The sequence below is a fragment of the Puma concolor genome, chromosome B2 (assembly GCF_028749965.1).
Source record: "Puma concolor isolate L17-30 chromosome B2, mPumCon1.1.hap2, whole genome shotgun sequence".
Taxonomy (NCBI): domain Eukaryota; kingdom Metazoa; phylum Chordata; class Mammalia; order Carnivora; family Felidae; genus Puma; species Puma concolor.
The window spans coordinates 49,133,697-49,205,785 of NC_141671.1; the positions used below are offsets into that span (position 1 = coordinate 49,133,697).

Consider the following 72,089-nt stretch of genomic DNA (forward strand, 5'->3'; position numbering starts at 1 on the left):
AATTGTAAAAGCCTGTATAGGCAATGCACAAATCAAGTAACACAAATGGCTGATAAGTGTTCAACTCACCACTGAGATTTAAAATATTAAATTAAAATGAGATACAGTAGCAAAACTTACCAGATTGGCAGAGACAAAAAATAAAGAAAAAAGAACACACCAAGGCTTCTCCAACTTTCACATGCAACTCGCAATTCAAGGTGAAAACACCTACAACCTTTCTGAAAGCCAATCAGTAAGCTACAGTGGAAGTTTCAACAATGTGCACATCCTTGTTCCCTACAATAGCACTTCCAAGGTTTATTCCCAATGAAGTATGAAGGATGTATACCAGCTTCCATCCTTAGCTTCAGGGAATAAACATTATATCCAAAAATAAGAATCGGTTAAGTAATTTGTGTTAAACTCACATAATAAAACACCATGCAACCCTGAAAAATAATGCATCTATGTTTTAGGTAAAAGTAAATTTAATGATATGGAAAAAAGGTATTTATCACATAACATACTGAATACAAAGCCATTTTACAAATTAATGCATAAAAATAATCTCTGCTGTGTTTTTTGAAAAGGTATATATCACCAAAATGTTACCAGGGGATGCTTTGGTTGTAGAATTTTACATATTTTTAGTTTTTGACAACTAAAAGGCACATAATATAATTTCTTAATTTACATTGAACAGTTCACAAGGAAGTAAAGATGCACAGGTCATCTACAGCAGCGAGCAGAGAACTAAAATTATGAGCCCCATATCACTAAGTAAACCAAGATTATTTGGTTAAAAGCTATATGAACATAACCCCAAATAACTTAAGAAAAATACAAAATGAAGGCATTCTCTGTTAGCTGCCTATTTTGGTCTTCAAGATACAATTTACAAAATTTTACACTTCTTATTGGAATGCTTTAGTCAAAATATGACTGACAGGGAGTTCAGCTTAACTGTTCAGGAATAAGAGCTCAAGTCTCCTCACATGAGTATTGGATTTCAATGCCATCCTACACTGGATAGTTCTTTAGTAATCATTTCTAAACATTAATGGAATTCCATTTACTTTCCTAAGTAAAAGATGTCATATAAATTCATAAAGATGATAATGACATGCTGTTATAAAAGAAAAACATGTTTTTATTTATAATTCTCTTTCCCAGTGGTATTTTCTGTACTCTAAACAGAAGTGGAGGTTTTGCCTGAATTATCAGGATATTGCCACACTTCCGATCTTTGTTTTGCTAGGAAATATCTGACATATGGGGCTTGCCCAAGGTTGTTTAAAAATGAAAAAAATGCCATGAGGGGAATACAGACATTCTGACTAATTCAAATGTACCTCTCATTATTTATTCATTCATTCATTCCTTCATCCACCCATGCCAACCCAGTTGAGTTTGTACAATCCATTTCTCCCCTACTGGGATCTTCTCTTCTTCTTCTGACCGCATTTCACAGACCTGCTTCAATACAGATAGCTGTCTTCCACTCTCTTCCTTCCTCAAAGTTGACATGTCTTTAATTTCATAAGATCAGATCTTCAGTCTTTTAATAAACAGATTTTAAATCATACACTAACTCCCTATAGTTGACAATGCCCACCTGAAATGATTGTTAAGGATTCTGAAGAAAAGAGCAAAAGGATTCTGACTGTATCCCAATTCACTTGGAAACACCCTCATGACTGATTAGTAATGTCTGCCATTCATAAAATTGAGGGGAGGGACAGAGAGAAATAGTTTTCATTTTCAAGGAGTACATTTCTAGTTTGATCCTTCACTCCCCTCTGTCTCTTCCTTACTGTTCGGGACACAGCTACCCTGCAATAGACTTGCCCCATCAGCATCCTGGACCTGAAACATTCACCTATGTGGAAGCTTGGTGAGAGCTGTCACGGAGCCCCATATTCTTCTTCCTAATTAGGAGAAACTTTTCCTCTGTTCTGGGTACTCAACCCAGTACAACTCAGTACAATCCATTACAACCCAATACAACTCAATACACATGAATGTCCTTGTACTACATAAGCTTGTGGGTCATAAAGAACCTGGCCAGTCCAACCAGTCCATCTGCCTCCAGAGGAAGAGAACCAGGTCTTTGCCAGCAACATCAGAGTGTTATGTACAGTCCACTACCTTGAGCGGCCATCAGAGAGACCTGTTAGCCATATTACAGACACTGATCTTGCTGCATTTCTTCTTTCTCTGAGTAGCCTACTCTTCTGACCAGTGCCTTGTGTGTTGAGTTCTCTGCAGGGATCTGAAGCCTACATGAGGCAGTGGGTAGAGAGGTCTGTGGGCTCCTACTGCTAACGGTTGGCTGTGTTCTGATCTTTGCTGTCTTCCAGTGGTGGGGGAGTCCTCACTTGGGGTTGGTACTTGGGTCTTCTGGCTCAGCACCTACCATAACTAATTATCAATATTTCTTTTTTTTTTTTTTTATCTACAGTAAAGCCTGTCCTGGCATCTTTCAATATGACAAAACCACCCCTTCCTAATATTCTACCATATTTCAGTTGTCTCCTTAAGTCTTAATCCCTCCATTCCATTATATATGGAGCATTAACTAAGTGCCCAACTCAGTGGCTAGAACTCCAAGAAAAATCACTGCAACCTGAACTGGACAGTGAAGAGCCTATAGCCAACCACACATCACTCCAACACTCATAGCAAGCCTTTACTTGGATTTATATAGAAAGTGATGCCTTTTAAGACTGCCTGGGTGGTTCAGTCAGTTAAGCATCCAACTTTGGTTCAGATCAAGATCTCACAGTTCATGAGTTTGAGCCCCACATCTGGCTCTTTGCCCACAGCTTGGAGCCTGGAGCCTGCTTCAGATTCTGTGTCTCCCTCTCTCTCTGCCCCTCTCCTGCTTGTGCTCTCTCTCTCTCTCTTTCTCTCTCTCTGCCTCTCTCTCTCTCTCTCTCAAAAATAAATAAACATTAAAAAATAAAAATAAAAAAGTGATACCCTTCAGGCTAATTGTATCTCTAGTTCATACTGAGGAAAACAATACTTCCTAAACATTTAATGGGTAATGAATGACAATGTGTCCCATGTTTTTCCCTTCCTTTTTCTTTTTACCTTCCCCTCCCTGCCTCCCTCACTATATCTGAAATGTAGCTTAAATAATAATATCAGGCAGAAAGTCCAGCCCAGGAAGCTAACTAAACTCCTGTCCTAAAGTACTTGAATACAACTAAACATAAAACAGGAGTTAAATGCCACTGAAGACCATCAACCATATGAACGGAGTAAGATTTTAAGCAATTGCATAATATTGCCTCAAGCAACAAACCTTACCTAATCATATGAGTCCACACTACTTCAGCACAAATATAAACATTGCGAGACAAAGCCACATTCAGCCTTGAACCGAAAGCAGCAAGATGTGTGCTGAAAAATATTCATCTAATGTAAAAGCAAAAGGCTAATAGCACTAAGTTACATGAGGAAACTATCTACCCAAAGCTTTCTTTGCAAATAAAACAAAACAGAGCTAATGTGCTGCAAACAATTAATTCTATTCCCCATGAAGGAAAAAAGTCTAAATTTTGCACTTACCATTAGGGAAAAAATTTAAATATTGATTAATATGTTAGGTATAAGTGCTAATAGGCATTAGGCTCTTAGAACAATGCCTGTACATGGTGAGCACCATATGCTTTGGCTATTATTATTATTATTATTATTATAGTACCCCTATTATTAATTCAGAAGTCCCTGTGACTCCTCCATCAACTGGACCCAAATCTATGTACGTCAGAAATAATTTTTTTGCTGTGACACTGAACATCTCACTTTGCCTCTCCAGATCTCATTTGTACTCCTCTTTAGAATGGGAAGCCTGTGCTCCGTGACTAAGCCACCCTACATAGACTACCTGCTCCTCCTGTGGGGAGGGACAATTGAGTAAAGGCACATGAAAAGGCTACAGATGCCCATGCTTCACAAGTACACAGGATTGTAAAGTGAAGGGGAGAAGACTTCTGCCTTCATGGTAAAACAAACAAACAAAACCCCTCTCCCTAAAACAAAAATAGTCACTTTCCAATTATTTTAGTGCCAGATTTCCCATGTTGTTTATGACCATGAGTTGTGTTCTAAAAGGCCACCGCACTAAGTCCACCAGAAATAAACACCTTATTATGAAGGAGTCTCTAAGATAAATTTTCAGTACACTGAAATGAGTCAAGAGAATGGGGGGGGGGGGGTACCAACTACATACATTCTTCTAGAAAAGCCAGTTAAAGTCTGAATCGTGGGGAGATGTCTGCAATGGAGTACCCTAAACAGCCTGGAAAAGATGGGCACTGGACAGAGAGAGATGGTAGCAGTAAGGGGAATTACTGCCCATCTGCAGTTTTATTTACTTAGCCATTCTATGAAACTTAACCTATCTAGTAATTTTAATTCCTGACAGGAGTCCTCAAGGATAGCATGCCCTGGTTTGGCTCAGTTAGTCTGTTTACTTGTTTTGTCTCAGTAAAATTACTAATAATACCCTCTTTCTCTCAAGTAACCCAGTTTGGATCATCAGTCATATGTTGATCCTGAATATGAGCAGTGTTAAAAAAAAAAATGTGATGTCACTTTGTTCTTTCTCTTCAACTAGGAAGTATCCAATGCTCCCATTTGTAGCCTCCATCCTCCCTACCATTTCTGATGACATATTCCCTTACAAATATAGAAGGAAAGCAAAAATAGCTTTATAACAAGGTAACTTCCTATAAAAGTTAGAAAAAAGAAATTCAAGATTGTTCTACATTTACTTGGACTATGATGTCATATGCCTGTAAAAATATAAAGTGAGGGGTGCCTGGGTGGCTCAGTTGGTTAAGCAATCAACTTTGGCTTAGATCATGATCTCACTGTTTGTGGGTTCGAGCCCTGCATCTGGCTCTGTGCTCACAGTTCAGAGCCTGGACCCTGCTTCGGATTCTGGGTTTCCCTGTCCCTGCCCCTCCCCCACCTCTACCCCCACTCACTCTCTGGCTCTCTCACTCTCTCTCTCTCTCAAAAATAAATAAACATTAAAAAAAAAAAAAAAAACTAAAGTAAACACAAGTGAATCTGTAAGCCACTGAACCCGAAGCCAGGGCTTCCATGCACACTGTCAGTCCACATTCAACAACTGAAAGAGTGGCAATTTCCTCTATGTAGGACCATGTTCCTTCAGTTCCTGATAATCTCTTTCAATATATGAAAGACTTTGTCACCTACTTTGTCACATATATGCTTGAGTTCCAATTGTAATGAACTGTTTAAATTACAAAAAGGGCATTTGTACATAGAACCAAGATCCAGAGGCTTCCTATTTGTGACTGCCAAATTGATTCTGCAAATATTGTGGTTAAATGCATCATATTCATGTAAAACTTACCAATCATTGATATTTGCTTTTATGATTTTAGGACTGTAAGGATAGTGTGCATATGTCCAACATGTCAGGTTGTTAAAATTATTTAAAATTCCAGGGGCACCTCAGTGGCTCAGGTGGTTGAGTATCCAACCTCAGCTCAGGTCATGATCTCATGGTTTGTGGGTTTGAGCCCCAAGTGGGGCTTTGCACTGACAGCACCAGAGCCTCCTTCGGCTCCTCTATTTCCTTCTCTCTGTGCCCCTCTCTGGCTCATATGCTCTCTCTCACTCTCAAAAATAAATAAACATATAAAAATAAAAATAAATAAAATTATGTGCCTCTTTTTTACCAAATCTTTGTTAGTATTACTAGATACTGAAATTCCTCCCAATGGACTTTGTAACAAGGAAGGAATTAGTAAACCCTTGAAGGTGCCTAGATAAAAAGGAATATGAAAGAAAATCCACATTTATTGCACTGTACTATCTACCAAGTACACTGAGTTAAATGTTTTCCTTTTGTTTATCTTGTTAATTCTTGTGAGAGTCTGGCAAGATAATCCTCCATTTTACAAATGAGGAAACTGAGCTCCAGAGAGCAAATTGTCTAGGATTCCACAAATACTGGACAGTAAATCTGAAGCTCCAACTAAAACCTGTTAGTTCAAAAGCCTGTGCCTTTCTGCTGCTCTCTGATGCTGCTCAAATTTGGGGATTTCATAAGGCATTTCCACAGAATGACTGTCCCAAGGAACAAAACTAGGAATCCAGGGCGGGACTATCTCCTGCTAGTATTTTTAAAAAAAAATTTTTTTTTCAACGTTTTTTATTTATTTTTGGGACAGAGAGAGACAGAGCATGAATGGGGGAGGGGCAGAGAGAGAGGGAGACACAGAATCGGAAACAGGCTCCAGGCTCCGAGCCATCAGCCCAGAGCCTGACGCGGGGCTCGAACTCCCGGACCGCGAGATCGTGACCTGGCTGAAGTCAGACGCTTAACCGACTGCACCACCCAGGCGCCCCCTTTTTTTTTTTTTAATTTTTTTTTTCTCCTGCTAGTATTTTTAAATCTTTACTTGTGTACTGTTTTCTCTTATAAACAGGAGATAACAAATGTGATAAATTTTTGAGAATTTTTCAAAAATTATATAAATGCAGGGAATTATTTCTTTTGTTAAAGTGAAGAGGAAGTAGGTAGGCATGTCTACACTCCATTTAACCCACAGTCTGCTTCTTGCTTTATATATAAAGTCTCTGGGGGCCCAAGTAGTGGGAAAGGCTCCTGTTACCAAATTCAATAGTGAATCTGTCTGCTTTTTTTGGCTATCCTTTCAGCTACCAATTCATCAAACTTCACAGGTTTGCATATAATCTCAATACCAAATGGACCCAAAGAATCTGGATATTTCATCATGAAAACAAATGTAGAGTGGGAGAAGAGGAGCAAGAGGAGAAACCTTTATGTAGACTGAATGAATTTGAATAGGATCTTAATAACAAGGCTAAAATAACAAAAACAATAGCAAAATGCCAATTTGAAAGGCAAGTACTTGTACAGTTAATACTTCTCTTCCCAAAACAAATGGACAGTCTTCTGGAGCACCTGGGTGGCTCAGTCGATTGAGCATCCGACACTTGATTTCAGCTCGTCATGATCCCAGGGTTGTAGGATTGAGCCCCACATCAGGCTCCATGCTGAATGTGGAGCCTGCTTAAGATTCTCTCTCTGTCCCTCTGAACCTCTGCCCTGCTAGCACTCTCTCTAAAATAAAATTTTAACAAACAAAAGAAACCAAATGGACAGTGTTCCTCAAATACTTGCATTGTGTCTTTCCCATGTTGAGAAGGACTCAACATCACTTCTTGGTATTCCTGACAAAAATACATGATCTGAATCTAATCGTTAGGAAATACTAAACAAACCCAAAATGAAAGGTAATCTCTACTCTTCCAAATTATTGAGGAATGGCCTGTAGTCTTCTAAAATATTAATGTCATAAAACACAAGAGAGATTTGTCTTTTCTGATGAAAGACAAACTGCCTCCCCACCCCTACCTCAGCCAACAAACAAGAATATAAAGAAGCAATATGGACACTTTTGGATTCTGGGACTGAAATTTTTCTTTTGCTATAAAGACACTGTGGCATGAAATTTGAACGATCTTTATAGATCAGATCTGTATAGATGTACATTAATGTTAATTTCTTGATCTATTATACTGTGGTATGTCAGATGATTCTTGCTTTTAGAAAATACACTAAACCATTTGGAAGTAAAAGGACACTAATTCTTCAACTTACTTGCAAATTTTTCAGGCACGTGCACACACACATACACACACATAGAAAAAGATACACCCAGAAAAGAAGAAAGGCATAGAGATCAAGAACAAGCCAAAGATGGGGTACAGGTGGCTCAGTTGGTGAAGTGTCTGACTCTTGATTTTGATTCAAGTCATGATACCAGGATCATGGGATTGATCCTTGCATTGGGCTCCAAGCATGGAGCCTGGTTAAGAGTCTCTGCCCCTCCCCCACTCGTTCTTTTCTCTCTCTCTCTCTCTCTCTCTCTCTCTCAAAAAAAAAAAAGAACAAGACAATGAGAAAGTAAATATGATAAAATATTAGCCATATTTAGAGACTGTAGGTGAATTATACATGGAAAGTCTTTGTACTACTTTTCAAATTTTCTGTGTATCTGAAATTATTTCAAAATCAAAAGTTAGAGGAAAAAGTCAAAAAAATCCCTCATTCATGAGACTCATATCTCCTGACCAAGATGAAGCTTTTCCCCTCTCCCTACAGCATCCAGCCCTCAACCAGGCACATTAAGCATTCTGTATAACATACTGGCTGGCACAGAGAAGGATCTAAGTGCACATAACTTAACCCCAAATTGAAGCCTACAGATTAGATTCCACTCATAAACACGCTTTATTTGTCTCCCTCCATGTTCTGACATCTGCAATTTTCAGCATATAACAAATCTGGAGATTTCACTTGAAAAAAAAAATCACACTTGAGGGCTTCTTCTCTTTAAAGATCAGAAAATCGAGCAACATTGGGCTCACGTGAACTGAGAGCAGCTTCCCTCTTTAGCTCATATGGATGCCATTTCTCCACAGGCCTCACCGCTTGTTAATTTCTCCCAAACTAAGATCTGGTGTGAATGGCTGTTGATCCTGCTCTTGCACAATTATCTGCCTGTCTTTGTCTAAAGTGAGCAATAGAAGAGAGGCTGATAGCACTTTGCTCTCAGGCCCCTGTGGGCATTTGAGTTTGAGACTCTTGACTTACCCCATTGTGAGGGTCCGGACTTAGTTTTAAGGCCAGCAAGATACTTTGGCTCCAACTAAGCCCCCTCTCATCACTGAGAATTAGAGTTAATTCCCTGTTTGAACAAGCTTGAGGGAACCTTCAATACGTCAATATCTACTAGTGATTGAGCAGATGCTGACAAGGAAGACACTACAGGAAAGAATCATTAGATAGATTTCTTTCTTATTTTCTCTGACAGAGCTAGGAGTCAAATAATAAGGTAATGGGAAACAAGGCTTGGCAAGAAGTGGAAAGGTGGAAGAGGTTTATCACCTGGAATCCATGCAAAATGAGAGTCCTAACAGTTTCCGTAATTAGCTTCTTCCTTCTGTGGGTAAAAAAGATAAGAGAAAACAAGTTTCAGAACAATCTCTCTTCCCCAATAATAGCAAACAGTGTAGCAGTTAACTGTATGCCAGATTCTATTTCTTTATATGGTACATGCAGTCTTTACAACAATGTTGTGAGGTGGGTTACTATCATCATCCCATTTTATGGACAAGAAAACTGAGAAAAACATGAATTCACCCGTAGTCACACAGGTACATTATGAAGTCAGGATTCTATTCCCAGAGATGACTCTCTTAATCACTACACTTCTTTTGTAAAAATGGCTCTGATTAACTATTTGCAGTGAATTCTGAAGCAATTCTGTTAAGGTTCAGATCCTCATGCCCACCACTACTAATGCTTTTAATGAACTTGCATACTACCAGCTGAGGAGAAACAAAACAGTCACTTTCTATTAAGAATTGAAACCATGACCTAAATGTGTGACAGTTGGTTTTAAGTAACTCTGGGCTGAGGAGACATTTGACCGTTGAGGCTCCTAGGAGTACATCTAGGATGGTGTGTCCTAACTTTGGCCTGGGGCCCTCTGTGTGGTTCTCTGAGGCCCAAACTTCCAGAGTAGCCCTCTGGCCATATTTCTGCAGGTTATAGCTAGGTCTTTCCATCTGAATCTGCTTTCAGAAATGATAAACAGTTGACTACGGATGCTTTGCAGAATTAGAAGCAATGACCTAGCTAGCAGCTTAGACATACAGGTGGCCTTGTAGACATTTAACAATCTTCACTCCAACAGGTACCCAGAACAGGCTCACCATGTACCATTTGCTTTGCAGGAAGCAGCTGTTCAGCAGAAAATAAATGTGTTCTTGCCTCCTTAGGAATCTCTCTCCTTTCACAGAGCAGTGCTCACAGAGCAAAAGGTCAGGAAATTAAAAGACTGCCCAGGGCCTCAGAAGCTCAACCCATTTTGCTCATCCCTCCTTCCTCTGAAACTCTACCCTCTGGATTCCCAAGGTCTGTTTTATTTCATGCCTTTTTGCCACTTTGCTGATTTCCTTCAGTGTATTGGGCCAACTTCACGGTCACCAGGTGTCCTCTGTCCTCCCATCAACGGACACTTAAATGAGCAGATGGTGCAAATGGGCTGGCAGTAATGTGATGCCTGAGCAGGTGGACTGAGAAAGGGAAAGAAAGCAGCTTCAAGGAAAAGGACAGATTGGTTTGGTGTTTGTACCGCTTAGAATCAGCTAAGTGCAGAGAGAGGTGAGAGGCAACTCTTTTTTTAATGTGGAAGTAAGATCATTTTGTTTAAAAGGAAGAAATGGATATAAGAATACAGGGTTCTCATGCTTCTATGTGGGGGAACAATTGGCGCAACTTACAAAAGGAGCTTTCTGAGATTTTCAAGTCCTTGTTGGTCAAAATGACTTGTCTTTGAAGTTGGTTGCGTAAGAACACCTTTCTCCTCATTTGTTTATTCATCCCATAATGCACTCTATGCCAAGGGCTCTATTAGGGCTTGTAGGACAGTCCCCACCATCCCTGTGCTCAAAATAATAGTGTTTCAACTAGAAGAAGCCATAAGAGCCTTAAGCCCAGGGGTTCTTGAACTGCAACATTTATAGAAATCACCTGGGAACTATTTCGAATGTGCATTCTGATTCCCAAGGTCTACAGTGAGGCCTGAGAGTCTAAGTTCTAACCAGCTTCCAGTGATGCTAATGTTGCCGGTCCATGGACCACACTTTGAGTAGGGAGGTCTAATCTACTCTGTTGTAGTACAGCTCAGCACAGGAAGCTCCAACTATTAGAGATGTGTCAAGGATCACAAAGCCAGTTAGTGACAAAGCTAGGCTTGCGAACCCAGGCTGGACCTTATTCCACAATGATACATGGCTTCAGCAGCAAGGGGGGATCCAGTGCTTTGGCTCTTCAGTGGCCTCCCTCTCATAAAAATGAGTTGATAATAACTATACTCACCATCTGTTGTCAGGGTTAGTGAGGTAAAATCATTTAGGCGATTCAAACAAAAGATTATCTTTACCAATTATCCTTTGTAGTCTGAATCCAAACCACAGAAATCCTGACAATCTTTCTATTGCCAGATGCTCAATCTATCTGCAAATTTTCATTGAAGCACAACTTGTTTGCAAAATGTAAAATTAGAAGTGACAGACAGATCTATTTTTATAAATCTTAGTCTGTCTATTTTGAGGCTCTGCATTTTAAAAGAAGAATTGAGGCCAGCTGTTGAACTTGGCTGAAATATCTAATGATGCTACTCTATTTCCTTGTAATTTATAAGATATAGCCATTTTCCCCCAGTATTAAAAATATGCACTCTGATGTAGGGCACCTAGGTAATCATTTCAGTCCTACAGGGGACATGTTTTAGCCTGGTGTTTGTTAGATTAAGGCTGAGAAAGTGGCTGTGGTTGGGTAATTCGTGATTTCCTAGAAACAGAGTACCGGCTTAAATTTACTTTCCATGTGACTTTAAATAAAACACTGTACTGTCTAGACTTAAGTTTTTTCATGTGTTAAATAGAGATAAAATGGCTTATTTCCTTGTTCACCCAACTATTAAATTTGAATGTCTTGTAGTTAAAAATAATGCCTTGCACTTAAAAACAAGCTTCACAACAGGAAATTCAGACTTCAAAGAGAGCCTTAACCATATATGGAACTTTACTTCAATTTGTGTAGAATCAATGTCTCAATCAACTGATATTCACTAAGCTGTTCCTACATGCGAAGTAATGCAATCAAAATAGGGGTCTTAATGTTTCATGGGCCTTGGTCTCCAACTAAAACAAGTTCCAGCACATTCTTATTTAAGATATAATTAGAATCATAACTAAATGATGAAACACTAAGACATCCAAGTCATTTATAATGCCAGTAGACATAAAATTTCCAGTGGAATTCAACAAGAAAAAGGTGGACACTGAGAGTGAAGTTCTGATAGCCACCATACATGGTCTATTAACAGAACTGGAGGGCACTCAAACAAAAATGTGCCCCATCTTCCTGGCTTTTTGTCACGGTCAGTAATCAGACCTTCTTCTGAAGCTAAATGGTCTTAATTTGTATAATGGCTTCTCTTTTGTTTATTTGTTTAAACCCTGCTAATTGATTGCTTCAAACTACGTCTTCTCTTTCGATCATTGATTCCATTCTTTAGCCAATGTAGGTCTTTTTATATTTATTGGGGGTTTTTTAGGTTTATTTATTTATTTTCAGAGAGAGAACATGCAAGCAGGGGAGGGGCAGAGAGAGAGAGAAACCCAAGGAGGTTCCTCACTGTCAGCGCAGAGCCTGATTCAAGGCTTGAACTCAGAAACCATGAGATCATGACCTGAGCCAAAATCAAGAGTTAGATGCTTAACCGGATGAGCCACCCAGGCACCCCCAACGTAGGCCCTTTTTAATAGGAACCCACTTCATCTCCTCCTCACCTTTCCCAAAGCTCCTCAACCTGACTTCCAAAGAGGTACGTAAAACTTATAGGTAAACTGCAGTTTTCCAGTCAGAAAGCCTAGTTTCCTTCCAGCCTTCCGTGATAATAATAGGTAGCAAAATTGGGAGGAGACTAACAAAAAGCACATTACATGTGCATGTCAATTTAAAATGTTCAAATGTGTCTCAAGAGGAAATATGGCACATCTAATTCTTACAGTAACCCATGTGGAAGGCAATAATTCTTCCTCCCATTCTAGAGATGATGTTACATCTAATGCACAACTGGCCTAAGGTCTCATAGTCTGAACCTCAACTTTGTCTAAATTTTCTGATCGTCCTGCTATATCACATTCTAAGTCCCTCATTTTCCTCTCCTTCCTGCATTCTTCCTTATTCTCCTTCTCTTCCTTCTTATCTTCTTCATTATCTTCCTAAGATTAAGAGGAGACTTTTTGATTCACCTTACCATCTTTCCTGGCAGGTCTCAGCCCCAAGGTTTAGAGGAGGCTAAGGTTCTTTCTAGATTTAGCATCATCAATCCCTGAGCCTGTCGAGAGCAAGAGATTTATTTAAAGATATTTTAGGCTTTGGGATGACCCTCAAAAATAGGTGGTCAGAGTTGATCCTGAAGAGAGAGAGGGATAGCTAACTGCGTTATTTTCTTTCCTGCATTTTTCCTATCAAATCCTACTCAAAATTCTTTGCTGTATTTGATATATTTTTAAAAACCCTTGGTCTTTTCTTGTCCACGTAAAGAACTTTAATCCAACTTTTCTCTCTTTCTTAGCTTCTTTATAGATGCAGAATTACAAAGCATATCATCTAGTGAAGACCTGAGTGGTCTTACTGATTACCATAGCAACTCCTCCCCCATCCAAAGTAGCAAAGTACCTGAGTATAGTAAGTGATCTCTTAATGTTGTTTAAAGAATGGATAATTATTATATAATACAAGAAGATTAGAGTTCATATAAAATAGAGTTCAGTATCCATATACAGTAATTCTGTACCAAATTTATCATTTGGGTGTAAGTAGTGGTTCCTATAACTAGGGGTGTTTTTGTACACATGCACACACACACACATCAAAGACATTTGGCAATGTCAGGAGACAATTTAGTTTTCACAATTAAGGGAAAGTTGTTATGGACATCTAATGAGTAGAGGCCAGAGATTCTTCTAAACAGCTCCGCTAGACACACACAGAGCAAAAGACTATTCAATGCAAAAAAAAAAAAAAAAAAATCCACAACACAATATTGAGGAACCCTAATACAAAGATATTTAAGTAAAGGGACCCTAGAAAGACTTCAGTCATCTTGACTTCAATCCTGAAAGTGTGTGTTCTGTGCTTAGTACTCAAGCACACTGCACTGAGCCCAGAGTTACTGACTGATGCTCTCCAGACAGCACAGGTTCCCTCTTATGCCCCCAAGAATCTCACAATCACAATGTGACAGATGCAACAGATTGTGTTATGAGCCCATGAGATAAGGTACCTGCCAGACCTGCCACATCTTCTGAGGCAGTGTGGTGCATTCAGAAGAGGGCATTCTATGACAGAGCTGGGTTGGAATCCCCATGCTGCAACTTTATTAGCTGAACAGATTTGAGTAAATCACTGAAAGTGTCTGAGCCACAGTTTTGATAAAACAGGGATAACTCCAAGATTCCAAGGTTGCTATGAGTGTACAAAAGAAAATGATAAAGTGCCTGGACACTTTATCCATATTTGAAAACAAAAATGGTGCATATTTGAAAACAAAAATAAGGCAGCTAGTAGCATTTTCTCTGACTCTGATTTTACAAACTTAACTGTTTTAGGCCCATCGGTACTTGTATTCACGCCACAGTAAGGACTACCTTTCTAAAAATGTATACAGATTTAGTCCAACTCACTGTAGTTGATTTTATTATTACCCAAAGTATTTACTATCCCTCCTGAAGAGAGGATTATATATCTCACCTCACTGACATCATTGGAAATCAAGTGGTACGTAAGTGGGATGAAAACCACTCCCAAGGTTCTGCCATGTTGTATCCTCTCTGTCACAAAGATAGGCCACGTCCCAGAGAAAGTCAGTTCCTTCCACTTAATATTTTAATGAAGTCAATAGGGAGCCATACTTAATCCACAAGACATGCACTGACAGTAAGAAATAAGCCTTTGCTAACTAAGGTTTAGGGGTTGTTTTTCCCATGTTAATTTCACTAGGTTGAATGAAATTGCCACCAATTGCTCAACCAGAAATATAAAACTCCCTTCTAGCCTAGGAAATCTGGCACCATGTAGATGACAGTTTACTGGGAGGCTAAATGCTAAAAAGGACAGGGTGTAAAGTCTTCTCAGCCTAGAGTCCATGAAAAGCTCCATGACTTGGAATAGCACCAATTCCTTGGTACTGAAAGCATTGACTATTAAAGCCAGAATCAGAACACGGCATGTGGACTTGTCCTTCGTTTTTTTGCTCGAAAATTTGGTTTTTAGCCTTCTTCAAATTTACCTGGCCCTTGGGAAGTCCTTGCTTATCTTAAATGGGCTTCACTTTATGGAGTAATTCAGAAAGTTGCCAATGACCAAAATCAATTTATTATACATAACCACGTGTGCATAATGTGTCTTCTTTCAATTACCTGTTAGTACATAATTCTCTCAACAACCTGATTATTAGCTTCTCCTCCAAACTTCACTTATTTCTAGAAGAGTTGTAATTGCTTAACAGCTTCTTCTAAGGACTCATGATTGCCTCTCAGGAAATGTCACTACATGGTGAGAAAGTCCACAACATGGTGAGAAAAAAATAAGTTTGTAGATGCCCTTTTTCCCTTCTCTATTGAAAAAAAAAAGAAAGAAAGAGAGAAAGAAAAAATCATTTTCCTCTCTGCCAACTGATTATGCAGACACGTTGTTTGAAAGCTTGCATAATTTACATTAGCATGCTTAAGATCTCAGGTGACTATGCCTTTGAGGCCAGCATGCTAACCCCAGTGGGCCGATTTGATATTCTTCCCAATATCTGACCCTTTTTTCCTTGTTAATTACAGGCAGACTTCCCTGGTCTGGCCCTGGATCTGCACCTGTTTCCCATCTTTGAGCAGCTGCTAATTAGGTTGAAAATGGTGGGGCTGGGCAGTGCAGGCCACACATGCCTCATCAGGCTATTGATCAGGCTGGCATACCACACGGGCAGTAATGGAGGCTGTACAACCCAATTCCAAAATAAAAGCCATTCTTGGAGTTGCATGTTTGAATCTGAGCATACTCCAGGCTCTACACCAAATATAAAACATGTGAAAAGAAGAGACCTTTTAGTTTCAAAATAAAGTTTTTCTTTGAAATGCCAAGTAGGCCCCTAACTACTATTTGCTTCTCATTCGATTCTTTTAATTTGGAGTAAGAAAAACTAAAAAAACTTCTTTTAGGAACAAGATATGTATATTTATATGGAAATAATTTAAAAGATATATGAATACGAATTATATGTTTGACAAAATCCTTATTCTACATCCCCATTCGGCCTTGTGCATAACACAGTTACGTGGAGCTTCGCACTTCATCGTGATTTAGGGCTTGGGTAACTATGAACATGTAAAACACTGATTACCAAAGGGACATTACAGCTCTCTACGGGTAGTTTTAGAAATGGGTAGGGGTGTTTTGGGGTTGTCATAATGATTAAAGGGTGCTACTGGCAGTTAGTGAATGGATACCATGTATTCACACAACGATAATTTGTCCAACATCTGTTACAAACCACAAATAATGGACCAGGTTAAAATCACTTTACAAATATCTGTATCTAGAACCTAAGTCCATTTCATATATAAATATAAAACTTTTGCAACTTTAATATACTGAATTTTAGTATCTTAAATTTTCCAACAATGCAAATCCAGGGAAGATTAAGCTTTATTTGGTTTGAAATTTTCCTAGAGTTATTCAGTGTTTTGAAGAGCACATCACTATTCTGATATTTCAGTTACCAATAAGTCACATCATAACATTTCTTTATTTGTAGCTTCTGTATTCACAATTCTATGTACAGCTGTAGCACCTGACAACCTCACCGTATCATCTAGTGTAGTCGAGCCTAAGCATTTACATACTGAAAAAATATACATTATTTTTATATACTATTCCTTGGATATTACAGTTAGATGATTATATTGATTTTTTAATTACATTGATTTTTTAAAATTTATATTATCTATAATTTTCACTCAAGGACAGTAAAGAGAAGATTACAAACGATTTATCATGAAAAGGGAAGGTTGGGTCTGTTAGAACAAGAGTCACTGTCCTCAGGTAATAGGCCTGGGTACAGTTTCCAGATGAAACATGCTTTTGCTATTGACTTTGTATCTTTGGTGGCTGGTATATGATAGATAGCCAATGATTTGTTTCTTAAAATTCTGTTTTTTACTTTCCCTCCTGCCATTATCACACATTCTACTATTGTCTATGACCCACGCACATTGCCCAGCAAAGTGGCCCCAACACAGCCACCCAAAGGTCTAAATGCAGAGAAGCCTCCAATATCCCAGAAATGAGTCACAGTGTCCTTCTAACTTAGGATAAACCTCATGCTCACTCTATGTAAACATTTTAGAGGCCAATAAGATGCAATACTCATCTAAAGTGCTATAAAGGTCTATTAATCTTGACCTTTCCTGAGTTCTCGTATCATATGACTCTAAATGACTAGTTCTTCACTTTGTTCTTTCAAGAAATAAAGAGACTTTATAGAAAGCCATGACATTCACCCTTGTTTGCTCCATTTCCTATATCTTAACAGTTGGGAAAATTGTAAAATTAGACACAGGAAACTTTCTAAAGCACAGTCCATCAGCTTTCAAAGGGCTTTGGTTATATACTTAAAGACACATGTTGACTGTTTCTCCCTCTTATAAACTGAATTATACCTTAATTCAATTACATTTCCTATAAAAGCACTCCCATTAATAACCTCTATTAAAGTATTAAAATGGTATCTCTAATAATTCTCCTTTCATATTCATTATCTTGAATGATCTGATAATTATGGACATGATATGTTTGAATCAGTACATAAACTACCTAGAGTTATTAAAGATGAAAGTTACTAAAGGCCCATGACACTCTCATGAAGACCAGTAGAAGACTGGTTCTTAACTAAATTAGCTAGCATATTAGGACATACAGGAAAATGCAGCTCAACCTTGTCACAAAGATCCAGCTTATCTGCTCTGCCTTCTGAGTGGGAGCCTCCTCTTTGGTTCTATGTAGTGATTCCCCTAGAGTCACCTCACATAGTGCCCACAGGAGAAGAAAACGTCCTTTCCAAGGGCCCTCAACTTCTTGAATTGTGTGCCCATGTATGAACTGACTGATCATTTTGTAGTCAGGGAGATGGGCTCTGCTGATTGCCTTATTCCAATCAGAATGCATCCTTAGAGCAAGGTGTGGTTTATTACCACTTAATCTCACTGTCAAGAGTAAAAGAAATGCAGTTTCCCAGAGGAAATTTTTACCAAATAAAGGTTCTATGGATGCTGACTGGCAAAACCAACAGATGTTCATTGTGAAGACTTTCCCCTAATTAGATTGATGATTGTTGTTTCATGTTTTAATAAAACCTTGAAAACATCAAAAAAGTATGTAACAGATTCTACAAAAACAAATTTCTACATTTCTACATTTCAAAAAAAAAAACAAGCTCTAATTTTTTTTTTGCAGTTTAAATGCGTATCAAATTCAAAGCATTTCTCCATGTTTGACTTCTTAGCAGAAGATAAATAATGGTGATTCGTGATATTTTTTCTTTACATATACTAGAAAGAATTATCTTTGTGTACCATACTCCACATTTTTTTGCCTATTTTTTAAATATCCCTATGAAATCAAATCATATTGAGTATTTCAGAGTATCTCTTCTTTAGAATTTGAATGAAAATTCTTGTTGCAAAGCCACATTTGGAAAAAGTTGTTCTTTATAAAATGGATTAGCTAAAAATTTGCATACCCTAAATATTAACAAATAATTTGAAAAATTCACGCTTATAAAACATATAAAGACCTACTGCTTATCTTTCTCTATAGGGAAGAGTGAGTTTTGCAAATCTGTGGTTGAATCTCTTCTCACTATTCCTTTTCTAGTTCTACTTGAATTTATAGTAGGTAGGCACAGACAACATAGTCATAAATACTTGTAATTTCTTCCAGTGGTCTTAGCTTCATGCTGTCTTCTTCACTGTCCTTAATTTCTTACTGTTTGGAAGACACAGCTCCAGGTCTTGTCTCTCCAATCAGGGAAATAGCCCTCTGCCTAGCAACTCACACCAAACATGTTTACGGGGAAGAGGTATCATGTAACTTCATAGCTTTGGAGTCCCTGATGCAGCCTGGTTAAATCACCTGTTAGGTTACCTAATGGTGCCACTATCTACTTAGTCAGGTATTACAAGAACTGTGTGAGTTTCCTATGTGCTCTCTACTTCCTCATCCTAGATATATGTTCAGTCTTGAAGTCTGACTACTCAACTTTATGTCTCTTACATCTCCATTTCTGCTACCACACCGTGGGACAAGAACCTCCTAACTGTCCTCTTGTAGACAGGCTTCACTTCTAGAATTACCACTACAAAATGCCTTCCACACTTTGTCTAGAGTTAAAGCTGTAAAATACAAATTTGAGTATAATAATCCACCATATTAATCCCTTCCAGAGCATGACAAAGCTGGAGGATAAAGCTCGACAGCTCCTGACCATTTTCATGACCCACCAGTGCTGATTCCTTTCCCTTTCCAAGGAGAAAAACATTGTAAATTGTAGCATTTTAGAAATACACACAGTTCCTCCCAGAAAGCCACTATCTGTCATACCTTTTGGTCTTTGTTGTTTCTTCTGTCTGCAGTGCCCTCAACCTTACCATCTTACCGCTCCTTCATTACGCGATTCAAGGTGACCAAATGGGAACAGCTTTCCTTGACTCCTCCAGGCAGATTCCAGAATTTTTTCTTTGTATGTTTTCATGCTGCACCAGTTATGAGATTGTGCTGTGTTTCTTACTTTGTTTATCCATTTTTAAATTAAACTATACAATTGGAGGTAAATCCTGTCTTTTTTTCTTTCTCTCTTCTTGTCAAATGTATTTTCAGAAAACAGCAGTGCACATGCAATGTAAACACTTAATAAAAGCTGCTGGGATGGAGCAATGTGGGGAAAGATGGATATTGCACTAACACATATCCTTCTACGTAGCTTACTCTATAAGTCATCCCTATAAGCTGACCTCCTGTCAACTACCTCATCTTGTTTTTACCTTTCCCTATTGCATACAACCTCTATATAGTCAGGAAGGCTGAAGTTCACCTTATTACTAACTTATGTTATGCTACTTCATGTTACTTAGCTTTATGTTATAGCTTATGGTGATCTTCCAGCCTATGACAGTGCCCACTGTCCCTAACTGTGTCCCCACATTTAAATAATAACAGTATTCAAGCCCCAGACTAAGTGCTACCTGTTGTATAAAGTCATCCACCAGCCATCAAATCCTCTGCAGTGGTTGTCTTTTAGAAGTGATCAACCCCAGGGGTGCCTGGGTGGCGCAGTCGGTTAAGCGTCCGACTTCAGCCAGGTCACGATCTCACGGTCCGTGAGTTCGAGCCCCGCGTCAGGCTCTGGGCTGATGGCTCGGAGCCTGGAGCCTGTTTCCGATTCTGTGTCTCCCTCTCTCTCTGCCCCTCCCCCGTTCATGCTCTGTCTCTGTCTGTCCCATAAATAAATTAAAAAAAAAAAATTGAAGAAAAAAAAAGAAAAAAAAAATTAAAAAAAAGAAGTGATCAACCCCAAAAGAACAAGTCAATGATATCAATAATTAAATCACACAAGTAAGAAAATTCTTAGGTCAAGATTTCTTTTTATATCTCCCTGATGCAGGTTAGTTTACTGCAAAAATATTCTTTCTTCTCAAATACCACATAACTTTCTGCATGATGCTACTGCATGTATCTATTGTAGCATAATGACCATTTTATATATGTATTCTTTTTCCCTCTTGTATGAACCCTAAATCGGCAGCCCCCAGAAATCAGAAACAATGCTTCTTTATATTGTCAGGGTGTTACACAGTACCTAATGCACAGTAAACTGTTAATGAATGCATGTACTCACCACTCTTTATATGGTGATATGGTCTGTTAAACAGGGATTGTTTTCCTAATTTGTCCTAGTAGCACTAATACCTAGCATAGAGCCTTCCATACAGTGAGTTGAATGGATTAATTGTTGAATGAATGGGAAAATTACTTATATATCAATAAGTAGTTAGTCATAACTGTTTCCCATGTTTTTGTGATCTGCGAACCTATCGCATTCAATCAGAATGTTAAAACTACACTAATACTAGTATAAATACCAACAGCTTCTACACATATATGCACATAGAGAGAGAGATGGTACATGAAATGGCGAGCACAGACAGGATGATTCTAGGAGAGTAACAAAACCTGATCAGGCACACTACTGCAAATTCACTACTGCAAATTCAACTTTGCATGCTTTACAAAACAGAAAGAGATCACAATCTACTAAGTACAGCAATTCCACCTGCCATCCAAAAGAAATATACCGTCCTTTAGTCTCAGTCCCCATATTCCTATCCTATGATAGATGTCTTGCTTTGTTAAAAAGGATGCTCATCTTTAAGGTTATGTACGTTTCATACAGCATGGCCCTTAAGGGCAAACCACTACTTTGTCTGAGCCTCAGTAGGAACTGGAGTTTCAATGTTGGAGGAAAAGATAATATATGCTATGTTGTTTTCCAGTGTGGCACCTTCTTAGGAGATTTTCACGGGTAACTAAGAAGCAATTTTTGTCTGAATGCTGCAGAATATGTTATTCCATTGATTAGAGTAAGAAGCACAGGGCTACAAGCACAGAACTATGAAATGCGTTGAGAAAGAGAAGCCATTGGAGACAGGAAAAATAGCCAGAGGATTAAGAGGAGAATCAACAAGTGTCAGTGTTACAAAAGCTAAAAAGTGAAGTATTTCTAAGGAAATAAGTGATTAACAACTTTCCAATTCAGCAGAGATCTAGTGAGGATATTAAGATCACCAAATCTTATTCAAAGCAAAGTTCTGATTATCCTTGTTAATGGTAGTGTAAGTAAAACCACAGAGTATTTTTTTCTTCAGTGATGGGCATATGAGACATATATAATATATAACATAATAATACATATATGAGGGGCGCCTGGGTGGCTCAGTCGGTTAAGCGTCTGACTTCAGCTCAGGTCATGATCTCACGGTTCGTGAGTTCAAGCCCCGCGTCGTTCTCTGTGCTGACAGCTCAGAGCCTGGAGCCTGTTTCAGATTCTGTGCCTCCCTCTCTCTCTCTCTGACCCTCCCCCATTCATGCTCTGTCTCTCTCTGTCTCAAAAATAAATAAACGTTATGGGGCGCCTGGGTGGCGCAGTCGGTTAAGCGTCCGACTTCAGCCAGGTCACGATCTCGCGGTTCGTGAGTTCGAGCCCCATGTCAGGCTCTGGGCTGATGGCTCGGAGCCTGGAGCCTGTTTCCGATTCTGTGTCTCCCTCTCTCTCTGCCCCTCCCCCGTTCATGCTCTGTCTCTCTCTGTCCCAAAATAAATAAAGAAATAACGTTGAAAAAAAAAATTTAAAAAAATAAATAAATAAATAAATAAATAAACGTTAAAAAAAATACATACATGAAAGAGTATTTCTGTAAATATCCTACTTTGTCAATTAATAAAAATAGAATAATTTCTGTCTGGAAAAAAAGATTCTGTTTTGAATTCCTCAAGGTAGGAGTGAGATCAGCCCAAACAGACATAAGGCAGTTTCAGGGATATATAGAAGACAATAGACATGAGATGAGTCAAGAACTGGGAAGTAAAACGATAGCAAGAAATAGCAGCTTCCCCAACACATAACTAGGTACTGAGAAAATTTATGTAGAGTTCATGGTGAAAGGGAACCTAGAACTTAGAGGGTTGGAAGTAAAAATGTCTTTTAAAAACATTCTGCACAATCATGCCTGGAGCCTATAAAATGAGTTTGGATTGCTAAAAAGTAAGTCCATGATCAGACCAGGAGGCAACATCCTTATAAAGAATTTGCCCAACTATTAAAAGTCACTCTTGGATATACTCGACTCACAGGAACAAAGGAAACAAGAAAAAAAAAAAAAACAGTGAAGGAGAAAGTTGAACTCAAACAGTGTTGCTTTCTCATCCTCCGTCTTGAGGAAATTGGTGCCGGAAGTTGAAAGTGCCCTGAAGGCGGCTTTAACTTACCTGACCAGTCCTCACCCCAGGGATCGCCTCAGGTCCTGCTGACCTAGGCAACTGTTTGAGGGTCAACCTTCCATGCAACTCAACTGTTCTTGAAGAAGCCCTCCTGTGTATTCAAGTGGACAGCAATTGTTTTCCTCTCTCTCAGCTTGCTTTTCTCTCACAGTTGTTTGTTCTTTAATGGTCATGACTCGGTTTGTGCTGCTGGCAAAGATAGGTCCTCCAGAGGGTGAATTAAGGTAAGACTATGGTATTTGGTCCTTCCCTCCTGGGGCAGTAACAAGTGCCTCTCTGTTTGTCATTTTCATGGTGATACTCTGCCAGGCTCTAGCATTATAGGCTGTTGAACTGACCCTGTATATTCATGGAAATCAGAATTCCAATTAATAGGACAGTTGTTATTTTTCTAAGAGTCAATAGTACTGCAGATATTGGGCTCAGTTTGGTTGGTTGGTTAGCAGGGAAGTAGAATGGAAGAGAAATGGGGGAAATAGATGATTTGGAAAAGAGGATTTGCATGGGAGAATCTGTTTCAGAAACCCCAATCCCTGAAATGCAGACTGACTTCCGTGCATGTTTCCACAACACTAAGCACTGTGACCTGAATTATTTTTTTAATATATATTGGAGGAGAAGGCAACATTTATATGCCTAATATAGTAATAGGCACTCCTGGAGGAGTTTATTTTTGTATAATAATAAAAAAATGATATAGGGTCCACAAAAATCTTTAAAATGTCAACATTATATAAAATGTAAAATCCATAATGCAATCTGCTTCAGATTAGCTGGAAAAACAATACAGCCTATTTTTACAGCTAGGCTTCATTTCCTGTATGCATCAGTTATGCTGGCTCTGTTCCGAGGGAACAACAGGTAAGTGCCCTCAACCTCTATGGTGCGACCCTCTGCCAGAGCTCAGGGGCCACCTGGGTCTGGCATTCCCCCCAGGGAGGGAGCAAGGTGGTAGGCTGGGGTGGGGGGAGCTGTCCTTTGCACTAGGGGCCATGAGCCAGCCCATGGCACCTGTGTGCTCTAAGACAGCAAATTCTGTGTTTATTAGAACATCACCACTGCTGCACCAAGAGCACACGCATCTTCGGGGGGACTTGGAATTCCCAAGAATGGCCTTTGAGAAATGCTGGCAATAATTTCTTTAAATTCCATCTCTTAGTTTTCCATGGAAACATCAAGAAACCATGAACAACTCTAGTAATGCAGTTTACCTGCCATTTCCTCCATGAAGGCCTTACTGCCAAGGACATGTTGGACCAAAAAATCAATGAAGTTTTGTCTTCTAATGATAAGGATGCCTTCTATGTCGCAGACCGGGGAGACTTTCCAAAGAAACATCAGAGATGCTTAAAAGCTCGTCCTTGGATCACCCCCTTTTATGCAGTCAAATGCAATGATAATAGAACCATAGTGAAGACGCTCCTTGCCAGAGGGACAGGATTTGATTGAGCCAGCAAGACTGAAGTACAATTGGTACAGAGTCTCCAGGTGCCTCTAGAGAGGATTATCTACGCAAATCCAAACAAGTGTCTCAGATTAAGTATTCTGTCAATAATGGGAATCCAGATGATGATAGTGAAGTCAAATTGAGGGAAGGTGCCAGGGCACATCCAAAGGCAACGTTAGTGTTGCAGATTGCCACTGATGATTCCAAAGCAGTCTGTTGCCTCGGTGTTAAATCTGATGCCACACTCAAAACCAGCAGGCTCCTTTTGGGGCAAAAGAGCTCCACATTGATGTCATCGGTGTCAGCTTCCATATGGAAGTGGCTGTACTGATCCTGAGACCTTCATGCAGACCATCTCTGATACCCGCTATGTCTTTGACATGGGAGCTGAGGTTGGTTTCAACATGTTTCTGCTTGATATTGGTGGTGGTTTTCCTGGATCTGAAGATGTAAAGCTTAAATTTGAAGATATCACCAGTGTTATCAACCCAGCACTGAACAAGTATTTGCCGTCAGACTCAGGAGTGAGAATCATAGCTGAGCCCAGCAGACGTTATGTTGCATCAGCTTTCATGATCACGGTTAATACCATTGTCAAAAAACTCATATTAAAGGAATAGACATGCTCTGATGATGAGATGAGTCGAGTGAACAAATCTCTATGTATTACATGAATGATGGGGTATATGGATCATTTAATTGCATTCTTATGATCATGCACACATGAAGCCCCTTATGCAGAGAGACCCAAACCAGATGAGATGAGAAGTATTATTGAACCAGTGTATGGGGACCGAAATGTAACAGCCTTGATGGCATTGTTGAGCACTGTCACTTGCCCAAGATGCATGCAGGCAAGTGGATGCTTTTTGAAAACATAGGTGCTTACACTGTTGCTGCTGCTTCTACTTTCAGTGGGTTCCAGAGGCCAACTATCTATGTGATGTTGACACCAACATGGCAACTGATACAACCATGACTTTCCACTAGAAGTACAAGAGCAGGATATCAGCACTCTACCTGTATCCTGTGCTTGGGAGAGAGGGATGGAGCATTCTCCTGTTGCCTGTGCTTTATTTAGCATTAACAAGTACGTGCCACTCCTGTAACTGTTAGATGCAAGTTTAGCTTGAATTATGAGATTTGGGGGAACTGTTGAACTTAATCACTGCTATTTTTGCGATGCTTTGTAAGTAGGGTTGGCATGGATGCAGCAATAGAGAACTCTAGGAGATGGAGTCACTTATGTGTGTTCCTATGGAAACCATTTGGATATTTGTTTCATCTGGATTTTTATTCACTTGTCGAACATGCTACTAAAGAGTGCCTCCCAGCAGCTGAGCAAGCGTTTGTAGCTTGTACATTGGCAGAATGGGCCAAAAGCTTAGTGTTTTGACCTGTTTTAAAAATAAAGTACCTTGGGGAGCCTGAGTGGCTCAGTTGGTTAAGTGTCTGACTTGATTTTGATTCAGGTCATGATCTCACAGGTTGTCAGAGCACAACCTGCTTAGGATTCTCTCTCTCTCTCTCTCTCTCTCTCTCTCTCTGCCCCTTCCCCACTCACTTTTGCTTGCTCTCTCTCTCTCAAAAATAAATAAACATTTTTTAAATAAAACAATAAACTATCTTGAAATTTAAAAAAACTTAAAACAACAAATATATTCATGTACTCTTGCCTCCAAGTGTGAGATAAATACAAACTATCACTTCTGCTAAAAAAGAAAATGAAGGGGCGCCTGGGTGGCGCAGTCGGTTAAGCGTCCGACTTCAGCCAGGTCACGATCTCGCGGTCCGTGAGTTCGAGCCCTGCATCGGGCTCTGGGCTGATGGCTCAGAGCCTGGAGCCTGTTTCAGATTCTGTGTCTCCCTCTCTCTCTGCCCCTCCCCCGTTCATGCTCTGTCTCTCTCTGTCCCAAAAATAAATAAACGTTGAAAAAAAAAAATGTTAAAAAAGAAAATAAAATATATTTCCAAATGAGTGAAGGCATAGTGAGGTCTTTAATGACACATCAGGTGACCACATGCCCCAGTGTGTCTGGGACAGCCTCAACTTACCCTTGTTCCCCAGCATAATTATACATAGAACTCCTTCCATTCTCTAATGTATTGTAGTTTGGACAATAAATTACATGCATGTCCTATAAAATAAGCCTTCTTTAAATGACTGTAGACATCAAAACTTCCCACAAAAGTACAATTTTGGCCCATTATCTTTACTCTTATGTAGTTTCCATGAATACATAAAATTCAATAAGATCTAACTTTATCCTCTCTCCGTTTAAGTCCTTATGAAGTTTTTATAGATTTAAATTATAACCATTTCACTTTTAAAAAACAGAAAAGACACAGTCGATGTGGAGAAATCAGGACACTTGTACATGATGGTGGGGATGAAAAAAAAAATGGTGGCACTGCTTTGGAAAATAGTCTGGCAATTCTTCAAGTAATTAAACAAACTTACCGCATGACCTAGTAATCCCATACCTAGGCATCTAGCCAAAAGAAATAAAAACATATTTCCACAAAAAAATAGCATCATATTCATAATTGCCAAAAGGAAACAATTCATCTACTGGTAAGTAGATAAACAGAATGTGGTATATCCATACAATGGCATATTTTTCAGCCATAAGAAGGAACAAAGTACTGATTGATATGTGCTGAAACATGGATAACCTTAAAAACATTATGCTAAATGAAAGAAACTAGTCTCAGAAGATCTGTTCTAGCATTCCACTCACATGAGATATCTAGAAAAGGCAAACCTAGAAAAGAAAGGAGATTAATGGCTACTTAGTGGTGGGGGTGTGATGGGAGATAGGGGAGTGGTAGATAAAGGGTTTGGGGGGTTTTTTTGAGGTAATGAAATGTTCTGAAGTTGTACAGTTTGCACACAACTGTGAATATAATAAAAGGCATTGAACGCTACACTTCAATGGGGAGTTGTATAGTACTTAAATGATATATCAATAAAGCTGTTAAAAAGAAAAAGAATAAAAAATAGTACTATACGGAATGGCAACCACTCATCACTGATAATAACAACCAATATTTATGGAGAATTCACTCCCTGGCAGACACTGTGTCTACTGTTTTATATTATCCACGAACCTTCACAAAAGATCTATGACATTCTGGAATTATACCCATTTTAAATATAAAACATTCTTTTTTAATTTTTTTAATGTTTATTTATTTTTGAGAGAGAGACAGACAGAGACTGAGTGAATGAGGGGCAGAGAGAGAGGCAGACATAGAATCTGTGCTGTCAGCACAGAGCCTAACATAGGGCTCGAATCCATGAACCATGAGATCATGACCTGAGCCGAAGTCAGATGTTTCACCAACTGAGCCACTCAGGCACTCCAGAATACAAAATGTTAAGTAAATTGCCCATGGTCACAAGAGTCCTGGAAGATGACAACGAGTTTCCAAACCTTCAAAGCCTAAGCTTTTAGCCACACCCTGAACTGCCAACCATTCAAGCAAACTAAATGATACCACAGTGTGAGTAGCTTATCAGATCCAGTTCCCTCTGGACAGAGAAACATTCCAACTTCAGAGAAGTAGAGGACAGTTGGAGATGTGTAACTCCAAAGGTACACCTTAGTTCCGTCCTGCTTACCTACAGCCAGCCTTGTGATTACACCCTATGACATTACTGAACTTTGCCTCAGCTTGGAGCCTGCTTTTGAGCAGCAAGTACATGGAAATCACACCTTGTTTCCACATGTCAGAAAGAACTTAGAGCAGCAATGAGTTCAAAACCCAAATTGAGCTCTTAGACTTACTTCTCTGTTGCCATGGTCCTTCCATTACCAACTTAATCATCTTGCTTTTCTTGTTTGAGCTCCCTCTCATTTTCTCTTCCACTGGCCACCTGTTTCGGTTACATAGAAAACATTACAGTTTAGGTCTTCACTCTTGGCCTGGTCTTTGTATGCAGGATATATACATATATTTGGAAATATTTAGAGTATTTATTTGAAACAAATTTTAAAAAATGAATTAATACCTTCAGCCATCTTAAATGAAAATTAACAATGAAGCAAAAGATAAAGTATATAAATGACAAAATGGGTGGGTCTTTTCCTTAAATGACTTGAAAGAACTTAATCAAGACATTTATATTTACATAGTGTTAAAAGCTGGCTCTTTGTTCTTTGAGGAATAATACTGTATGCACATGATAAAAATTAGATCATGCAGGACAGATGATTTTTCAACAGTTAAAGCATCACTGATAGGTCAAAGGGTGTAAATAGGAATCTGAGAGAAGCAATGACACCTAACTCTGCGTGTCAGACTATTCCAGCACAGACCTCAATCCCTTTTGGAATTATTTCTCATATAAGATTCAATAAATGACAGGTTCAGGAACAAATGGAGAATCTAATGACTCTTTGTCTACCAGGAATCATTAACCAGCCAGAACATACTGGTACTCACTCTCCAAGAAGAATGTTTGTGTGTGTGAGTATGTATGAGTTGAAAAGAAAGTAAAGAGAAATAGAATCTTCTGATTCATTACCTGAATACTTTCACTGAACAGCCATATAAGGGCCTTTAAGATCCAAAGGATATAATAGTGCTTTGGATCTATCAGTGCTGTTCAACTATGCATATGGTGCTTCCTCCACCATGGAAAACTGATTAGCAGTTTCCTAAAATGTTCAACATAAATTTACCATACAACCCAATAATTCCACTCCTAGGTATCTAATGAAGAGAAATTAATACATTTGTGTGCATAAATACCTGTATTTATTGTCACGGCTGCATCATTTATAATAGCCAAAAAATGTAAACAACCTAAATGCTCATCCACTGGTGAGTGGATAAACAGAATTGGTATATCCATACAGTGGAATATTATTCACACATGAAAGGGAATGAAGAACTTATGTGCCTTGCAACATGGATGAACCTTGAAGACACGATGCTAAATGAAATAAACTAGTCACAAAAATACAACATATTGTATAATTCACTTATATAAAATGTCCAGAAAAGACAAAATCTGCAAAGACAGAAAACAGATTAGTGGCTGCCTAGGATGAGAGGCAAGAATAGCAAATAACAGCAAATAGCCATTAGTTGTTTTTGTTTGTTTGTTGGTTGGTTTGTATGTTTTTAGGGGAATGGGATTGCTCTAATATTAGATTGTAGTTATGAGTATAACAACTCTATGAATTTATTTTTGTATGTTTTTAGAGGAATGGAATTGCTCTAATATTAGATTGTGGTTATGAGTATTTACAACTCTATAAATATATTTTAAAAAATCACTGAATTGTACACATAAGAGAATTGAATTATATGGTATGTAAATAATACCCCAATAAAGCTGTTAAAAATCAGTCAATATACCCTATCACATTAAGAAAATAAAAGAAGAAATCAATACATTCAGAGAAAGTAGATGACAAAATTCAGTATCGGATGAATAATTTTAAAATTAACTTTCAAAATTTGTCTCCCTAAGAGCCAGATTCCATGCAACCAAAAGGATGGTAAATCAATTAAGATAGAATAAGTTATTCTCTGCTAACAGAAAACCCCAAAATTTCAGTGGCTTAAGACAGCAAAAGTTTATTTCTCTCTCAGACTAAAAGGGCAACAGATGTCATCAGTAGGGATTGGGGGATAGAAGAGGACTATATTAACCTTGGTGCTCAAAAGCCAACTCTAATGGAAGAGTCATCTTAATACATATTTCCAACATTTCCAGAGAAGTATAAGAAAACATGGGATATCATGCCCTGCTTCATGGCTTCTTCTGGAAGTGAAACACATCACTTCTCACATCTCATTGGCCAGAGTAAGGCACATGACCATAGTCAAAATAGTCTAGAGAAATGCAAAGCTACCATACATTCAGCAAGAGGAAAAATAATATATTTATAAACAGCCCTCATAATTACTACAATGAGATAAACCTGAATCTTTCCATTAAGTTACCTACATCTGAGTGGAGTGCAAGCTAGCTCAGAACCCACTAACAAAGAACATGGTAGGTTAAGAAAAGCAGATATGTTGGGCTGGGGGACACATGATCAGTATTTATATTTAACAAGTTGATACTTTAACAGGAAATCTGGAAAGCATGGTGAAGCCCTAGATATTAAAGATTTAAAGCAATATTTTAAGATAGACTTACATCTTAGGACTTAAGAGTTATGCTTCAGTAGCTGTGAAGACTTTAATGGAAAAAAATTCTACAATATTAATAGGCAGGATATTGCTAGAGTAATAGTGTGCCTTTGCCCAGGCTGAGGCCTGGTCAGATAAAAAATAGGACTATAAAAATAGCAGTGGAGTCCAGAACTTGGTTTAAACATTAAAATCATTCAGTAAATGTTGAATTTTATTACAGCTGTCTCTATATCACTTGAAAAGGTCATATGAATTCATATCTTTATTTTCTTAACTATTTGATAATGGTGATCTACCCACCCCAAGTACTACCTATAAAAAAACTGGAAAGTATGGGAGGAGGAGCCAAGATGGCGGAACATCATGAAAGTTTTTTTTTTTTTTGTATCTTGCATCCATGAAATACAGCCAGATCAGAACTAAACCATCCTGGACATCTAGAAAACTGATTTGAGGATTAACACAACACTCTGCACAACCTGAACCACAGAACTCAGCAGGTACACAGTGCAGAGAGGTGAACTGGGGGACAGAGAAGCCGTGGAGGGCATGCAGCTGTTTTTGCTTGAGGAGAGAGGATGGAGATGGGGGGAGAGTACCAGAAAAGCACCCCCAAACAAAAGAAGCTGGAGAGAAAGTGGAAAGGTAGAAACAGTGGCAAGTGAACTAAAAAGGAAGAAAGGAGAAAGGAGAGGGTTTAAATTCCATTAAGACTCTAAATAGGGGGAGTGCAAAGTCTGAAACTCCGCAGTTGGATACCGAGCGCTGCTCTGGTGGGAAGGGTGAATCACCAGCAGCAGAGTGAGGTCTGGGGGTCCTCAGGCCACAGGGGAGAGGCGGCTCCCCTGCTGGAAGGACATTTGGTAGAGGCTGTGCAGCCCCACCACAAACAAAGGTGCTAGCAGACCCAAGAGAACAACCACATTCGCTGGTGTGGGAACAACATTGTTAAGGGTGAAACCTGGTGCCAGATATGTGTTGAGATTTTCCATAATCCCTGAAACACTGCTGCTACACGATTGCGTGAACATTTTCTGGGGCAGGTTGGCACCCAGACACAGTCTCTGGGCATTGGCAACAGCACAGTCCTACGAATGTTCCTGGCTGTGGCTGGCACCCAGCCATTGCTCAGTGAGACCCTCCCCCAGAAGGTCTGGGCAGGTCAAACGTATAGTCCCTCAGAAGGGAGGGGTCAGGAAACACAGGTGCATCTGAGATAAAACACAGCAGGAAGGCACCACCTGGCAACTTGAAGGCTTGGTCATGGACAGTGTAAAAGCAGGGAGTGGACAGAAGCCAGACATAAAGGACAGGTGCATGATTGCTGATCAGGGAGAATACAGTTCTAACACTAGAGACTGGGTAGCTGGGTGACACCATTTTCACCCCTCCTACGCATGGGTATACACACCTACAAGCGCGACAACAATCCACCCAGTAAGCTAAGCAGTGCCATGTACTGGAGAACAGAACCATTACACTAAGCCCCTCCCAACTAGGCCAAACTGGCTCTTCAAGAACACCACAAGTCTCTCTGCCTGCTTAGTTTAGAGACTATAAAGTGCTTTGTAGTTTGACTTGTAGGGGAAAATGGTGTAATTTCAATTATATTTCAGTCTGTTCACTCACTGGTCCATCTATTCAATTTTCTTTTTTCTCTTTTTCGTGTCTTTTCTTTTTCTTGAATACAGAAAGAAAAAAATTTATTTTTATTTGAAATTTCTATTAAAATATTTTTATTTAATTTTTTCTACTGTATTTTTTACTTTTTTGTAAATTTTTCAAATTCTATTTTATTCCCTTAATTTCATTTTATTCTATTTTATTCATTTTTTTTGAATTTTCAGTTTCCTTTTATTTTTTTCCTTTTTTCTCTAATCTGTCAAGCTCCATTCAACAACCAGACCAAAACACATGTAGGATCTAACATCATTTATTTGATTCTTTTGTGTGTGTGTGTGTGTGTGTGTGTGTGTGTGTGTGTGTGCGCGTGTGTGTGTTGTTTAGTTTTTCAATTTTACTTTTTTTTACTTTATTAATTCCTTTCTTCCTTCAAAACAATGAAACAAAAGAATTCACCCCAAAAGAAAGAGCAGGAAGAAATAACAGGAAATGACTTAATCATCACAGATACAATCAAGATGTCTGAACCAGAATTTAGAATCACGATAATAAGAATACTGGCTGGAGTCAAAAATAGATTAGAATCCCTCTCTGCGGAGACAAAAGAAGTAAAAGCTAGTCAGGATGAAATAAAAAAATGCTATAACTGAGCTGCATTCTAAACTGGATGCTACAGTGGCAGTGATGGAAGAGGCACAGCAGTGAATCAGTGATATAGAGGACAAACTTAAGGAGAATAAGGAAGCAGAAAAAAAGAGGGAGACGAAGGCAAAAGAGCACAATTTAAGAATTAGAGAAATCAGCGACTCATTAAAAAGGAACAACATCACAATCATAGGGGTCCCAGAAGATTAAGAGAGAGAAAAAGGGGTAGAAGCATTATGTGAGCAAATCATAGCAGAAAACTTTCCTAACCTGGGGAAAGACACAGACATCAAAATCCAAGAAGCACAGAGGGATCCCATTAGATTCAACAAAAAACAACCATCAGCAAGGCATATCATAGTCAAATTCATAAAATACTCAGGCAAGGAGAGAATCATGAAAGCGGCAAGGGAAAAAAAGTCCTTAACCTACAAGGGAAGGCAGATCAAGTTTGCAGCAGACCTATCCACAGAAATTTCACAGGCCAGAAAGGAGAGGCAGGATATATTCAACATGCTGAATCAGAAAAATATGCAGCCAAGAATTCTTTATCCAGCAAGGCTGTCATTCAAAATAGGATATTAAAAATTTCCCAGACAAACAAAAACTAAAGGAGTTCATGACCACTAAACCAGCCCTGCAAGAAATTTTAAGGAGGACTCTCTGAGGGGAGAAAAGATAGGGGAAAAAAAAAGACCAAAAGCAACAAGGACTAGAAAGGACCAGAGAACACCACCAGAAATTTCAACTCTACAAAAGAGATAATGGCAATAAATTCATATCTTTCAGTACTCACTCTAAAGGTCAGCAGACTAAGTGCTCCAAGCAAAAGACATAGGGTAACAGAATGGATAAGAAAACAAGATGCATCTATATGCTCTTTACAAGAGACCCACTTTAGACCTAAAAACACCTTCAGATTGAAAGTAAGGAATGGAGAACCGTCTATCATGCTAATGGTCAACAAAAGAAAGCTGGAGTAGCCATACTTATATCAGACAATCTAGACTTTATAATAAAGACTGTGATAAGAGATGAACAAGGGCATTATATCATAATTAAGGGGTCTATCCACCAAGAAGACCTGACAGTTGTAAACATTTATGATCCAAATGTGAGCGCATACAAATATATAAATCAATTGATCACAAACATAAAGAAACTCATTGATACTAATACCATAATAGGAGGGGATTTCAACACCCCACTTACAGCAATGCACAGATCATCAAAACAGAAAATCAACAAGGAAACAATGGTTTTGAATAACACACTGTACTGAATGAACTTAACAAATACATTCAGAACATTTTATCCTAAAGCAGAGGAATATACATTTTTCTCGAGTGCACAAGGAATGTTCTCTAGAATAGATCACATACTGGGTCACAAATCAGTCCTCAACAAGTACAAAAAGCTCAAGATCATACCATGCATATTTTCAAACCTAATTTGCTGTGAAACTCAAAATCAACCACAAGAAAAATTTGGAAAGGTAACATACTTGGAGACTAAAGAACATCCTACTAAAGAATGAATAGGCTAACCAAGAAGTTAAACAGGAAAATTAAAAAGTACATGGAAGCCCATGAAAATGATAACACAACAGCCCAAAACCTCTGGGATGCAGCAAAGGCAGTCATAAGAGGAAAGCATATAGCACTCCAGGCCTTCCTAAGGAAGTAAGAAAGGTCTCAGATAACAACCTAATCTTACACCTTAAAGAGCTGAAAAAAGAACAGCAAATAAAACCCAAAACCAGCAGAAGACTAGAAATAATAAAGATTAGAGCACAAATCAATGCAATCAAAACCAAAAAAAAAAAAAAAACAAAAAAAAAAAAACCAGTAGAACAGATCACTGAAACCAGAAGTGGGTTCTTTGAAAGCATTAACAAAATTGATAAACCAAATAGCCACTTTGATCAAAAAGAAAAAGAAAGGTACACAAATAAATAAAATCAAGAATTAAAGAAGAGAGATCACAACCAACACAGCAGAAATAAAAACAATAATAAGAGAACATTATGAGCAATTTTATGCCAATAAAATGGGAAATCTGGAAGAAATGGACACATTCTTAGAAACATAAACTACCAAAACTGAAACAGAAAATTTGAACAGACCCATAACCAGTAAAGAAATCCATTAGTAATCAAAAATCTCCCAAAAAACAAGAGTCCAGGGCCAGATGGCTCTCCAGGGGAATTCTACCAAACATTTAAGGAAGAGTTAAAATCTATTTTCTTGGAAGATGATCCAAAAAATAGAAACAGAAGGAAAACCTCCAAACTCTTTCTATGAAGTCAGCATTACCTTGATTCCAAAACCATACAAAGGTTTTGGAAAGGAGAACTAAAAAGGAGAACTATAGACCATCTTCCATGATTAACATGGATGCAAAAATCCTCAACAAGATATTAGCCAACTGGATCCAATAATACATTAAAAAAAATTATTCACCACGATCAATTGGGATTTATACCTGGGATGCAGGGCTCATTCAATATCTATAAAACAATCAATGTGATTCATTACATCAATAAAAGAAAGGACAAGAACCACATGATCTTCTCAATAGATGCAGAGAAAGCATTTGACAAAATACAACATCCTTTCTTGATAAAAACCTTGAGAAAGTAGGGATGGAAGGACCATGCCTTGAGATCATAAAAGCCATATATGAAAGACCAATGCTAATATCATCTCAATGGGGAAAAACTGAGAGCTTTCCCCCTAAGGTCAGGAACAAGACAGGGATGTCCACTCTTGCCATTATTATTCAACATAGTATCGGAAGTCTTAACCTCAGCAATCAGGCAACACAAAGAAATAAAAGGCATCCAAATTGGCCAGGGGAGGTCAAACTTTCACTCTTCACAGATGACATGATACTCTATATGGAAAACCCAAAAGAGTCCACCAAAAAACTGCTAGAAGTGACTCATGAATTTAGCAAAGTTGCAGGATATAAAATTAATGCACAGAAATCCGTTGCATTTCTATACACCAACAATGAAGCAACAGAAAGAGAAATCAAGGAATCGATCCCATTTACAACTGCACCAAAAACCATAAAATATTTCATAATAAATCTAACCAAAGAGGTGAAAAACCGATACACTGAAAACTATAGAAAGCTTATGAAACAAATTGAAGAAGACACACACACACAAAAAATGGAAAAAGATTCCATATCCTGATAGAACAAATATTGTTGAAATGTTGATAATACCCAAAGCAATCTACATATTCAATGTCATTCCTATCAAAATACCACCAGGATTCTTCACAGAGCTAGAACAAACAATCCTAAAATTTGTATGGAACCAGAAAGACCCTGAATAGCCAAAGCAATCTTGAAAAAGAAAATCAAAGCAGGAAGCGTCACAATCCCAGACTTCAAGTTGTATTACAAAACTGTAATCATCAAGACAGTATGGTACTGGCACAAGAACAGACACTCAGATCAATGGAACAGAATAGAGAACCCAGAAATGGACCCACAAACGTATGGCCAACTAATCTTTGACAAAGCAGGAAAGAATATCCACTGGAACAAAGATAGTCTCTCCAGCAAGGGGTGCTGGAAAACTGGACAGCAACATGCAGAAAAATGAACCTGGACCACTTTCTTATACCATACACAAAAATAAACTCAAAATGGATGAAATGTAAGACAGGAAACCATCAAAATCCTTGAGGATAAAGCAGGCAAAACCTCTTTGATCTTGGCCGCAGCAAATTCTTACTCAACATGTCTCAGGAAGCAAGGGAAACAAAAGCAAAAATGAACTATTGGGACCTCACCAAAATAAAAACTTCTGCAAAGTGAAGGAAACAATCAGCAAAACTAAAAGGCAACCGACAGAATGGGAGAAGATATTTGCAAATGACATATCAGATAAAGGGTTAGTATCCAAACCCTATCAAACTCAACACCCAAAAAACAAATAATCCAGTGAAGAAATGGGCAAAAGACGTGAATAGACACTTTTCCAAAAAGACATCCAGATGGCCAACTGACACATGAAGAAATGCTCAACATCACTCATCATCAGGGAACTACAAATCAAAACCACAATGAGATACCACCTTACACCTGTCAGAATGGCTAATGTTAACAACTCAGGCAACAACAATGTTGGTGAGGATGCGGAGAAAGAGGATCTCTTTTGCACTCCTGTTAGGAACACAGACTGGTGCAGCCACTCTGGAAAACAGTACGGAGATTCTTCGCGAAATTAAAAATAGAACTACCCTATGACCCAGCAGTTGCACTATGAGGTATTTATCAAAGGGATACAGGTATGCTGTTCTGAAGGGGCATATGCACCCCCATGTTTATAGCAGCACTATCAACAATAGCCAAAATATGGAAAGAGCCCAAATGTCCATTGATGGATGAATGGATAAAAAAGATGTGATACAGACACACACACACACACACACACACACACACACACACACACACAATGGAGTATTACTCAGCAATCAAAAAGAAGGAAATCTTGCCATTTGCAACTACATGGATGGAACTAGAGGGTATTATGCTAAACAAAATTAGTCAGAGAAAGACAAATATATGACTTTACTCATATGAGGACTTTAAGATACAAAACATGAACATAAGGGAAGGGAAGCAAAAATAATGTAAAAACAGGAAGGGGGACAAAACATTAGAGACTCTTAAATATGGAGAACAAACAGAGGGTTACTTGGATGGGTTGTGGGGGGGGATGAGCTAAATGGGTAAAGGGCATTAAGGAATCTACTCCTCAAATCATTGTTGCACTATATGCTAACTAACTTGGATGTAAATTTTAAAAAATAATTAAATTTTTTAAAAAAGTAGGTTTCTTTACCATACAGGGAAATGACTATGAAATTAAAAGACAAAGAAATTTAGGGCACCTGGTTGGCTCAGTCAGTTAAGCATCCAACTCTTGACTTCAGCTCTGGTCATGATCTCACGGTTCGTGAGTTCCAACCCCATATCGGGCTCTGCACTGCCAGTGGGGAACCTGCTTGGAATTCTGTCTCCTCTCTCTTTTCACCTCCCCCACGCATTCTCTCTCTCTCTCTCTCTCTCTCTCTCTCTCTCTCTCTCAAAAAAAAATAAACTTTAAAAAAAGACAAATTTAATACTAAGTATAAGTCAGAATATAGAACAGCACTCTTCCCTATAACAATGATGAAATGTGGGCTGGAATATAAACTTCCTAAAGTAATAGGTAGACTAAAATGAACATAGAGCAGGGGCGCCTGGGTGGCGCAGTCGGTTGAGCGTCCGACTTCAGCCAGGTCACGATCTCGCGGTCCGTGAGTTCGAGCCCCGCGTCAGGCTCTGGGCTGATGGCTCGGAGCCTGGAGCCTGTTTCCGATTCTGTGTCTCCCTCTCTCTCTGCCCCTCCCCCGTTCATGCTCTGTCTCTCTCTGTCCCAAAAATAAATAAATGTTGAAAAAAAAAAATTTAAAATGAACATAGAGCACAAAGTGACATCAAACTGTCATATTCTTTGGAACTTGATTGGCAATGGTTTACTCTGTTCATTCATGTCAAGCAGTAATTTCAACATAAGGTGATAGTTTGAAAATTATCAGTCAGATTATCATAGATGCCTCCAGAATCCTCATTACTTTTTTGTGACTGGTTAGTGGTTTGACAGGTTTTAATTTTGTTTCACACACCCTTTTCCCAAATAGCACAATGCATATTATTGTGGTGTCTTTACCTTAGAGTTCTTTAACGGTACCACATACATTCTGAAAGTTTCTCTTACACATTTAAATTAGAGTATATTTAAGGGGGAAAAAAAAGGACAAGTGTGATTTTAAAGTCATTTGGCAAACTGATTCTGTCAAGAAAGCTTAGTTTCATTCTGTTTGCTGCAACAGCTTTTTTTTTTTTTTCATAACTCCACTCTTCTTGTTCTTGTAATACATTTGGGAGGCCTGTCAAGGCCTATCCACTCTCTAAATAGCTTTGCAGATTAAATTTTTAACTCTCTTCTCTTCATGCAGATGTATATTTCTGACAAAGAATTGCCCTGAGATGTCAGCTTCCATTTTTCTCACTGGAGAGAAGGCATATAGGTGCAAGCATAGATCCTCAGTTCTCAACCTCATTGGGAAACACATCCACACATGTGAAGGCTCCTTCCCAACACCATGCATTTGTGTCTGCATTGTTCACCCCTTTCAGATTTCCTGCTCTGATTTTATAAACCTCCCTTTCCTTCAAGGGGTCTTGAAGATAAATATGTAAGAGACTCAAACAAGAAAATAAAACCATTTTTATTTTTGTAAATTGATAACCTTAATAATAAGTATATGCCGAGGTGCTAAGAGAGTTCAAAAGAACAGCATATTGACAAAACTGGGCTATATGGGGATGGCTTTCTTTTGCAGATGGTGCCTGAGATGGGTACTTCAAAGTACTGGGTACTTCATAGAATCAAAAATGAGTTTGTAGGAGACAAAGAGAGAGAGAGTCAATTTCAAGCTAAGGAAACAACAAAGGTAAAATCATGAATTTGTGGAAACATCATGGTCTGTACAAAGATCTTTAAGGGGCACCTGCGTGGCTCAGCTGGTTAATCATCTGACTCTTGATTTCAGCTCAGGTCATGATCCCAGAGTCATGGGATCAAGCTCCACATCGGGCTCCATGCTGGTTGTGGAGACTGCTTGGGATTCTCTCTCTCTCCTGCCCCTCTCCCCCACTTGTGCGCTCTCGCTCTCTCAAATAAAAACAATATTATATTGAATATTAGAAGTATGCTAAGAGTAGATTTCAGGGAGCTCTCATCACACACAAAAAAAGGGTAACTACATCAGAATAAATGTTAATTAGCTTGAGTATAGTAATCATTTTACTGTGTATATGTAGATCAAATCATCACATTGTCCACCTTAACTATATACAATATTTTAAATAATGAATTAATTACTTCCATGAAATTAGATGAGGAAAAATAAATGATTAATAATAAACACATAAAATTTGAGTTCAAAGATAATATGGGCCAAAATATGTGGTTTGTACTTAGAAACTTTCATTTTAATATAAGTATTATATATGCTCTATGTTGCTATAATGTGTAAGTTACATGAAGACACAAATAAAACATGGTAAAAGAAACCGAAGAGTCTACATTCTTGAAAGTACAACAGTGAAGCAGGGCAGAGACGGAGCTGAAGTCAGACTTATTTGGGGAAGAAATATGACAAAAAATTGAGAAAACAGTGCTCCTGTGGCTGAGTTATGGAAATTCTTCCCGATGCTATGACATAATGAATAAAATTGCATACAAATTAATCATGCAACTAAAAGTCTTCCAGGAGCTCCTGGGTGGCCCAGTCCATTAAGCATCCAACTCTTGATTTTGGCTCAGGCCATGACCTCACAGTTTGTTGGATCAAGCCCCACGTAGGGCTCTGCGCTGACAGCACGGAGCCTGCTTGGGATTCTCTTTCCCTCTTTCTACCCCTCCCCCACTCTCTCTCTTCTCTCAAAATAAATACACTTTCTAAAAAATAAAAAAATAAAAACAAACAAATAAAACTCTCAAGTTCCTCTTTGCCCCCAAATATGAAGCTTGTAAGAGGGCACAAAATTCACTCCTTCTCTTTCTCCCAATGATGTCATCTGAAACATAATAATAGTAGTAACAAAAATAATCAGCAATACTAGCTAACATCCATTTGGAAACTACTATCCATAGTAGTTTTTCAACTGTTTGAATCTGAATCTGAATCTGACCACAAAGTTTCTAAATAAAAAGACCCATAAGTGCAGGGTAACTGACTTGTCATGGAATGAACATTGAACAATGGGAGACAGGAAAGCAGTTAAAATTACCCCCTCCTTTTCTTTCTCCCAGGGAACTAACAACAACACAATTTGTATATTTAATCTTAGCTGATCACTTTCGCAGTTTTTGTTTGTTATTAAATGTTTGTTTACTTATCTTGAGACATAGAGCAGCTAAAACAGGGGAGAGGGAGAGAGAGAGGGGGAGAGAGAGAGAGGGGGAGAGAGAGAGGGGGGGGAGAGAGAGAGAGGGAGAAAGAGGGGGGGGGGAGAGAGAGAGGGAGAGGGAGAGAGAGAGAGAGAGAGAGGGAGAGAGAGAGAGAGAGAGAGAGGGAGAGAGGGAGGGGGGGAGAGAGAGGGGGAGAGAGAGAGGGGGGAGAGAGAGAGAGAGAGAGAGAGAGAGAGAGAGAGAGAGAGAATTCCAATCAGGCTCCATGCTCAGTGCAGACCCCAACCTGGGGCTGGATCTCAAGACTGGGAGATCACAACCTGAGATGATATTAAGAGTCAAACACTCAATCAACTGAGACACCCAGGCACCCCGTAATCCTAGCTGATCACTTTGTATTGCACCATTTTGATGCATCACATCTTCTCTTGCTCACTTTCCTTTTTTCTTCCTCTTTCCACCATAGGTTGGCACCTCTCACATGGATTATCCTTTAAATGCTTGCTTCAGTTGCTGTGTTCTGGAGGACCAATGTTAAAAAGCAAGGTGATCTAATTTGTATTTTAGAAAGATCACACTGTAATTACTGACTTGGAAGTGGAAGAAAATTGGAAAGGATAGTTAGGAATTGATTGCAGTAATACAGGTAATAATTGATGAGTTCTTTGAACTATCTGGTGGTAGAAGCAAGAGAGAAAAGAAAGATTAAATTCAAAAGCTAAATTCATAGCACTTGGTAATAGATGAGACACAAAGGATGAGGCATGAATAAATTAAGGAGTTTTCTAGTCTGAAAATTGGGAAAAAGGCAGTTGAGTATTGTAGGATATAGTCATAATTTTTTAAATGCTACTTTTAAATAAGTAGTACATGCAAATAGTTCCAAATTCAGAAGTTCTAGAAGGGCATAGAGTAAAAATTCTTCTCACTCCTAACCTCAAATCATTTGTTCCTTAGAGACAACTGTTGCCTGCTTTTATATATTCTATCAGCGATATATGCACATAAATAGATGTATATATACTTTTTATACTTAGGGTACCTTACTCTATACACTGAGAGGACTACACAGAGTTTGATTTACTTAACAATGTATCAGTACTTAAAAATATTCCACTGTACAAATACACCAGATTTATGTAACCAGTCCCTCCATTTATGGTCATTTAAGTTATTTCCAATCTTTTATTATTCTCTGTTAATTTATAATGTATAATCCAGTTTACAAGGGATATACATGCATCAAAAAGAATTCAAGCAATGAAGAGAAGAAAAAAACTAATTCTCCCAAAGTCCCAGCACCCAGAGTCAACATAATACAGTTTTTTAGTAAATAATCTTTTGGACATCTTTCTGCACAGACACAGTAAGATATATGTTATGGTAAACATTTCTACCTCCTAGTCTAATCGTGAGGAAAGCATTCAAATTAAAGGAAAACAATTCGGGCCTTGGTCTATAATAGGGATGCTTTGCATTCTAACCCAAGGCAGGATGGTAGTAAGCTTCTTTTTAACATCATGATCCAGGGGCGCCTGGGTGGCGCAGTCGGTTAAGCGTCCGACTTCAGCCAGGTCACGATCTCGCGGTCCGTGAGTTCGAGCCCCGCGTCGGGCTCTGGGCTGATGGCTCAGAGCCTGGAGCCTGTTTCCGATTCTGTGTCTCCCTCTCTCTCTGCCCCTCCCCCGTTCATGCTCTGTCTCTCTCTGTCCCAAAAATAAATAAAAAACGTTGAAAAAAAAAAATTTAAAAAAAAAAAAAAACCATCATGATCCAATTTTCAAGAAATAGAATCAAAGGCCTGAAACAGAGATAGATGAATTTTTCATGTAATTCACATTAGGGAGATTAGGGGGGAAATTTTCCTTGCAACTTTGCTTACCTGATGCTCTAAGCTGAACCCACATTTTTTCTGGTTCTCATATCCTCCTATTTCCTGGATTTTGTTGGAACACATCCACGAGTAGCTGCCTAGGACAGAGAACATTGAAAGCAAATTTACTTACTATTGACGGTCAGAAAATATTCTTTCCTCATATTAAAAAATGGTTTGATATGGCATTTGTCTGATTTTAGATTTTAAGGTTACAAATCATTTTCCTTGAAACTTGGAAGGTTTTGTCTCATTAACTTTTAGCTTCCTGGCTTATTTTGGAAAATCTGTGTCTGTGTGATTCGTGTTTCTTTATAGAGAACATATTTTGATGTTATTTTGGGTAGGTGTATGGAACTGTTTGCAGCAAGTGGCAGAGAGCGGGAAATACAGAATCCACAGCAGGCTCCAGGCTCTGAGATGTCAGCACAGAGCCCAATGTAGGGCTCAAACTCCCGAATCAGGTAATGAATTTTAAAGGGTAATCATTCACATCTCTTTTATTCCTTCTCCTGTTTGCCTTCTCGCGGTCTTTTTGTTTTACTTCCTAACAAATTTCTCCTACCTTATATTATCACTTCTCTCTGAATTTTTTATTTCAGGAATTGTTTTTTGGTTTTTTTCTTACTTATCCCTTCTTGGTCTTTTTTAAAATTATGATTCAATAAATACTTTTACAAACATCTTATACTAGAACTTCATTATATCTGGGCTACTCTAATATATGTTTTTCCCCACCTCAGTGCCCCTCTTTCATGTTGAGGAGTTGCCTCAAATGCTTGATGATTCTCGATTGAATATATTTGTAATTACAAAGCACTAAGCCTCTGATTGGGAGCTTTGTGTTCCTGTATTATTGACTTTGCATTTGGATCTAGAATCATCAGAATGCCAGCCAATTTGATAGGGGAGTACAAAAATACAGAATGTGAAGTCCTTTTCTCTGAGGCCATTCACTTTCTCCAATAGAAGAAACCTTCAATCTCCTACCTGTGATTTCCGGCCTGGGAGGGAGCAGAATTATGACTGTATTACATATATATATTTTGATTGAGGGAGGGGCTGGCTGTGAGTCAGCTGTCCCACATATAAATTTCAACAAGTCCTGTTTTTATCCACATTTCTCAACTTGCACTCTGATTTCTCTTAGATCTAAGCCTCGGTAAGATTCTAAGAGGCAAGTTGGCTCCTTTGCCCATATTCTCCTTTATGAAGATCAAAGCTACATCTTTCTTTGCCCTACTACATGAATTACCATGCTATCTGCTTTTCATCTTCCAGAATTGCTGAAACCTCTTGATGCCTGAAGGACACTCTCTTCTTCAACTTTGATCTAGTATTACCTAACTTTACATGCTATTATCTACCTCTATAAATTTACATGTGTTTATTTCTTTAGCATTTCAGAGAGGCCTTTAGAGGAAGAAGAGATAAACATGTTCTATCTCTCGTCTTCTAGTGGGGCCTCTATTTTCTTTCTAAACTTAAGTTCGGAGCTAGTATCACTAATTTTCTAGATCACTGTTGATCTAAACTCCCTTAGATGGCTAACCCAGATCTCCAGGCACCACCCTTACTAACTGATTTGGAATGACTGCATTAGTGCTAAAGTGAATATTCATTTTTTTAACAAACACTCCCACATTTATTCTAATACAGTGGTCCTCGAACACCCTGGGGAAAACTGTCCTAGATAAACTGAATTTGACAAAAGATTTTTTAGAAAGTTGAGTGAACAGAGGTGTGGGCTTCCAAATGACTGAGAGGTTTTCAACTGTTTCCCAATTTGGTACCTACATCTACTCTATTGATATACAGATTAATTGTGGTTTGTAACATGTCTGCTTTTATTAGGACTCCCTTTATGGGCCTAATATATAGCCTTTTAAAAAAAAGTTTCATAGACCTGTTAAAAAGTTGTGTTTTCTATATGACAGAGAATTTTTTTTTTAAATTTTTTTTTCAACGTTTTTATTTTTGGGACAGAGAGAGACAGAGCATGAACGGGGGAGGGGCAGAGAGAGAGGGAGACACAGAATCGGAAACAGGCTCCAGGCTCTGAGCCATCAACCCAGAGCCTGACGCGGGGCTCGAACTCACGGACCGCAAGATCGTGACCTGGCTGAAGTCGGACGCTTAACCGACTGCGCCACCCAGGCGCCCTATATGACAGAGAATTTAACACACTTATTATTAGATTAATGATATTAATTATATTAATTAAATTATTAAAATACCTATAGCGTAATTTATAATTTGTGTCCCAGATTTATCAAGAAATCAAGAGTATATTAATATTTACATCATCATCACTATACATTCAATTCTTTTTAGAATATCAGAACACAGTTTCACGTATTTTCCTGCTTTGTAATTTGAAACATGTAAGTTCATTACATTTGATGTAATTTTTCTTCAGCCATACTTTTCATCATTACTTTTAATGTGGTTGGGTTTTTCCTCCTACATTTTAAGCTTTTAACCTGAACTCAACTTATAATAACTTAGTTACTGATTAGTAACTGGTTTGTTCCTATTTTTTACTTTTCTACTTGTAAACTGAGATTTTTTTGTTTTGGGTGGCAATCATTTTTGTTTTTAATACAATTTCATATTATTTTTCTATTAAAACTATGTTTATCCCAAGACATATATCATATACTTCATATGATATATAACATATACATGTTCTATAATTTTTTATTATGTTTTCAGTCTTATAATTGTCATTTTATTTCTATTGTAACTAGTTTATTTTTCCTATCTTTGGCAATAGGTCTTTATTCTTTAATTTCTCCTTCAATAATTTCATAATATAGCTTATGTTGTTCATTTGTTTTTTAAGTTATTAGTTTTTAACTTAAAATTATATTTCATTATTTTTTTCACAATTTAACCAGAAAATTAAAATTGTGTCTGTTAATTTCTCAATATGAAAGATATAAACATTAGCTCACTTTTTCCATGAACAGTTATATTTTGCTTGGCTTGGTTAAATATTTGGATGATGCATATAAACCTAGATACTTAGGTTTGTGTCGTGGTATGTATCTAAATTGATTTTTGGTATAAATATTGTTCCTAGGAATCCTAGAAAGCTCAACCAGCTTGACTGCATAAGCTTAACTAGCACTATGTATCGCTCTATTATCAAGGGAATCATAAAAATGATGCATGCATCCATCTATAATTTAGTTTAACTTGTATTAATAGTTATTCATTCTCCATCAAACTTGGAGGTATGGCCAAGATCTCTTCTTTGAGTATGGATCTCCTGATTGAAGTTACTATTTTTAAAGCAAAAACCATACCCATAAAGTATTATCCAGTATTTTTAGTTTGGATTTCTTTAGAATTGAGCGTCTTGATCACATCTGCTAAGCAATGTATAGAATTTAAAATGTTTACCTTTTTTCTATCATATTCACAAGAGAGTTCAAAACCTTGTACTGAAATTTATTTTATCAAGTATTCTTTAAGTATTCAACAGTTGTCACAGAGACAAATATTTAGCATAGATCTTATTGGTTGATATAATTATAGTGAAAAATACAAATTTGGGAAAACAGAACTTATATGTGGTAACCATACATCTCAATTGATAGAAACAGAAATGCAAGGCTATTAGCCTGAAGGCCATTAGCTGCCAGCACCAGCCAGTTTTACTGTAAGAATGAAGAACCAATTAAAGAGAGGCCAATAAATATATTGACTTTCCTATTACTAGCATATATCTAAAATCCAAGGGTATAAATAGATCACAAAATTAGCAAAAGTGTAACATGAAGCAGGAAGCTAAAAAAAAAAAAAAAAGGAAAATTGACCGGAAAAGGACAAAAGAAGCTATTAAATTGAAGGCTTCACGCAAGCTTACTTAAGCCATTCAATGCATGGACACATTTTATTATTACTGTTTGTTGTTTGTTCTTGTCTCCCAACAGCTTGAGTTGCTATGTAAGACAAAGCAGCACATCACAGAAACATTATTAAAAGCTATTATTTGTAAAGAGAGCAATTTATTTTTTAAAAAGGCCAAGACTTAATGAAATATTTGCTAAAGCATCCTCTCCCACATTCCTTGCAGTTTTGGTGTGGAGGGGGGTATAAAACCCCTCACCAAGAGATCCTACTTAACTTCATGATTGTGGGTAAAATTTCAATAACATGTAAAACTGTCAGGTTGAATAAAATACATGCCATTTTTGTATAATGAATTATTTGAAATCAAAAAACCTTTATTTGGTAAATACATCACCAAATTCATCAAAACAGAATTTCATATTGACCCTACAAATGAAAATGGAATTTTCTCTAGATTTCTAAAGTTCCCATATACCATATATCCTTAAAGGGAAAAAAATGATATTGGTTACCATTATAGAAACTAAATAAACTAAATAAAATACGTGACTTATTGTCTTAACCAATGGGATAATATTTCCTGATGTTTACTGCTATTAATAGTATTAAGTCAATATTACTATTCTCTCTGCTGGGTCACAGACAGGGCTGTGGAGATGTATTAAGTATCACATGGTCACTATCCTGAGGCCATTAAGAGTCTAATAAGAACAAAAAGGCAAACGTTAATGAGAAGTTAACAAACAACCCAAAATAATATGGGAAAAATACCAAGTGTGCCATCTAGGAAATGTAGTGTCGAATAACTTATCATCCCTACATCCTTACTCATCGAAAATGTAAAATATAATTATGCCTATAAAACATCAATCTACATTCTGTTAATTATTTCACAGCTTAATCAACTTCTTAGTGATTGCGGGGTTTGGTTTTGTTTTGTTTTAGTGTTTTGCACTTTACCTATGTGACTGCTGAAATCATTTATGCCACCTCTGTGTTAAGCATAGATCAGTTTATGAAGATAGCTATATAAAAACATATGTACACTTCACCATGCTTGGTAGTTTTGCAATTTATAGCCCTTGTAAACTAAGCATCCAAATGATATCTTGATATCCTTTATAATAATAAACAAAACACAGTAACAATTGACATTTTTCCTGGATTAATTTGTTCGTTCCGTGATCTATAGCTCACTCTTATCTGTTCCATGTCAGAACCCTTTGTTCTACAAGATTCCTTTTCTTGCAGTATTGATCCTTATTGATCTTAACCTAGTACAATAGTGAATAATTAAATATTTCCTCAAAGAAACAAGTCTTTCCTTCTTTTCAATATGACCTTCACCCGATGTTCAAATAGTTCCAACGTTACTGAGGAATCTTTTTGGTGCAAACTTGACCTCTGTTGTCCTACTTTGAAAATGCACTTGATTTCTAACAAGAGCTTTTAGAAATGTAACAGTGCTGATTTGTTAGATAATGAAATCCAAATTGTTCTAGAAAAAGGTGCAATTATACAGCATGTAATACACAAATAAATTGACTTAATGTTACATTATAATGAAAACTGTGCAAAATCCTCTACACAAGCACAATAAAATAATAAAAAGTAATAGAACAGGTAATAGATGTAAAATAAATGCTAAAAAAGTAGTTCAAATCATTTTCATACCAGTCAAAAGATACTGAGGAGGGCGCATCCAATCACAATAAAACACCAGAATGAAACACTTCTAAATAGTAATATAAATTTTTGTGGACACTTCATGTCCCATGATGTGGAATTGACATATAGTTTGATTTTCTTTTTCCTAATGTAAGCCACAGTTTTACAGTCCTAGTGAAAACATTTTATTGCTGGGGATGTATTAGACATGGTTCATTTCCTTTCTCAGTATGGCTTTAATTTTCCACATCCATGGCTTGACACAGACCCAAACACCAGAAGATGGTTGTCTGCTATAAACTGTTTGGTTTTCTTTGATTGCTTTACAATTTAATCTATAGTTCATTCCATTAACCCTTTCCATTTTAATGCTGCCAAGTCTCCCAGCTCCTTAATATAAAGATAAACTTCCCCCAAACATTTATGTGTATTCCGGTTTCTCATGCCCAGAGAATTACGTGCTGTGGTGGGGGGGGGGGGGGGGGGGGGGCAAAAAAAAAAAAAAAAGGAAATGTTTCTTTCCTAGTTAACTTTTTCGAGGCTTTGGGTAATTGCAAAATAATTGATATTTTACAATGGCGGAGGGGTTCCCTTTTGCTTCATAATACATTCGTCATTATTCATTCATTGGGTTCAGTTCTATTCCTACTGATGTGCTGAGCCAAGAAAGTGCCACTGTCATTCTAACTTTCTCCTCAAATCCCTGATCTTTCAGAGGGTGTGGGGTGGACAGTGGGGAGGGGAATCCTTTCCCTGGCTGCAGTGTTGTCACATCCGATATCATGTTCCTTCCGGCAGAGAAAGTGTATCTGGGAGGGTCACCAGATCAGCCTGTGCCTCCGGGCGGCTCGCCTCAAGTACAAAAGACTCGACTCAACTCACGTTAGTCTTCTAGGTGGCCTATCGGTGGTGACGGACTGCCAGCTCGGGCTGTGGGCGAGCAGTGATGACTGCCTTGAAATGCTAAGTGCTTAATTAAGGACCTTTCATATCAGTTATTGAGGCCTCTGTCTCCCATAGCCCTGGGCATTGTACTTTACCAAGGGCTCCCTGGAGCCAGAGCCAACTTTACTGCAGTGACAAGTGGAGAAAGAGAGAGAGAAACAAGTGGTTTCAACCCTCTCAGAGCCTTCCCCAAATCTAAATACAATCCGACAGCTGACTAGTCATACTTGGCCGCCTCCTAAAAATACACTTTTTCATGTTCACGGAAATACTGCAAACTTGTGTCTCACTTGCAGTGATGGACCCCGGAATCCTAGGACAAGAGCAATCTCATTTTCCGTGGCCGCGAAGCAAGCGCTAGGCAAAAGCCTTTCTTTTTCCCCTTGCTCTCACCAAGGCAACCAGCTGCACCCCATGGAGGTCATGTTTTTAAAAGATGATGCTTCTGCCTGATGTCGTTCCCATTTTCAGGAGCCCTGATACTATTTTTAAAATTCATCTTAAATAGTGTACGATGGGGAACAATTCTGCTTGTAGCTTGTGACCATTTTATACTCTTTTAGAGTAAAACTCCTAAGTTAACTACTTGAAAGGACTTCTATATATCTCCATTGCCAAATATTTTTGAAGTTACTAAATAATGAGAGATAAGTAAAAAAAGAGCTCCAGCTGATGGTGGTATTATCTTGATTAATAGCAATTTGGCTGATCACTGACAGATGAAATGCAATGCATTTTAAAGCAAAATACAAGAGGAATACAGACTGCCTGCACCTAAATGACAAAGTAAAAATAGTCTTCATTCATTTACAAAAAAAAAAAAAAAAAAAAAGGCTACTATTGCCCAGCACATGTGATAGAACACAAACTATGTATTTTAAAATTAAAACAGAAGAACCATTAGCAAATGATTTTGACTATGACTAGAAATGAACAAATCCTGGCAAAGAGAGAATCTATGAAACAATCATGGTTGATACTACACTGCAGTGTGGATGCAACATAGCTAAAATTTTTAAGACAAAAGAATGTTTGGAGACCACTTTCTCTACTCTCCGTGTAGAGCCATTTTTTGGTGACAGAATGTTTCCACATCAAATGCTAGCTACCACTATCTCTTCCTAATACACCTGGGGATCATTTACTAATTTCTTACCCTCTCAGTGAGAAATGTTTATATTATCACATGTATATATATTATAGTTATATTTATGCACATATAAATAGATGCATATTAATATCTAGAAGACAATGCTAGATTTCCATTATGTTTTCTGAGACAAAGTAGTCCATGAACAAAGCTCATGAAATTGAGCCTCTGGAGACAGTTGGAATTTCAATGTTGATGTTCTCTCCTGGTTCTCAATGATCAGGTTAACAGCAGAATTGGGATGGAGGGTCATAACATTATCTCTTAATTTGTTTCTAGGGTGACTAGGAGAGGGCACTTTGGTGATTTACATTTACAAATCAGAAATGAGTTTTAACTCCTAAGAGTTAAGATATCAGCCTTCAGCAATGTACACACCCATTAAAATTCAGTATTCCCACCTCAGAATACTGAAAAGAAATTGTCCACTTCAGAAGCTACTTTTACCTAAAATTATACCTCAGCATTTAAATCTTAGTCACTGCCCTCTACACGTGTCCACGTTGAAGGGATTAGTCATAACATTTTTGGTTAACAGAAATGGCCTGTGCAAGTTAGAGCAGTATATTCATGCAAATAAAATATTCACCCCACACCCATCTTTCCATACTAGAAGTCCAGAGAATGAAATTGCTGAAGCAATTACCTTAAACCTTAGCTCATAGAACCATCTATATAGTGTAACATCTACAGAAAGGGGCAAGCAGGAAATTCCTTCCTGGAAAAAAAATACCATGCAAAATATTACAATACACTTATTTGTAGCAATTTACTTTAATAGTAAGATTTTATATTCATGTAGAATCTGCTCCACATCTATATTCTATTCTATGGCTCTGCTAGTAACCCTAGGAAATCCTGAATCAGGGCTTAACCCTATCTACCCTTCTGATTTAATACAACCAACCAATGTAGATTTCACTGAAGGACTACTGAGAGAATCAAATTTCATAAAATTTGAAAATCTGTAAGACACACACAGTAAACTATTACCATCTCTTCCTCTTTTACTCCTAATAGAGAAAAGAATTAAATAATCTAAGTTCTCCTAAATTTGATTCCATATATTAGAGAGATGAGTAGCTATCTCAAGAAATTCAAGCAACATAGGGAATATATCTCAATGGTTTGATCATGAAAGGGGAATATTTTAGAATTTGAAAAGTCCAGCATTATTTTAACTTTTTATTGTCTGTTGGTAGAATTCAACAGATAATAGTTCAACTTTCTAAACATCTTCGGTTAAGTTTAAGGAAATGGAGATATGAGACTGAAGAGTAAATGTAGCTGGGTTAGCCACGACTTCACTTTATAGCAAAGAACAAAAATATTGGCCTAGTGTCCCAATAAAATGACAGGTGGCTGCATTTGAACCTCGTCATGCAGATACTACCTAAGCCACCCATCTGAATATTTTATCAAATACCTTCCTGAAAGCCACACAGAACCCAATTTGGGGGATAGGGAGGGTTGGGAACGATACGATACCACAGGAGATAGATATAGACAAGATTTGATTAAGGAAACTAGGTATTTGCATAGGGGTGTGGTAGTCAAAAAATGATAGACCTTTCTAAGAAAAGTGTAGATTTTTATCATTTAAAGTTGGTTTCAAGAATCTAGATTTTTTTTCTTTTTTTCTTTTCTTCTTTTTTTTTTATTTTTTAGCATTAACATCTGACATCTGTATGCTTGCATCAGCCTTGGAAACACTCAGCATCTTCACTCACATATCTGTGAAATAAGGCTCACACCACAATCTGACATTAGAATTTAATTATAACTAAAGATTAATTGCAGAAAATGTCATAAGAGAATTTTAATGCTTATCTCAAAGTCAAATGGGTACAAATAAGTCAGAAATACGTGTGATTTTAAAACACTGAATTATTAAATCAAGAATAACTACAAAATAAAATAAAATTCTCAAAATCCAAACCATATGATTTTTTTTCCATCTTCAGTTCACTTGTACTTCAATTTACAGAATGGCACAACTTGTTTTTTCATATGCGAATACACAAATACTAAATATAGCTATGTATATTTTATTGCACATTATTTTATTTGCATATTAAATGTTTACCCTTAAGTTAAATTATTTGCATAGAATTTAACCTGATCCCCGAAAATCTGTATCTATCTAGTTGGAAGAAGAAATATAATACTTTGAATCATTATTCATTTGCATTTAATGAGCTTTTAAATCACTTAAAGGGAAATCCAAAAATGTCAAATACTTATATTACCACTCATAAAACTTAATTTGGCAGATAATTTTCTGAGATGTTTCAATACACAGAAAAAGCAGGAGTATCCTTGTTTTTTTGTTTTTTCTGTTGTTTTGTTTGCAAAGAAAATTTGAATCCATTAAATGAAACAAACTCAAGAATGGATGGAATCATACTTTTGAATCAGGTCAAATTCTGGCATATAAAGGGAATTCTGGGGTGTGATTAAATTCCAGAGGAAAAGAAAGCCAGAGAGGGAAAGAGAAAGAGTGAGAAAGAGAGATCACTAAAAAGATTATTGATAATTCAAAGGCCCAGCGTCTGCACTCACGCAGCAGTGTGATACTGACAATTATTAACTACAAAACTGTGGCCGCAGCGGAAGGGTAAATAAGCTATCACCATGGAGCTGAGTGGTGGGATGGCGTTCCACTGGAATGTATTTTCCGGCAGCAGGCGCTACCTGATGACAGCTACAATCAAGAGTGGCTGCAGGCAGCTGCCTTGCTCCAGGCCACATTCAATTATGTCGGACTGCATTAGTCCCTGGCGAAGCTGTCACCTTCTAGCCTGTGAAGTGATAGCGTGAAGAGGCTCCTGAAGTCTCTCCAGTCCCTTGCTTCGGGTTTTAGTGGGGAGGAAGGGAAACAATGTAGAGAAAAAAAAAAAAAAAAAAAAAGACCATTAGTACTCTGACTGCTTGCAGTATTCATTTTGCTCTCAGAGTAGAGGGGGAAAAAAAATAGCTTAGGTGAGCTGGATTCAAGAAGTTGTCTGGTGTTGGGATAATTGCAGGGTTATTTTTTTTTCCACTCCAACAAGTAGCTCTTTTTCAGGACTAGTGCCAGGAGAGTGTCCTATTTTCAGGATGTGAGAGTCACTGTGTGGCTCACCCTCCTCAGGAGATAGCATTGCACTGGAATATATTTTCTAATATGTGATATCCCCCAAGGATTCTCTAGCAGTCAAGATATCTTGCAGAGTCTGATCTGCAAGTGTGGAATATTTGATTTCTTTTCTAAGCTTTCTAGAACTTTAGCTTGGATGGATTTTGAGATTTCTTTCCTAAGGGATCACTTGACTTTCAGAGCTAAAGAGAAAAAACTCAGGTTATTCTGGGAAGTTATTTGGGGACATAATGTATTTTTGATGATCCACCTGCCCAGAACAGTTTGTAATCTTTACCACGCTACAACCAATGTCTGAAGGAGGGTTAAGATTAGAGATCTTCAAGGGTAAGTCAGTAATTTCACTTTTACACAGAGATATAAATTCTCAAATTGAGTTCAGTGGGGTTATTGGGACCCATGATAGTTCATGAAAATGTCTTATCAAGTACCAGTACTTAATGAAATTAGCAGGGGGACAGGAGTTACTTACAGAAGGCACTAAATACATTCCAAGGAGAATGGTATAAAAATGTGATGTCTATTCTAGGAGAAACATAACGTGTAAAACATTGAAAATAGTTCTAGAATATACAGGACCCTTTCCGATGACTCACTGGGTAATACTAGACAAGTCACTTAATCTCTGTTTTTGAGTTTTCATGTTGGAAAAAACAGGTACAAAGATGTCTCCAGATAGAGATTATGAGAGAATAGATGTTACATGCTTTTTACCACTTCCAAATAAATTTACCAAAAATACATAAATTCTGAATTATCCAGAGTATTTTGCTAATTTAAAATTCTTTTCTTCATCTGAAACGTTTAAAATATTTTCCATTACATATTGGTAACTTTGGGGATGTTGTGGCATCAGTATAGCAAATGATTATCTAGTGATTATTTAATGAATGCCCAGCAGCACCATGGTCATAAATGGACAAACCTCTTACAGTTGAAATCTACAAATTGTTATTTTTTTTAAGTTTATTAATTTATTTTAAGAAAGAGGCGGGGAGAGAATTCCAAGCAGGCTCCGTGCTGTCAGTGCAGAGCCCAACACGGGGCTCAAACTCATAAACTGTGAGATCATGACCTGAGCTGAAACCAAGAGTCAGATGCCTAACCGACTGAGCCACTCAGGCACCCCCAAAGTGGTATTTTTTAGACTAGGGATGGGTTGCGTGGCTCAGATTAAACTGGGCTGAGGAGCTGCCTTAGCTTTGTGAAGCTGCGGGACTCTGACTTCTTAGTGACTCAAAAAAGTAAACAACTGAAATAGCAAAAGCTGTGGGGCTCAGATGCCATCATGACCCCGGCATGCTGTGAGGTCCTGAAGACAAAACCCTCACTCCCCTCAGCGATGGCATGACAGACGGTCTCCGTGAGTCTTCCTCCTGCTTATAGTCCTCCACACTTGGAAGGAATCAGTAATACACCACCCTTCCTTCTCGTCCTACTTCTCAAGGTTTATAAGAAACATGATTGAAAATCTGAAAACCAAACTCCCTCCAAAAAGAAAAAAGCCTTTTTTGGCGGTGGCGTAGCAGTAGTAGTAGCATGTAGATCTTTGGAAGAGTTTTCAAGTTTTGCGCTTCCTATCTGCTTCTCTGTGGTTTCATTTCACTGCATGGCCCTGGAGTTTTTAAATTTTTTTTTTTAACGTTTATTTATTTTTGAGACAGAGAGAGACAGAGCATGAACAGGGGAGGGTCAGAGAGAGGGAGACACAGAATCCGAAACAGACTCCAGTCTCCGAGCTGTCAGCACAGAGCCCAATGCGAGGCTTGAACTCACTGACTGCGAGATCATGACCTGAGCCGAAGTCGGCCGCCTAACTGACTAAGCCACCCAGGCGCCCCGGCCCTGGAGTTTTATTAGTGGTCTAGTTATATGCAGGCTACACTGATCATTTAAAGTAAAAACATACAGCCCAGCCCCTCTGTGAAAAGAACACCAGCTGGGGCACCTAGATGGCTCAGTCTGTTAAGCATCCAACTCGATTTCCGCTCAGGTCACGATCTCACCGTTCCTGAGATCAAGCCCTGCATCGGGCTCTGTGCTGGCAGCATGCAGCCTGCTTGGGATGCACTCTCTCCCTCTCTCTCTGCCTCTCCTCCATGCTCTCTCTTTTTTTCTCTCTCTCTCTCAAAATAAATAAACATTAAAAAGAAAAAAAGAGGGGCGCCTGGGTGGCTCAGTCGGTTAAGTGCCCGACTTTGGCTCAGGTCATGATCTCAGGGTTCACGGGTTCGAGCCCCATATCGGGCTCTGTGCTGACAACTCAGAGCCTGGAGCCTGCTTCAGATTCTGTGTCTCCCTCTCTCTCTATTTCTCCCCTGCTCTCACTCTGTCTCTCTCTCACTCTCTCAAAAATAAGTAAAGATTAAAAAAAATTAAGGAAAGAAAGAAAGAAAGAAAGAAAGAAAGAAAGAAAGAAAGACAGACCAGCTGATACCTAAGGCATTAAGAACACACATTCAGGGGCACCTGGGTGACTTAGTCAGTTTAAGCATCCAACTTAGGCTCAGGTCATGATCTCTCAGTTCATGAGGGTTTGTGAGATCAAGCCCCACAATGGGCTCTGTGTAGACAGCTCACCCTGGAACCTGCTTCGGATTCTGTGCCTCCCTCTCTTTCTCTCTGTCCCTCCCCCACTCGTGCTCTGTCTCTCTCTCAAAAATAAACATTAAAAAAATTTTAAAGAACACATGTTCATGCTGATCCATCTTTCATAGAATCCTGGTAGATAACCCACGCTTCTAGATATAGATACACCTCACAGTTAGGATACACGCTCCTCTGACTTGTTGCTAAAGTGGCCTTGTATGGCCTAACTTTTCCTGTTTTCTGATGATTCAGGCCTAGAATATGGCTTCACAGTTCATAGTTCTAAGGATATTAATATGGAAAGGTTGAGCATGGAACAGATTGCACAGTTGCACACAGGAGTAAATGCACCATAGGCTCAAAACCATTATCACTCCTCCCGTAATCACAGCCAGAACGGAAATCCCGGAGGGAATCTCATACTGGAAACAGAATGCCTTTATTTATTTATTTTCGTATCATGGCATAATTTCCCAGCTGCTGGAAGAAGCCTTAGTGTGCCCCTTTATCTCAGAAAAATAAAACTGATGCCATCGTTAATAGAATGAGGCTTCACTGTGTCTCCAAAGTAACAAGGACTCTACAACGTGCTGTTCTCCTAAAGGAAAAATATCTCATGGCTAAAATAAAACCATATTGATTCTCTGAAATCTTTCTCTTTTAAAAAAGTCAAACAGTAAAAAAATAAACAACTGGGAAATAATATTTTCACCTTTTGAAACAAATTCCTGTGATTTAAATACAAAGAATTCTGTTTTATTTCTTGTATCCTGATGGTGAGGATAAATGATGTAGCCTTTAGACCCCTACTTTAGCAAACATTTATGTATATAAACGGAGGTGACCCCAGCTGAGGTGAAAGACAGTGCTGCATGTGGACTGGAAGAGAGAAGAACCATGTGGAAGATCCCACTATACAAAGTAAGTTGTATTAAGGCAAAGAGAGGAAAACAGAGTGGTGGGGAGAGGCAGGAGGACCAGGCTGTCTAGACTAGAAAAGCCATGGTCAGAAAAGTTAAACCTGGCCATATTTTAAGAGGTATGAGGAGAGGAGATGCAAATGATACTTACAGGTGGTTGACAGAAACCACTGGATCCCCTGACATTCACTGAAAGCACTTTGTTCTCTGAATTACTTGATCCATTTTCTTTTTTGTATATCTAGGAGAATTTACCAACAGGCACTTTGGAAATGAGAATGAAGTGAAGAATATAATTTACAAAACATACCTGACAATGCATCATGACAGTAATTTCTCAAATAAGGATGGGCATATATTATATATATGTATATATGTATATGTACTTATGTATACATACTTACTGGCTACACACACATATATATATATACATATATATCCAAAGGTATATATCCAGATAGCATGCACACAAATCATTTTTCATGTTAATGAAGATTTCTGAACCTCCCCCAAAAAAGATTCTTGTAAATACTTTGTTTTGTAGAGTTTTCAAAACAATTTTCAAAAAAATTGATGCCTTAAAGGAAAATTAAAGAACATATTAAAATACCTACACAAGGCAGATTCTTGAACATAGATGGTATGCCAAAGTTTCATGACTAACAACATTGTGCTTTTAAATTTTAAATGTTGTTTTGAAAATTGCTTTTTACACATGCAATGGCATTTCATGTGCATAAAATATGTGGTAATCACAAAGTAGCCAAAAATTAAGGACAGTCATTTTTAGGGTCACAAACATTCATGTTCCCCGAGTTTCTTCAGATGTATATGAAGAGAAGTATGGATTGAATATTGATATATATCTGAGGTAAAGTATTAAGCTTCAGCAGAGCACACAGAGATCAAAACCTCCTTGTTCGCCCAGATGAGCAGCAGTCAAATGTTTTCATCATTGGATTTTGTGAACAGAGACCCTTGATTAATCACATAAAGGCTCCTATAGTTTTAGCAAGTGGATGAAGAAAGGAGCCAAGTTGATCAGAGCAATGTACACTTCCCAGGAAATTTCAAAAGACATGCTTAATAGAAGCTCCTTGAACCGAAAAGAAAATTATATGTACATATATATATATATACCTTTTGACAAAAGTAAACACATAGAATGGAATTTTCAAAAATAAACCAGGTATCAAAGTTTCATATGATATTTTGCTTTGCCTTTTTTCTTTTAAGATGATATAACACTAAGATATAAACAAAAGGTGATTTATCTGTCTCCTTTTCAACTTGGCGAGAACAAGGCTGTAATGTGCTATTACATCAGAATGGTTTTACCTAGTATGTGAAGCAGGAAAATAAACTCTAGTGATCAATATTTCTCAGTGACAGTCCATAACTGCCTTTTCTGAATATCACTTGTTCTCTTTAGATTCCAAATAAGAGCTGCCATCTACTTAGAAATATAACCCACATATAGGGCTGCAATCCCCTATCCCAAACATGGGGCCAGATGTATTTTATGATTCAGAATTTCACAAAAGTTTAAAAGTAATATACTATACATTATGTAGAACCCTCAGTGGGGCCTAGGGCTGGATCCTCATGAACACATTAACATTTCCATAGTGAAATTTGTGAATATTCATAATAACTAGGATGAATAAAGTTTTTAAATAGCCTATTCAGTTTAGGCCAATCTTTTATGCCAAATTAATTTCTTACAACTTAGGGTTTCCAGAGGCTTTTGGATTTCAGAATTGAAGATGGGAAATATGAAATTGTTTTTAGAAATTTCTTACTATTTTTAAGTTATTACTTATAAAATTCACTTATTACTTATAAAAATGAACAAAAGATTTGAAAAATTCTAAAAGCTATTCTCACTAAAATACTATTTAATGTTTTTAAAAGTATTACTTATGGGATTCAGAATTAGTTCAAGATTCACTACATCTCTAATTATTTAATATGTTCCACATAAATATTTTCCATATTTCTATTAAAATATTTTAAGGGGCATCTGGGTGGCTCAGTTGGTTAAGCATCCAACTCTTGATTTCAGCTTTGGTCATGATCTTGTGGTTCGTGAGACTGAGGCTCATGTCCACTCCCAGCTCTCAGTGCAGAGCCTGCTTGGGATTCTCTCTCTCCCTCTCTCTGCTCCTCCCACACTCATGCACTTTCTCTTTCTCTCTCTCTCTCTCTCTTTCTCAAAATAAATAAACTTTAAAAAAAAACTTTTAAAAATATGAAGAGTCTACACACAACCTGAAACTTTAAATATTTTTGATAGAATAAAATGTGGAGCCCCAGGGATATGAAAGGACATTAAGTATTAAGATTGAGAAACACAAATTTTATTAACTTATTTGGTTTCATCCAAAGGTTTTTTTTTAAGATAGCAATTTTCTATTCTTAACCTAGAACATCCCAAAAATGTGAGCCTTGCATGTTAGTCTAACTTGAGATATTAGAAAATTTGTTCCTGTAGGGATATTTCACTTAGGAAAGAAATAGCAAAATGTGGCTTTTTTGCTGATTAAATTTAAGTCATACAATTAGAATCCCTATCCATGATTACCATATATATCCCAATAATTAGGCAAGTCCCAAATATTCCATTCTGGATTTTTTTAGCATACCCACATGAATTGAAGAGAGAGAGAGAAGAGAAAAAGAAATGAGAAAAGTGAAGGAAGGAAAGGGTAAATGAAAGAAGGAAAAAGCAGAACAGACAGACTGATTTTCCTCTGAGGCATTGGTTCTTTGGCACCTTGACCCTAACTCTTCAAGGATCAAAGTGAAGAATGGTGTCCCCTATGGATGCACTATTTGTAAAAACCCAGGAAAGCTCAAAAAGGGTCTCTAAAGAATCAGGCTTGGAAACAATGCCGATATCCATGAAATGAAATGGAACCTGAAATAGACACTTAGGAATCAAAACCACACTAACAAAAGCAGCCGGATGCCCAGAAGCAAGGGCCACCTATGGGGAAATGCAGACTGAGACAGTTGGGTGCTCTTAGACCCAACTTGAGAATCTAAAGCTGGGATCTCAAATAAGATCCAGAGTTAAAATAAGGCACAAACATAATCCATGTAGGCTGAATACTGGTACAGAAACAGGATCCTCAGACATGCCCTTCTCTTATAGAAAGAGAAAACCAGTAGCCCAGGCTCACAGAGAGCCCATATCTGGGCAGCAGGTTGCTTGGACTTTATCCAGTTAAAAAGCCACTTGCAGAGCCATAGAGCTGGCAAGAACTCACACCAAGTGTATAGTCACATATATCCTTATGCCTTGCAGTGGTTTATAGCACACAATACACAGGACATCAGAATAACAATAAGTGAATATGACAACCTGAGTTCAGAAACATAACAGTAGCCCCCACGTAAGTATTAATTACACACTCAGCATGAAAACACAGCCAGATAGAGGGCCTTCTTGCCGTTTTCATAAAAACACTGTCAGTAGGTCTCCATCCCACCTCTCCTTGTCTTCACATCCCCCGAGAATGACTGTACATAGGAAAAGAATGAGAAAGGAAGAGAAAAAGAAAGGAAATAAAAAAGAAAGGACAGAAACTCCCTCAGAGGCATCAGTTATGCGTATCAGCTTTGTCATAAAGATTGCTCATACGAACTGTCAAATGTTATGTTTGCTCTGATTCCTTAACTCCCAATGTCTTTAAAAAGCAAAATAATAATAGTAATAACTATAGTACAGTTTATTCTTGGTCACAGAGTTAATCAGTTCCTACGGTGCAGGAGTATCATGGGCTGTAGACTGAAGATGTTTTTCATTGGATATTTTCATTTTTGCCTTTGGCAAAAATTCCACCAGTAGTAATAAATAATTCCATACCCCTAAGTGGGTATTATTATTATTTTCAAGTGTAAACCACAGTGGCTCCTAGCCTGTCAGCTCTCCCAGAGTGGCAGATGCTGTGTGCATACCTGTTGACAATTCTGTGGGCAGAAACAGCCCATCATTCCCCCTTCCAACCTTCTGCTCTTTCATCCTAATGGTGTCCCTTGAAAACACAGCCAGGGAAGGGAAGAGGGACAGACTGAGGCAAAGGTGCAAATAGACAGTGTGGATTTTGCCTGCAGGGTTAGAGTATATACCTACTTCTCAGATGTTGGGTTTCACAGGCAGCTGACTTGTTATATGCCAGGGAATGAATGAAAATGCAAACCCACCATTATTTTAAAGGACAAGCATACTGTCTTGCACATAGTAGGTACTAAAAATTGCTGAATAAATAAAAAAAGTAAAGGAGGGTTAACATTGATTTTGCTTTACTTTTTTAAAATCTATGGGCCTCCATTTCTTCATTTTACTATCTTCCTAGGGTCTTTTGACAATCATACTTCTCCCATCCTCTGGTGTCTCCTATCTTCACGATAATGCTCCCTGATTGGCCCCAATGCAATAATCCACCTATGCTCAGGTATAATTTTCTTTTTACGCCCGATTTTTTAAAAATGTTTATTTATTTTTGAGAGAGAACACAAGTGGGGTAGGGACAGAGAGAGTGGGACAGAGGATCTGAAGCAAGCTCTGAGCTGACAGCAGTGAGCCCAATGCAGGGCTCAAACTCACCAACCATGAGATCTAGAGCTGGGCTGAAATCAGATGCTCAACTGACTGAGCCACCCAGGCACCCCTTATTTTCAGACTCTTATCTCTTTTCCGCTATCAAAATGTGCTCTTCCAGCCAATCAAATGTCCTATGACAACCAGTCCTAATTACTTAATCGGATGACAAAATATTTTTAAATGTGTTACCCACCCAGCGATTGGATTACTCCTTGTCTGTATCGGTATCCTAAACTCAGCTATGGAATTTGTGAAACAATGGAAATTCCCAACATAAACTGGCTGGAAACTAGTGAACAGAAGACTTATTTGCAAGTGCTGCTGAAATTGCATTATACACTCTTTGCCATCCCCAGTTGTATAGAGCTGGCCATCTTTATTAGGCTCAAATAATGAACCCATATTATTTTTGAAATAATATCATCTATACTAATTAACAAAAAGAAGGGAAGATTAAAATGAGAGAAAGGGGGCATAAAACATATCTAAAGAAAATTGTTTTAGAGTAAATTTATAATATGGAAAAAATATATATATTTCTGGTATTCGTAAAGGAATCACAGACCACTCCCCCATAAACTAATAAGATTCCTTCAAACACTTTGTTACTGTTAATCAGGCATTTTACCTAAACATTGGAAAACAACTCCCCAAAATGTAATTTTCAGCCTACTTTTGAAAACTAAACAAGTCAAAAAAAAAAAAAAAAACTAAACAAGTCAAGTCAAAGACTCACAAGTGAATTAATGGTTTAATATCGATAACAATACTGTCCATAGTTTTATGGGAAGTTTCGTGGCTAAGAGAAAACATGAGACTTTGACTAAAGAAAAGTAATTTTTATTCCCATGTTTGCTACCAAGTAATTGTTCAACCCTTAAAACCGAGTAGAATTAAAAAAAAAAAAAAAAAAAAAAGACCATGTTTAATGAATAAATAGATAAAGGGGTGGGTGAATGGCCATGGACTGGTCACTTTAATCACTGTGAATCTGTAAAATGAGGGAGTTGAACATGAAGTCTCTATAGTTTCTAATACTGAAATTCTGTAATTCACCCATCTCTCCTCAAGGAAGCCAGTAGGTATGTTCTGAAATAGAGATGGAGGAAAGCAGTTGGCCACAGGGAATTGGATCAAAGAAGTATCTTTGCACCCTTCCTTTGCCCTCCCTTCTTTAGGCTGGAGGGAGGGGATTAAAGGTGTATGGATATCATGACAGTTCTCCATGATGGTGGCACTGCCCCAGGCACCAAACCCCATCACCACTCTTCCCGTCCATTACACACCTGAGGTCACAGAACTGCAAAGCAGAGGAGGAAAAAGCACCTGTAATTTGGCACCAGTGAGCTGAGTACTCTAAATAACCATTTCCAAAAACAGTTACAGTCCATCTGTATAAAGCTTAATGGCTTGCATAATGGGGGCATCAGCCCTTACTTTACTGAGTATTAGAATTCATAAAAACAGAATGAAGAAGTTGCTAAGAAATATGAGAAAAGTTTCCTTGCAGTATAAGGGAATGTGCAAGTTCCCTCACATACCAAGGCATCATGAAAGGCAACCTTGTTTGGAAAGAGATTTCATAAACTCTAAAGTACTACACAAATGTACATTAGATCTGAGGCATTTCTCCACCTTCTCTCTACTCACAGAATCTTTTTTTTTTTTTTTCCCCCAAATCAAACAAGAAAATGATCAATACCATAGTTTGGGCAGCAAAATAATTTTGAAGAAAGGAGGACAGAAATGTGAATTTCACTGGTGCAGCTCACCACGAGCTATGTGACCCTGGGCAGTCATCTAACTACCCTAGTCTTCAGGTTCCATTTGTTTAGGTCATTTGGGCTAAATAATTTCTAAGAATGTATTCCAGATCAAATGTTCTAATGACTATGACATATAGCACATGATGGTTATTCTCTTCAGAGCTATTTTGAAGTGACAATGAAATTTACATGGCTAGGAAACTTAGACATTGATCTTCTAAAACATACTTCTGACATTTGTAAAAAATACTGGCAATCTACCAAAAACAAGGCAAAAGAAATACCAATCCATAACATTTTAATGTGTCAGAGTAGAACGCAGATCTTGAAGCAAGGAGTAACCAGTTTTCTTCAGAAAATCTATGCTAAGCTAAGTCAGAGAAAAGATTGGATAGAAATACTAAAAATGGTAGCATACCATGAAGCCAAGCCAAACTACATATTCTAAGGGACAAAGATAGGATATTTTGAATGAATAGAAATAACATAAAATTTGCTAATATTTATGAAGCACACATATTCTACCTGGCATTATGACAAAAATTTGAGATGGTTTTGTTTTATTTAATCCAATAGAAAATTTACACTTTACAAACTTTTTGAGAAATAAACTGAAAAAATGTATTTTTTTTTTTAATGCTATAAGTTTAGGAAGCATCGAAGTTAGGAAGAGATGTTGATTTGAGCTCTTTCTGGATAGGCCTTTTCTCACTGATGTCAAATGGGATGTGCTCTTGATTCTCAAGATGTGACATCAAGATATGACAGTGCCTCTGTCATGTTAGCATTGTTAGCTGTTAGGGGAGTTTTGTAAGTGACCACGACTTAAGAGAAATAATAGTAATAAAAGACAGCATCACATCAATAGTTACATGAAAGTTTATAAAGCTTGGAAATTTTTGGCCTTTAATGAAGATTAATTACAAGCAAATGACACATTTTTCGACTGCCTTTTTAAAAAATGTTCTCGGTCATGAAGTAAAGTTAAGACCGTGTCTATGCCTTGGGTAAATTCAAATTGACAACTAGGGAATAATCCTCAGCTTTCAGTTGCTTATGCAATGATTACAGTCACTAAGGAAAAACCACATGGATGAAACTCTTTTAAGATCTCAGCTTTCAGCCATCTTAATACAAACATATCAAATTCTACCTATATTTCACTAAGAATTTTTGCTTTTTTGGCTAAAATTTAACTGCAGCCTATTAATATTAAAATTTAAAAACTATAGGTAATGGAAGCATTTTAAAGACCTAAAGATTCCTTCCATAGGACATATTCACTGCTTCCCTGAAACCTTTGCATAATATTCCTGTCCAGGTATGAGGAAACAGGAGAGTGAGTCTTTTTCACCTCTAAGAGAAAAGAAAGAAAAAGTTAAAATCGGGTTCGATCTTGCTTCTTGTTTTACTAGTGCCCCCTCTAGTGGAATTTTCACAGCAACGCAGACCAGAAAAAGAGGTGGGGGGATTTCAGCCACCAAGCACATATTTTGTTTGCTTTTTTACATTTCCTTTTTAGAAACATTCTAAACAAAATGATGTGAAATAAACAAACATAATAGTGCATAATAGACGTACAATAGTTTCACCAGCAATTGTAACTAAACAAGAGAGTGATAAAAATCTGTGCTATATTCAGAACGGAAAACGTTTTCAGATGCAATGTGGCAGACAGACCATGAAAACATATTTTGCCAGAATTCACTGTCATTCATTTTGTGACTTGACTTTTTTCCCTTCATCAGCCTATTTGGCCATTAGCCTAAAACTTTGCTACTTCCTTCTCATTTACTTCAAAACTTATCTTTCCTCTCTCGGTTATTTGCCATCATTCCTATTTTATAACATCATTAGGTGGATAACACCCTTAGTCTCAACATTTACAATTCCTTTTCCGTCTGTAAACTGCCTTGATGCCTGAGAACCAAGACATATAAGCTAATGCTTTTTACAATTCCAGAGCACTCTTGTTCTAATCGTTTTCTCGAATCATTTTTTTCTCCCATGCTAATTTTATGTTTGTACCAAGTAGGGGGAAAAAAAAAGAGAGAGAAAAACTACCCCCACCCCAAATGACCATTCTCAACACGGCCACATAGGATTCTTCCTGGAGAAGTCTTAAGCTTGGTAGATGCATCTTGTTCTACAGGGATCTCTGTCAACTTCTCTTTTTATGCATTTAATGTGCTTCCCCGGTGATAGCCTAAGGGTGCTTTCACTAAACAATTAATGTAAGGCATCTCCTGGGAACCTAATGGGTATTTAGCAGTAAGTTCACTTCCAGTGAATTGTATAATGTGATATTTTGACAATGCATATAGAGAAGGTGCAGAGAGGTGAACTTTTCTCCAAAAAGGTAATAAAACTACTTTCCCAACTTCTCACCTTTTTGCTATTGTTTGGGGACAAAGGAGAACCAAGCTGTAATTTAGGAAATTGTCATATGTACCTGCTTTTGCCATTTTGGCATAATACCACAATACTGTTCACTTTTACCGATGTAATGTACAAGTCTCAATCTATTAGTGAAAGTAAAATTTGCTGTGACATTTTGATTCCGAAGCCGCAAGCAATGAAAGGTGTAGCACTGCACAGGATATTTGTATTATGTTAATAAAAAATGATACTACCATATGATCCTAATACGGAGCAGAGAACACTGATTAGTATTTTCCTGACCAAAGTTACAGTCCAGTGTTAAAGTAGCTGAACACTAATGTTTTAGATTTAATCACCCCATCATCTTGATAAACATTCTTTTAAAATGTTGCTTGAGTTGTCTTTTGCTAACCTCGATAACTAAAACAATAAGATGGGTACCTAGCTTTTTTTCCCTCCTTAAGATTTCCTAAAAATAAAGATCATTTGTATCTGAAGAAGGTTTAATCAGCACAGTACATTCTCCTATCTCAGAATATGTCCTTTATCTAGAGTAAAATTATAAGCAGAAATAAACAAACTAAAATAATAACATTTCGAAATAAATAGTGGATTTTGTACTGTCTATAGTAAAGTGAGAATTTCTATTATCATTTCAACTTTACAGCACATTTCAAAAGGTGTTTCCTTAGAAATTTGCATCCTGCTTGCCTGAAGTGCACATATAACATATACAGCTAGGACTATCTACATGCATGTATATGAGACACATAACATTTATATAGAGGGTTCAAATGTTTGCTTTTAACGAATCTGGTTACTTGCAAAGTTAATAGAAAGCAGCCATCATTCCAAACTCTAATCATTTGAATCCACATCACATAAATCATCTTCAATTTTGCTTGCTATTCCAATGAAGTTTGCATTCACACTTTTATTTCATACCATTATCTTCTGTTCCTTGTCAGAACAATACTGGATGAAAAACCTGTGACAGAGTATACAGCATGCCAAGAACAACCTTCCCACACCCCAAGGAAGGAGAAATTACTGTTGTATTATCGTTAGCATTACTGTTCCTGTATTTTTACGTCCATAGTGATGTATGAATATTTTTGTGGCATCTTCAAGAAAATGAGTTCCAAATCTGCAAATTATCTTCTCTAAATCAGAATTCACATGATCTTAGTGACTATCCTGAAAACCTATTATTTCCCAGTGAGACCCAAATGTGGGCAGTAACAATTACAAATCAATTGCCATAAAAACATTTTATCATTTTTGCCCACCTCTTCCATCTCCTTGGGGCTCTCAACCGCTATTTTCCTACGTACTGCAGTCTCCGTGCTCCTGTCTGTGAAGCTTATTAAGCGGGTGTGCCTGTTTGAATTATCATTGAACTTGTGTAGCAAACTCATATGTTGTGAAAAGAATTGCATAAACAGCTGCGTCAATCTATTAAGCATAGCGATTGCATTATGAGGTCAATAAAAGATTGTAGGCAAGATATCTGGAAAGTAATTACTTCTCTTTAATGAATATATAGCCTAGTAATTTCTGAGTGCTGTAGGCATAACAGTGCTATATGTTTTATAGTTTATAAATAAATAGTTATTACCTTACACAAAGAGTAGAAATACATCCTTTGAAGAAAAGTTAATTTGTTGCAAAGAGGCACATTTTGCTTAAACTACTTACATATAATGGATTATCAAGTAATTCCAATATGCTGTAATTGAGAATTACCTCTCCCAACGTGGAATATTCAATTGCATTTGGTATATCTCAGAGAAAACTGTATTTTCACCTCAGCTATTCTCTACATTAAAAGCATGATTTATAGCATATATTTTATGTAGGGAATAATGGCAATACAAAGTCAACCTTATGCTATGAATAACTTAGAATTATTTTCTTCAGTTTAAATATATTTACATGCAAATTACATGATATAATTATTCCCACATCACAGTCTGGCTTGCCTTTTTTTTTTCTAGAGGCCCATTTCTCAAGATTTAACCTCCACATTTATTGTGAATTGCCAAATCAAGTATGCATACTTTGCAGGCACGGTGTCTCCCTCTCCCCTAAGCCATATTCAGACTAGAACGTCATAATATCATTTAAATATTAGGAGACGGGTTCATCGAATTATTAATTTCCCATTTTACCAAATAAAACTGTAATAACCCCCCTTGGCATTTCTATGGAAAAACTAAAAGTAAAGAGTCTGAAGGGCATTTTGCAAGTATACAGAGACCTCTCTGCCTCCATTAATCCTTGAGATACTAAGTAAGAATCACAGAGGAAGATCATGTTTTTTTTTTTCAGTAACAGATACTGTGACAGACCAGCAGCAATTGCTAATGCTCCATTGTGAGTACCACCTGTTTATTTCTAAGAAGCTCTAGTCTCTTTTAAAGATTCCACACACCAGTTGAGAAAATCTCTAATGTTCAGCAGTTGGAATTAAGTCCTTCTGAGAATTCTGAAACCACAAAGACTCACCTAGCTCTTTAAAATTAACTTTCAATTTCTCTCTCTTAACTTTTCATATTTTCTCCATGCAATTGAAAAAAAAATACCCATCCATGTTTGAAGATGTCACTAAGTAAAGAATTACGTATTTCACCTAATTCCCAGCACTGAACATTTCACAGGCCACAAAACAGATTAAAAATTAGCCAACAATGTCACTGGGGACATCCACATCTGCTGCAAAGCTGACCAGCAATTCTGAGACACCAATGCAAGGGACCCCGATGTTGTGAATTGCCACGCTTGCTGCAGGATAGGGCAGGAAGGGAAGCAGGAGGAGATGAGTCTAAGTAACTAAGCATTAGTTTCTCTATGTGTAAAAATTTTCCTGAGAGGAGTCACAGGTCCTTTCAATCTTAATTTTCTATTCTTCCAACTTATGGAGAACAACACTAGCAGAGGAATGTGATGCCAGCAAGTAAGTGTCAATATTTATTAAGTGCCTGACCATGTCCCTGGTTCTGTTTTAAGGGTGTTCCATTACTAGCTCATTATTGTTCTATGAGGCAGGCGCTATTAAAACCCCACTTTAGCATTGAGGAAACTGTGGCACCAAGGGGTAGGAAGCACAGAACTAGAAAGTGCCAAAACCAGGATATATAATCATCCTTGTTTGGAGTGGATGCTTGCCTCTCCACAAGTGATAATGGAGAATCGGTACCATGGGAGATTAACACAAGCCAGGAGGAGAAGCATCAGCCTAGTAAGCAGTTGGTCCCACAAACTGACAGAAATAGGTTTTGAGGACGTACTGAAGGGCCATTAAACAATTGTTCACTTGCCTTCATCTTGAGTTTTCCCATGTGATACCATTTATAGATATCAACTGCACCTAAAAATATTGAACAATAGCTACACAAAACTGGCATGACTTATTTTTCATAGATAAACAGATTTTTAACTAGCTAATTGATTACACATCCTGGCACTTAAAAAAAACAGCTTGGGGTGCCTGGGTGCCTCAGTAGTTAAGTGTGCAACTTCAGCTCAGGTCATGACCTCACATTTCATGGTCCGAGCCCTGCATTGGGCTCTGGATCAGATCAGAGCCAGGAGCCTACTTCAGATTCTGTGTCTCCCACTCTCTTTTGCCCCTTCCCTGCTCACACTCTGTCTCTCTCTCAAAAAAATAAATAGACATTTAAAAAAATAAATTTAACCAAGATTGTGCAAGTATCCTTCCATTAAGCATCAAAAATGAAACATATCTGAGAGCTTATAGTGAAAGAAGAATAATCTAGGAGTTTAAAGTCATAAATTCTGCTCCTAGGTCCATCTGATAATTAGTTTTGACAGCTTACCTAAATCTCAGCAAATGGTAGGTCTGTTTTCTCATTTATGAAATGAATGGTTGATTCTAGTTTCTCATCCACCTCTAATATTTCATAATTATTTTTTAAGCTCCATGATTATCATAACAGAACAAGACTGTTAAGCCAGACCCATGCACAATTTAACCATTCGGGCTCCCATTTGGAAAAGCTGGATCATTGGGCTGCCTCAGGTGCACCTTGGTATATTTAGTTTAACATTCAGGTCTAAAATATTTATTGAGCATCTACTCTGTACACAGACAAATAAGCTATAGCTCCTGCTCTGGAAGAGCTCACACTCTAGTATGGCTTCATATGTTAGTCATATACAAAGACGCTGCTGCTCTCTTAGAAATACAGTACTTTGATGATTCCATCACTGGCAATAATATCAATCAAATTTTTAGTTCGCACACAAGAACTTCAGGGAAAGCTTGTTAAAAAATGTGAGACTGATTCACAAGCCCTAGGATCCAATACTTCAGGTGATTCTGAAGCAAATGGTCTAAGTTTAAGAAACACTAACCCAAACCCTGTCGTAAGTGTGTTTAATGGGACCTATGCACAACAGGGGTCATCCTCACAATATTATTCATAGCTTAAGAAAATCCAATTTGCAACTACAATTCTACTTGACAAGTCTAAAAATTAAGAGTCTATTAAAGCCATTTCCAAATCACTCGGAAGGGACAGCAAAACCAAGCCCTCCTCAATCAATGTAAGCAAGCTAAAAGATGGCAGAAGATTAAACACAAAAAACAGCCAGTCCAAGGAAAACAATAAAAGAAGTGGACCTGGAATATAAAGGATGTTAAATCAACAATAAAAGAGAACTTCACTAGGTTTGAACAAGTGGAGGCAGAGCAAGAAATCAAATTTCAAATATCTCCCCAAGTTCTAGAATTTGACAAGTAGCATAATTTTTATGATAAAGGTTAAATCTCCATGAATACTTAGCAAGTTAATAAACCACTATTCTGTGAAATGGTGCAGGGAATCTCTCTTCTGATTTGGTCTTCAGAAATAGAATAGCTTTTTTGGCAAATCTTTAGTCAAGCCAAAACATACGAGATTTTAGGAGCCTGAGAGCATTTAATAATATCAGCTGACTACACGAAGGACTAAAGAAATAGGACACACTACAGATATACCTATAGACACAGTATTTTCTTTATTGTACCTCTTTCACAACCACTACTAACCCATGGGGTTTAACAATAACTACTATTAACAGCATTCCCACAGAAATTACTATAACTACTGCACTTACCATTTCTATTACTTCTACTACTATTATTCATATAATGACTACTTGTCTACTCAAAACCACTTTTAAATATATCACTTTTTGTGATTTGCATCTCTCCCTTTGAGGCGATAAAGCAGATACCATCATCTTTAATTTACAAATTTAAAAAAAAGGAGTCTCAGATATTAAGAAACATACTATCAGTTGGTTTGTAAGTAACAGAAAATTGCCAAGTAAAATGGGAAAAATAAAATACATTCCTAAAAGAAGGAAGAAGATCCGCACATGACTGAGGTATGGAAAACCTTCGTCAGGAATAGAACTAGTTCTCCTTACCTAGAGTTTCAGAGGTGAGCTGAAGTTTTTTATAATACTTTCAAAAGTTAGGAATACTTCTTTTCTCTAGGCCTAATCAGCCTTCAAATCTTTTGGTGACATAGAAGTAAAAATTGAGATCTCCAAAAATCAAAGGCTGCTTGTCAAAGCATTCACAAGCCTTGTATTATATATCAAATGCATGCAATATCAAAGAAAATCCAGATGTTAGGATATTCAGCACTGCCTCAAGCCCTCTTGCCCCTTTTCTAAAACCCAAACATTCCTAAACTCAGGAAGAAGCTCTCCTTAGGGATTGGGGCAGATGACCTAGGTGTGGCCCTAGCTTCCAGCCCAACTCCTAACAAACAAAGGTTCTACTAACCTTTTAGTTTTAATATTTTTTCAAGGGAACAAACTGTGGGCTTCTAGTAGAATCCAATAACTTCCTTTCACCTTATATGGAATGGAAAGTACTGATTTCCCCCCTAATCTATCCATGAATGTGTAATGTTAAAAAGAGAAAGCAGTTAGAATTCCTAAACAAATTATGTTTAAGCAAAGTATTTGAAAATGTTATTCATGACCCCTCTGTGTGAATACACAGTCTTGCTTTTAGGAAAGAGCAGAGGACATATGGCATTCTCTGCTTAAGAATAATGATCATAATCTTTTAGCCACATCTATTCCCAAGAGAAGGAAATTGTGACAGGAAGGTATGAGGTACTCAGGCTTCATTTGAACATTTTCCCAAGGATTTCATGATAGGACACTGTAGAGCAATCTGTATATGAGTCAATACCAAAGCAGAATCCTTCTGATATACCATGGATGCAAGTTATTTGGGCATGTGTCTTCTTTATAATGAATACTAAGTTTAACAAAAGGAAGGATCTTCAACACTCATAACCCTGTGCCTGTAGGAAAAGAGAGTTGTAAGTCTCCATTTCTTCTTTATCATTCATAATCTAGAGGTGGCAACTGCTTTAAGCAGTTGTAATATCAATTTCTAGATGAACCGAATATTCCCCATACTTTAAAATTATAGAATAAAGATCATTACCTATGGGAAGAACTAAATGTAACATGTATTTATTCCAACTTCTTCCATTTATAGATAATAAAACTGAAGCCGGAAGAATATGCTAATCAATAGCACTGCTTCACTCTTTAAGT

General features: G+C 37.7%; 1 pseudogene; it reads left to right on the forward strand.

Moving 5' to 3' along the window:
- Window positions 1-23,925: 23,925 nt before the first annotated feature.
- LOC112862767 (ornithine decarboxylase pseudogene) lies at window positions 23,926-25,297 on the forward strand (annotated as a pseudogene).
- The last annotated feature ends 46,792 nt before the right edge of the window (window positions 25,298-72,089 follow it).